Source organism: Cornus florida, unplaced genomic scaffold (assembly GCF_030987335.1).
Source record: "Cornus florida cultivar Cherokee Brave unplaced genomic scaffold, ASM3098733v1 CherokeeBrave_3.0.0_Hap2_Chr10, whole genome shotgun sequence".
Classification (NCBI taxonomy): domain Eukaryota; kingdom Viridiplantae; phylum Streptophyta; class Magnoliopsida; order Cornales; family Cornaceae; genus Cornus; species Cornus florida.
The window spans coordinates 117,447,327-117,519,415 of NW_026775580.1; the positions used below are offsets into that span (position 1 = coordinate 117,447,327).

Consider the following 72,089-nt stretch of genomic DNA (forward strand, 5'->3'; position numbering starts at 1 on the left):
AACAAGTTCTTTCCACTACATCTCACAGAGACGTAAGGAATAGGAGTTGCAATTCGTGTCGACGGGTCGTGTTCGTGTCAACACGATTATGACATGATCATGATTAGAGTCAACATGAACACGACACAATTACCCACAAACAAGTTCTTTCCACTACATCTCACAGAGACGTAAGGAATAGGGGTGGCAATTCATGTCGACGGGTCGTGTTCGTGTCAACATGATTATGACATGATCATGATTAGAGTCGACACGAACACGACACAATTATTAATTGTGTCATGACCTCTTGACACGAACACGACATGATTATCATACGTATAACACGACACGACACGTATAACCCGTTTAGTAAATAAGGCAAGACTTAACAAGACACAAAATGACACGAAAAGACACGTTTAAGTCATTTTTGACATAAACACGACAGATTTATTCTATACGTTTAGCTAAATAGTTCATTTTTTGACACGAACACGACACATTTATCTGACACGTTTAGTTTATCGGGTTAATCGTGTCAAAATCGTGTTAGTAGGGTCAAATATGAACATGACACGTTTAGTTAACATGTTAGTCCATGTCAACACGATTACGACATGAACACGATTAGCCTAAACCCAAACTCTCTTATCTCGTGTCGTGTTCATGTCATGTTAGCATGTCGTGTCAATATTGTCACTGCTAGTAAGGAACAAATATATCCTAGTCAACTCATGCAATAACTATATACTCCGTATATATATAGATACACACTAAAGGACTCTCACTGGACTATAGGGCTACCTCAACCAGATAGTTTGTAACACGCAAAATGCACACATAGTGGGTATAAGTACCATACCAGGGCACACAATAATCCAATATGTCTAGCTATACATCCCAGGCAATATACGCTCCCTAACCACCGATCCTGAGTATTCAAGCTTATATCATGGTAAATATCCAGATATATATATATATATATATATATATATATATATATATATATATATATATAATTCATATCCTGTTCAGAACAATAAAATAAACTATCCGCCATAGTCTTTCAATGGCATATCATCCACATGATTCCGTGACCTGACACAAAGAGATGAGACTAAACTTATTAGACAGCCCATCCATAGTATGCCCCCATATCCTAAAAATGATGCATTAATCCATAACCATATCCAAATAATGGTTTCTAATCCAAACAATGATGCAAGCATATATGTACATCAAATGATCCAGAAATAAACATGTTAATAATCATACAGTTATTCATTGCATTTAATTAAGCAACATAAACATCAATTCTACGTAGAATGTAATTAACATACATCTCAATTAAATTGCATAACCTCTCATAGTCCACATAAATCTAGTTGATTAACACCCTAATCCTCAATTGTAATCACACAATGGTTATTACCATTTACAACACAAGTAATAATATAAAACTCAACAAGCTATCCTTTTATGATTAATAATCCGATTAATATCGTGAATCATAATCACAACTCCCATCAACCATGAACCCACTATGCTAAAAATTTATTAGGTCGAGCTTAGGGGTCCAGAGGGGCGGCGGGGGGTCTGGGCAGCACCCCAAAAGCTAGAAAATATTACTAAAACGTTTAATTAAAAACGTCTTACTCCGAATACTAACTTATAGTTTATATTAGTCAATTCAAGCCCTTATAATTACATATTCTAGCATATTATTTTATACTAGGTATTCTGGGTTTTTATTATGTCCATTTTAGTCAATTAAATCAACTAATACGAGCTAAACAACTTTGGAACACCCTGAGAATAAATTAAACACCACAAAACATCATCTAACCAGCTTTCCAGCAAGGAAGCCAGCTTACTCCTTCCAAAAAGGAGCGGGCTCTCAATCGTGAGAGCTGCGAAAAACATAAGGGAGCCGACTCTTGGCTTGCTACCTTCTTCTTCTCCATCTCCGGCGACCTTTAATCACTCTGTTCTCCATCTCAAAACATATTTATAAACATGTAACTTTCTAATTTTTAATCCGAATTAGCATGCAAACAAATTCATTAATCTTGCTTAAACATCCTAAAGCTGTCCTAGACATGTATTAGACACTAGATCAAAGAAGAGGAGTATAACATAGAACTTTCCTTAAGGTTTTAGATTGAAAACCTTAAACTCTTTTCTTCTCCGGCCAAAACCTCAACGCCGGTAGCCTCCGGATACCGTCGTCTTCCTCTGCAGGTCTGGTCTTAATCCCACGCACAACCTTAGCCTCTTCCTTCTTGGTTCAACCTAGCTTTCTTTGGCCAAATCTCTCTTTCCTTCTTTCTGTACCCTCTATATAATTCTCACATAATGAAATAGCCTCCTCTATCAAACTATACATAAATATATATAGGCTACTTCGTCTAATCCTAAACTAACCCTAATCCTAATCTAATTCACGTTCTATATATATAACTAAAACTTTCATGTATTATTAATAATAATAAATAATAATAATACATACCAGAATAATACACATATATACATTTATATACACATTAATATATATATAGCTGATTCCTCCATTAGTACTTGTAATAATATAATAATAATACTAATAATTATAATATCCATATATACATATATATATACACATTAATACTAATATATATAACAAATGTCCATGGGTCATATTCCTTATCCCATCTAGGCTTCCTATCCAAGTAGTGCATTAAACCCATTTGGTTGGTCAATTACTACTATCCAAATCCATCCCTTTAAAATAAAATAAAACAAATAAAATACAACATTTAATCCTAACAAATAATTACAAGTAATTGCACACAATTAAACAAACAATTCTCATACTATCAATTAATTAAAACACACAATTTAAATCACACAATTAACATACACAATTTAAATTAAATAAGCACATAATCACATAACCCAAAAATCAAATAAAATGCAATAAATAAATTCCAATTAAATCCTTTAAAAATTAGGGGTATTACATCGAGTGTAGATCTGGCTACCCCGCACGCGAAAATTCGAAGGTATCACAATTTTGGTGTTGGTGGTTCTGTGGGATTCTGTGCATGGAAAAAGTGAGTGAATAAGTTGTGTTAAACACAATATTATATATATATATATATATATATATCAATGAATAATTGTAAATTTACAAAGGAAAAGTCAAAGAGTATTCAAGTTATTTGAACCATTTTTATAGGTCAATACAAATTTAAAAGGGTAGCATTATCATTTCACACACAAAAATTCTTTTGAGATCCCTAAAAATTAACGTTTGGGGTGTGAGTGAAAAACGTGATAAACGTTTGTGATTTGAGTGATAGTAATTTTTGAAAGTTGTTTCAATGTGATATTTGGCTGGGGTGTCACAGAAATTAACCCAATATTATATTCTAAAAATTAAAGCAAGTGGGGGATTGTTGGAATGTGTATTAAAATATATAGTTATTTTTATAAAGGTTTGGAAAATATTCTCTTAAATATATGCATTCCCTATTTTATAACACAATTAACAAGTTGCCTAATTTGTTGATGGAAATTAGGAGTTTCCATTTTGCATAAGAGGTCTTGACTTTTAGGTTCGAGTCATGCGGGCGCGAGAAGGTTGAATTTTCACTCTTAATCGTGATTGATCATCTCCCTTGATCGGTTACATGATCAAGCGATCATAGCTGTCTGATCTCTCGAGACTTTTGGATTTCTCAAGAGTTACAAGATCAAGCGATCTTGGTCATTCAGCATGGGAAGTGGGTTGACCATTGAGCTTATTGATTAAATGCAACATTCATATCACTCATAAATAGGAGCACTATAAAAGGGCTAAAAGTGGGCCCATTCTAAGTGCACCAAACCAAATTTGAGAATAAGGGCTTGTTTGATTTCCTAATTCAGCGCTGAATGCAGAAATAAGTGCGTTTGATAAAATTTTAGGACACCGCTTAACATGGTAAGTACCGCTTAAAAGAAGCCAAAATTTTAAGCGTCGGAAAGGTTGCTTATAGTTTATCGCAGAACACGGTAAGTGGTTGGGTTTAAAAAATAAATTTTTAATGACTACTCTACCCTCATATAATCATATATATTTAGTTGATTGTTGTTGCTAATGAAAATGAATTACATGGAACAAATTCCAAAAAAATAAAAAACATAATTCTACCTAATATATTTTAAACTATTACCATTCATATTGATTCACTATGTATAGAAAATAATTATTTATATAAGAATTTTATTCAATTTCACGTACTTTCTTTAATATTATTAACAACATTTTTATACCCTACATAAATATTATGTAATTATTTATATTTTAAACTGTTACCATTCATATTCATATTGATTCACGATATATAGAAAATAATTATTTATATAACAAAATTCTATTCAATTTCACGTATTTTGTTTAATATTGTTAACACCATGTTTATACTCTACATAAATATTAGGTAATTATTTATATAATAGAATTTTATTCTCAGAGTAGAACTATGTTTCAAATATAACAGAATTACTTTCTTTAGTAATAATATTTTTGAATATTTATATATCATGCAGAAAAAAATATTTACTTATCATATACTTTATTAACCATTTTAAACATATTACATTGTAGATAAATATTATTTGTGTGATGCTGCATACACACACACCTGAAGATTTATGGTACCTTATCGTAATGTATGATATTGGTTAGCCGACTTTCAAAATGGTGGTCGTCTTAGAACAAAAGAAGAGCTATTTAACCATGCACATGCCAAGCTAAGGAATGTGATTGAACGAACATTTGGAGTATTAAAGGCCCATTTTCCAATCTTGAATTTATATTTTTTTATGATTATATTTGACATTAATATTCATTGTTAAATTAATATATTTCATTGAGTGAATGTGGTTGTTTTATTAATATTTTTGTATTATAAATATAAAACTGTTATGAGTATCAGATATTAAGGGCAAAAATGTAGTATGTATAACTTTCAGACTTCAACTTTTGTATATAACAAACAATCTTAATGAATTCAACGCTTAAAATTAAAACGTTATCAAACAGGTTTTCAAATTAATATATTCAGTGCTTGAAGTTTCAGTATTTAAAATTCAGTACTTGAATTTTTCAGTGCTTAATTTTCAGTTTTATCAAACAGCACCTAAGTTTGAAGGAAAAGTGAGAGGGTGAGAAATCCAGTAAAACCCCGATGGGTTTCGATGAGGTTTCCAGCCACTAAGCTCGGATCCCAATGAAGTTTTCGGTAGACAATCGGAATTGAAATTTCAGCTAACTATTGGGTAATAAATCATATGGAATTCTAAACATTCCATGTGGCTACATTCAATATATATATATATTGCTATATATGTTTAAATTTAATTTTTTGAATTATATTTTATTTTGGACAAATAATTGGACGAAGTTATATATATAGGTTCATAGAAGGTGCAACTCTATGGATATACAAATCATTGAATCCCAGATATAATGCTGCCATTTGATATTCCGATTGTACCTAAAAGATGCTTCAATTATCTTCAAGAAGCGATTACGTGCCTCTAAACTTTGATTTTAAATTATATTTAATTTCTTATTTATGTTATTTCAAAATATTATTATTTATAACATATTTATATTTATGTAATTATTTCCTCTTACATTGAATATATTATAATTCATGCGACCCATTCCAACTATTCCCATCCAAACTTAGCCTAAAAGGAAAACAAAAATAAAAGAATTTCCCTACTCCTACTCAATATTTGCATGTTAATGTATAACGTCACTTTAGTATTCTGTTTGGCCAATCCTTAAACAATAAAGGCAAAAGGGAAAGACCAATGTAGAGTTCATCCAGTATTTGGTAAAAAATAAAAAATAAAATAAGTAATAAAAATAATAATTATTATTATTATTGTACAAAGGCAACACTATATATATAATTACCAAACAAATGGGGACTTCATATGTGTGCTACTGGTATTTCATTTAGAGCAGTGATAGAGAAACCGAAGGTTTCTACCGAAATAAACACCTAATCTTGCGTGGCTTTGTCCATGTCAAATAATTTCATTACCTAACTCCTTATCATCGATCTTTTTTCTCCCAATTTTTCCTTTTTTCTCTCTCTTCCCTTCGTTTCTCTCTCCTTTTCTCTGTGTCTGGTTCTTCACCAATTCTTCTTATACATCCCCTCTCTTGATATACACATATCCAAAGTATTCTAGAGACAAAATCCAAAATTCTTTATCCTTGCTCCTTTTTCAACATCACCTAGTTTTCTCTATTCATAAATCTTCCAATAATAAATCTTTCCAATCCAAGAAAAATATGCAGAAGATTTTTTTTTTTTTTTTGGGTAAATAAATATCCACACAAGAGTTGCCATTACAAAACACATTAATCTCTTATGGAATAAAAAATAAATAAATAAACCCAGAGAAGAGAAACGATGAATCTTTTCAAAGTTTCTGTTTAATTTTTATGATACAAAATCTAAAGGAGAGAAACAACAGTTGTAGCTTTTATTTTCCTTTGCTTTTACTTTTTTGTTCTGGTTTGGTTTTGTGTTTCTGTATGTGCAAAACATGAAGAAATTTATTTATTTTTTTATTTTATCTTCAATTTTGCGAAATCAAAAAGAGAGACAAGACCAAAATCAAAGATAAAATTGAATACAAAAGAAAAATCGAGAATCGAAAATTAGAGGAAGAGAGGAGAGAGAAGGAAAAAGGTAAGAGTTATGTTTTTAAAAAATAATCTGACGTGGCTGAGCCACGTTAAATTCGACCTTTTATTCGGTTGTTTGGTTCAGTTCTCTTATCATTTTCCTTTAATTTATCATCCCTTTGAATGAGATTTTGCTAGTTCCATGATCAACATGGGCTAAATTTGTTACAAGACAAACTAAAAGGGAGACATCTATTATGCGAAATTGCCGGCAGAAAATTTTCAAAAAATCTCTATACTATTACAAAGTAAAAAATAACCCTCTGGATTATATTAGGTTACAAATCAACCCCTATCTATACAAAACGTTGCAAAAAGGATTCTCTCGATCACCGAACCACATTTTTCGGCGTATGTTGATTTACGCGCCTGTGTATTTTTAAGTAATGCCCAAATTACCCTTTTGAATCACTATTATACCCTCGACAAAAGTGCAAAAAAAAAAATCCTAAACTATCAAGAAAGTGAAAAATAACTCCCTGAACTATCACGGTTTGCAAATTAAACCCTGAACTATACAATTTATATTTGTTATTATTTTAAATTATTATTATTATTACTACCACCACTATTATTATTATTACTATTACTATTACTATTACTCTTACTATTACTATTATTATTATTATTATTATTATTATTATTATTTGAATTGTTTTTTGGATAAATTATGAGCTTCCATACACTATTTGTATGTATATAGACCCATTAAGCAACTAATCAAGCAATTTATTTTTGTTATTATTCTAACTAATAATAATAATAATAATAATAATAATAATAACAATAATAGTAGTAATATTGTTGATAATAATAATAGTAGTAGCAATTTTTTATTATTATTATCTTTATTATTATTTTTTGATAATCTATGAGCTTGCAAAAATTGTTTATATGTATATGGATCCATCAAGCAATTTATTTTTGTTATTATTGTAAATTATTATTATTATTATTATTATTACTACCACTATTATTATTATTATTGTTATTATTATTATTGTTATTCTTATTGTTAATTCGCAGGGGTTCTAAAAGTGATTCACATATCTTGTAATTAAGCAATTTATTTTTGTTATTTTACTATTATTATTATTGTTGTTGTTGTTGATGCAAAAATCATAGTGACCTGGAATGACGAAGTTTATCTGTAAAATAATGGAGATTATGTCACCTCGGACGACAACGGTGGGGTACCGGCCGAGTACCTTCCGATGATCAAGTTATTGATCGAAATTATATAACAGAAAAATTAATTATGTATTCAATGTTTAAGAGATTTTTTTTCTACCTTCTTTCCTAGCTCCATGCATTATTTATTGTTGTTTTTGAAATCCAGTCGGTTGAGAAGATGTCGATGGAATCCAATTCGTTGAGCGGATGTCGATGGTTGAGATTTGATTTATCATCCTTAACTGATCCCTCTATCACCATTAACTGAATGACCTTACCTTATCTTATCCAGGTAGTTGAAGAGAACCAAATAGTTAAGGCGGCCGGTCAACTTAGGGTTATTTTTTCCCATCAATTATTAGTATTATTATTATTATTAGTAGTATTAGTATTATTACTACTAATATTATTAGTTGTTATCATCATTATTATTATTGATATTATTTATTATTATTAGGCAAATTTTTTTTTTAAAAACACCCGAACTATTGGTTAGTTGCAAGATAGCTCCTTAAGGGTGTTATGAGTATTGTACATTTATGATATTTATAACTTTTATATAAATTAATAAGTGGAGGTATTTTGGTAATTTTGACCATCTGGGAGCCAGAAAATGCAGGTTAGTGAACTTTTGCATATATATATATATATATATATATATATATAGAATAATGTTAGAGTAAATAAATCAAGCGGATATATAATATATAATATATATATAGATTAACATTTTTTAAATAAGTTAAATTAATAAATTACATGTATAGAATATAAGGGAACAATTTAGGAAAAAAATATAAGGAAACATAATAGAATATAAAGGAGTGAGAAAGTTCAAGAAAACATTTTACACTTTTTTTTTTTTTTTTTTTTTAAAAAAGGAAAAATCTTGCCTTAGTCTGCATAAGTAGGGCTCTTCTTCTAATATTGATATGGATCAATAACAACATAACGTGTGTCAAAAAAATTAAAAATTAATCTTGAATCATTTTGATCTTTTCACGGGTCATCCAAAAAGGATTTTGGAAGAGGATTTTCTCTTACACGTGTGTGAGACTTGGTAGCGGGCTCTTTCTCTCTTTAACTCACTATTCCTTATTTCTTCCCACCAAATCCCCATTGATGTCCATGGGCAACCATCTCCCCAATTATGAAACCCTAATATTAATCCTCTCTTTCGCCAACCGACCTCCACTGCTTGCCACCTCCTCCATTCCCAAACTTTAATCTTTAACATCCAATATATTTAGAGATGATTCAAACTGCCACATTCGTTGCTTGCCATTTTTGTTGCAACCCCATCTCCAGAATGAATACGCATAACTTTAGTGGCATTCAAAATTTTGAGATTTATCACCACCGATTATAATCAAATTGATTTCCTTAAAGTTCATTGATTATTGGAGTCTTACAATTGTGGTTAATTTACCATGTTTGGGCTAATTGCTTAGCTTCTTCTATAACGGATTGCAATATGAAGGATTTACAATAGAAAATCTCAGTCGTGTGAGGGAAAAAAAAATCTTTCTTTTAGATGATCCGCAAAAAGATCCAAACAATTTTTCTTAATTATTTAAATTTTTTTTTTGCACATGTCATATTTTAATTGATCCATATCAGAATCAGAATGACATACCTTCTTATACGGTTTGAGGCAAGCATTGTTCAAGAAAAATATATATAATTCATTAGATAATATATATATATATATATATATAATATAATACTCTTATAATATAGGGGGCACGTGCCCTAGCCTTAACTCCCTCAGTCCCTGGGCTTTTAACGGTGGCATTTGTTTTGATAATTATTATTATTCTTACAATTTATACAATTTTATATTAGCTGATATTCATGATTTGGTTTGTACTTGAATTTGCACTGTCTAATAGCTATTTTGGGATTGTTTTTTTTAATTATTTAAAAAGGTTTTTATTTTAAAAAAATTGGGTTTAAGTGTGTTTGGTAACTATTAACCATTACAAGCGCTTTTAATTATTACCAATTTAATCTCAGTAATAGAACTTTCGAATGAAGTTGAAATTTTGTAGTTTCCGAATAAAGTTGAAATTTTGAAGTTTTGAATGAAGTTGAAATTTTGAAGTTTTGAACTGAGGTCTGAATAGAAGTTATATATTTTAGATAACTATTTTTTAAAGATAATTTTATCCCTTTTTATTTTTTTGAAAGACAGCCATTCTTATATAATGTTGCTATTTTGGTAACATTATATTAAAGGATATTATTGTAAAATGAGCAATACAAGTGTTTTTAAAATTATTGTTACCAAATAAAATTAAAAATAATTTAATTATAAAAAATACTAATTAAATATGTCACTAAACACCTAACATATTTTTCAATTATCGTAATTTTTATTTTTATTTTTTGACAACTTTAGTGTGACAAAAACACTTTTTTTTATTCTAACACAACACCAAATACAACACATCACATATATATATATATATACATATATATATATTTGCAAGGTTATACTGATATTAGTGGTCTAATGTAGGGTCATTGAATTTTTAGAAGCTGAAATTGATCAACCATAGAAGTCCTTTTTTATTTTTTATTTTATTTTACACGGCCTCAAAAGAGCAAATTTTGTAAGAATGATTAAAAATAAAGTTTTATCATAATAAATATGCATATGGAGTGCCATTGGAAGGAGTAATCCACACGAAGGAGTAGCAGCTAAATTCTTTTATTTTTCTTTCCTTAAATGGAGTGTCTAGATTTCGTAATTTTACCTTAATAATATTTAATTGCAATGGAAAAAAATGACTAAATTTATTAAAATAGAAATAAATTATAGTTAGATTACAATTAAAGACACAGTATAATGTTTTGAGACCATAGAATCATCAAAAACTATATCATTAAAACTATATCATTACAAAGGAGAAACGATACAATTAGAAAAGGAGAAAAGAAATCCGCACAATCGGCTTCAACCATTAGGGTGTGTCTGGTAGGGTTGATTTGGAGGGATAGGGAGAGAAAAGAAAAGAAAGGATAGTGTAAGAGTGTGTTTGGGTATGTTAAGTGGAGAGATATGGATGGATAGGAAGAGAAAGGGAGGGATAGTTATCCCTCCTTATCACTTGTGGGCTTTCTCTCTCAATTTGAGAAGATAGGGAGAGATAGGGAGGGATGGTAAGTTATAAATTATGGGTTACCAAAAATACCCTTTACAAATCAACATACTTAAAAGTAATTCTATTTATGTCCTAACTCGCTCTAGAATAACAGTTAAGAAGCCACTGTAATTCAGCCGATTGAAGTTTGACCTAGCAACAAATTCACAAAAATATACAAGATTTTTTTGATGATCATCTCACAAAGTCCCATCAGCATTTTTTTAGGGGCGGAAATTGAATCCAACAGAAAAAAGATTATGTAATATGTACACAGATATGTACATGATCCTGTCAATAGAATATAATTTTTAAAATGGCCGTACCAAATTTTATAATTGTGACTTTATCGTTTAATGTATTACTTTTTCCGTGGGCTTCAGGCAAACAATATAATTTCTACTTCCCGGTTGCTTAGGTTGAACGAGTCTTATCTAATTTTGTTTTTACCTATTATTTTTATTTTTTACTTTTGATTTTACCCGTGACATTGAACTATAAAAAAGAAATAAGATTTTGGAAATGGATAATGTATGAAGTGGTTATGAAAGGACAGGACAGTAATTTCGTCACTATCATTTCTTTTCTTTTCTCTCCTCTATCTTATCCAAACAAGAATAATTATCATTTATTTTCTTTTCTCCCCTATCTATCCAAACACGAATAAAAATTAGGAAAAATTACATATAAATGGAGTCAAAGTTCCATATTTACTTAGAGGTTGAGTCAAAATTCCATATTTCTCTAAAATGGATTGCTGAGGTGGCATATGGTTTTTTACTGTTTAGAAATTGTGGTGCCTAAAATACCCTTCCGCGAAGGTACTACTTTTTTGAACTGAAGGTACTACTTTTTGGCGTCCAGGTACCATGTTTTTTAAACACCCACGAAGGTACTACTTTTTCTCCGAAGGTACTACTTTTTTGAACTGAAGGTACTACTTTTTTGCACTGAAGGTACTACTTTTTTGTTAGGGAAGGGCATTTTAGGCACCACAATTTTCTAAACAGTAAAAAACCATGTGCCATCTCAGCAATCCATTTTAGAGAAATATGAAACTTTGACCCAGCCTCTAAGTAAATATGGAACTTTGACTCCATTTATATGTAATTTTCCCTAAAAATTATTACTATCTTTTCTTTTCTCTCCTAACTAATACTATCCTTTCTTTTCTTTTCTCCCCTACTTATCCAAACATACCCTTAGGACCAAGAACCTTTTTCCTCACCAAATGAGCCACTATTCTGCCTTTTCTAGGAGCCCAAACAAGGGAGAAGTTTGGGCATACGAAAAGGAGAAAAGAAATGTCCTCAAGAACTACAAAAGAGACTCCACAGAAGGGGCTGCATAGACTGACAGTCCCCTTCCACCACAACAAAATGATATCTCCAGTCCTTCAACAGAAGGTGAGAGTCCCTTCCACCACAACAAAATGACATCCCAAGTCCTCCAACAGAAGGAGAGATGCGATCGAAAACCACTGAAGCAATCTTAATTGGCTGCCCCCAAATGATTAAAGGAAATAAACATTGAAGTGCGATAAGTTATTGCATAAGAAACAAGAACTGGCATTAAGTAGAGTACTCCACAATTTATCTCCGATAAGATATAAGTACATAACATATCACATATGATAGTGTTGCAGGGGGGAGCAGTATTATTGTACAGAAACCTTTATGAAGAATGGTCCACACCACTTTTATCGTTCTGGCAGTTATTTGTGGGCACTACTTCGTAAAGGACAATTCTATCCCTCTACTCACCATTTCCCATTCATTTTTATTTTTCATTATTAGTTTTTCTTTCCTATTTATTTAAACTACCCCTCTTCATGTTTCTCAAATAAAATATATAGAACGAGGCCTTTCTATTTACAACAATACATGGCATTTCAAGCCACATGTGAATTTTATTTTATTTTACATCAAATGAATGGAATCTTCTTCTGAAAATCCAAATATCATTGCTAAAAATTCAGTTTTAAACTTAATATTATATATATATTTATAAAATTTTAATAAAAAAATAGTAATATTTTATTTTAAAAACATCGCATTAAAACGTCGTGAGGGGTCGAGGGTGAAAAAGAAAATAACATGCAGCACCCTTTTGCCCCCGTTGGTAGCCTTATTTACTGGAGTATTACTTTTCTATCTTTCGTTTCTCTCTCTTCACATTGCCCTTTCTTCCACCCCCGCAGCTTCTCTATCTTCTTCTCTGTCTAGGGTCCTCGAATCTCCCCTTTCGCTGCTTCGGGTCCTGAACAGCCCAGTGGAGGACCCAGCTAGTCATGGATTCGTTTATAGTGGCAGAATTTCAAGCCCCTTTTCTTGGTATTTGTATTCCCTTTGCTTCAGTTATTTATTTTTATGTACATCTATATAAAATATTCAGTTTTGTTTATTTGTATTGAAAAATTTATTTATTTTTTGGATCAGAAAGGTTGAGGTTTTGGTGGTAATGTGATGGACACAGTGGTTTAGTTATTGAAAACCGGATATGGATTCTTCTTCTTTTGAGGGTAACCTTTCGTGTATCTCTGTTTTTTTTATTATTATTATTTTCAATTTTCCTCGTTATTTTTGTTATTTTATGAAATTTAATGACAAAGTTAGCTTGATCGTTGAATATTGTTTTACCTTTTGTTCTATTGATGTGCAGAAAGGTTGAATATTTTGAAGGATTTGTTGATGGTGGGTCACAAAGTTTCAGTTCATCTGCATATGAGTCATATTGCATTTATATCTTTTTGTTTGGGATTTTCATTATTTGAATATCACTAGAATTTCCGGTTTCATTTATTTGCTAAATTAATTTGTGCTTACTCTCTCTGTAATAGTCTGCATTTTATGATTGTTAAAAAAATTGTTTAGATGAGTAAATTTTGTCAGGAAAATTTAAGTTTGTCTTTTGCAATTAACAAGATAATAAAACAAGTGCAGTGTGTTTACGAAATGTCTTTTTACTGCTTATAATAACATCGTACGGTAATGTGGAATATGTACCTATTTATGTGAAAAGTAAGGTCATATTATTTGATGGATTGGTGTTTTATGGGACGTTATCAAGTCACCATACCAAATACTTGTACAAGAGCTTAAGAGAGTGCAGCTTTAGGGGCATCACAAAGTCAGAAAAAGTTGGGTCCAGTTCCTTTCTTTGTTTTTCCATTTGCCCAATGTAATGGGATCCCTAGAACATGAACTCTTTTTTATTTTGTTGGGATGTCTTTTTTATTGCTAGTCAATTATTTGGATGTTTTCCGGTATAGCTTTTCTCTCTTTCGTTCTTTTTATTTTTATTTTTTATTTAGTCAATTAAGCAATAATTATTTAGGACGATGAAATGAGAATGCAGATTAGAATTGTCAAATGGGTCTCAGAACTAGCTTGTATTGGATATCTTATGCCTGTGGTTTGGATCCTAATGCTGTATTATTTATCAATTAAAAAGTCATGGTTGTTCAGGACTAACTTTCTGGTTATTTCTCTTAAAATTGCTTTTGAGATTATGGGGTCAAAAACTTCATCTTAGCAGGGAAAAAGGCAAAGATTCTGTGGATCCAATTTTTTTGGTTCAGGGGTATATGTTGAATATCATCTTATAATAGATTTAGTTTTTGTTTTCCTCATCCCTCCAATATCCTTATTTTCTTTAATTTAGGCTTGTTCATTTATTTATTTATTAAAAATTATGAGTGATTGTGCAGAAATGTTGCCCCTTTGATCTGCTAGATTCATCCTTTAGAACTACTATAATACCATAAAATCATTTTTTTTTGGCTTCAGGAGCTGTGCTGGATCCATCAAAATGTAGTAAATTGAGTATGGAGGAAAAGAGAGAACTTGTGTATGAATTATCGAAGTGGTCAAATGGTGCCCCTGAAATGCTACAATCATGGAGTCGGCAGGAGATTTTGCAAATCCTATGTGCTGAGATGGGAAAAGAAAGGAAATACACTGGTTTGACAAAGTTGAAAATCATAGAGAACCTTCTGAAAATTGTGTCGGAAAAGAAATCACAGGAGCATGAGATTGCAACAGACATTGAACCACATTCTTTACCTGTAACTGGCCAAAGGACCTCCAAAAGACACAGGAAAACTGATCACCCTAATCGACTACCCATTGCGGCAAGCAATGTTTACAATGTTGATAGTGATTTAGGTAATCCTGTGTACTGCAAAAATTTGGTGTGTAGAGCTAAATTAAGTCGAGAACATGCATTTTGCAAGAGGTGTTCATGCTGCATCTGTTGTCAGTATGATGATAACAAGGACCCTAGCTTGTGGTTGACTTGCAGCTCAGACCCTCCCTATCAAGGGGATACATGTGGCATGTCATGTCATCTTGAATGTGCTTTAAGGCATGAAAGATCAGGCATTGCGAAGGATGGGTGGCGTGCAGGACTTGAGGGGACCTTTTATTGTGTATCTTGTGGGAAAGTGAATGATTTGCTCGGGTAAATTCCTACCCCTCGTTCCTCCTTTCCTTTGTTCTCTATTTTGATTTATTTCATATATTGTATCACAATACAAAATTTTTGGATTTTTTCCCAAGGTTGGGCTATTTTCTGAAAGCAGCCATTCCTGATTGAATCATCGAAAACATACTTAAACCATGACCTTGATAACTTGGTTTATGAATTTTGCTCCTTGCTAATGTGGCCTATGTGAAACAAGAACAATGCCTTGATGTAGCAAAAGTGAGAATGATAAGATGGTCGAGTGACTAGAAGAGATAGGGTCAGGAATGAAAGTGTGAGAGAAAGATTAGGTGTGGCATCCATCAACAAGAAAATAAGAGAGTAGACTTAGATGGTTTGAGTACGTACACCAAAGACCTATGGATGTGCCGGTAAGAAGAGGAAGTTTAATTTTCATAGAAGGTAAGAAATGGAGAGGGCAACCAAAAACAACGTGGGATGAAGTTATTAGAAATGACTTAAAAAAGTTAAACATAGTAAGTGATATGGTGGGTAATAGAAAAGAATGGAGACTGAGAATTCATGTGGCTGACTCCTCATTCATATAATTTTTTTTTTTGATAACTAAGATTTCATTAGAAAGCCCATTACCAACCACAAGCGAATATTTTAGTGCTTGGCAAAGCCAAGGAAGGGCTCAAGTGGGGAGTGCACAAGCATGGTGATGTGTTCAAGTTACTGTTGATCCCTAGTATGAGGATGTGTTTATGCTATTTTTATGATTACTGGAACTTGTCTTTCACCTTCTTTCTTCTTTCTTTCTTTCTTTTGTTTTATTTTATTTTTAGAAGCTTCTATTGATTTTACAGTGTTATATTTGTGTATGATAGTGTTTTACCAGACTGCAGGATATGTTTGACTAGTGCTTGCGGAGTATTGGGACCAAAAGTACCAAATTCATGCATAAAAGCATGAAGTTAATGCCAGTATTATGAAAATGTATTTTTATATAAATAGGAGACTGACAGTAATGAAAAGAGTTCTGGTATTGGCTTAGAGAATTGAGGCTCTAGAATGAATTATATACCAATTTGAATTATTATTGATTTGTTTTGCTAAGGAAGTTAAACGACTTCAGATTGCAGAAGTATACCTAACATTTTGATGACAATATCTATTATTTTTTGTAGCATGGGTTGAGAGGATAACATAGTGGTTGTCCAAGGTCAAGTTTTTAACTCCATTAAATTTGAAAATTGTGTGATAAAAACAAATAATAAGACAAGAAATTAGAGTTCTGCATTTTGGGTGGGTAGCTGGCTTCTCTTCTTTATTTATTTATTTATTTTATTTTTAAATTAAGATGGACAATGAATTCAAATTAGATTGTTATACCCGGGTTGCATATTAACACAGTAAGCTGTTTAGCTGTGCAAGGTTCTGGAATTTTGGAAAGGCTGCCTTTTGGATTATGTTATAAGTTATAACATAGGGAATGATTTCAATATATTTCATTTTGTACCCAAATACAATTTATCCAAGGCAAACTTAGTTACAGTTGGTTTCATATTAGATTTTTCATAGTGCTCTTTTTTATTTGTTTCCCAATCTAGTGCATAACTGTGTAATCAAATGGCATTACTATGTTGATGGGGTCCTTCTGATCCATGAAGACCAGATTTAGGTTCCTCGTGAATGGTGTGGGACTCAGCATGTGAGAGAGGATAAATGTTGATCTATAATGCTTTCAGATCTTTTTTTTTTTTTTTTTTTTCCTGATAAGTAAGCAATTCATTAAAAAAGCGTTCAAAAGGGGAACACGTTCCTAACAAAACCACAAAAACCTGGGTACCCTAAGGCCCCACGGAAGCCAAAAACTCAACAGTCTCCTCAGCAGAAGAGCAGAGTCTACCCGAACCCCCAAAACAAAGAGAGCTAATAATAGAAGATTTCAGAATAGTGATGGAAGATTCCTATCCTTCAAAGGATCTTCTATTCCGCTCCCTCCACAAACACCACCAAAGACACAATGGTGCCATCCTCCAGAACCCTTGAGCCTGTGCTCCCACCCAACCCCCTCTCCAGGTGTCCATTAGGCCTCTCGTAGATCTAGGCATGACCCAACAAATTCCAAATAAACCTAGCAAGAGGTTCCAACAATCAACCGCCACTGGACAATGCAAGAGAAGATGATCAACCAACTCGCCATTGCACTCACATATGTAACACCAATTCACTGTGATAAGCTTTCTCCTTCTCAAATTATCCAGCGTCAAAGTTTTACCCCACACAACCGTCCAAGCAAAAAAGGCCACTTTCAATGGCGCCTTAGTGTGCTACACAGCCTTCCACGAGAATACCACCCCATCCGAGTGCACAAGGCATTTGAAAAAAGATCTCACACTAAACATTCCCCCAGCAGAAGAAATCCAAACAAGAGAATCCCTACCTCCTCCCCGGATCACCTAGCTACAATTCTAAAAAACCAAACACATCATCCATCTCCCAACTCTAAAAAGATATATTTCTTCTTATTCAAGCTATGAAATTACGTATTGTAAGATGAGATATGATATAAATGTATAAGCAACCACTTGAGGTTGAAGATCAAGAGATATATTAATCTTGTTGTTTTTGGTATGTTCCTTTGGTGGGGAAGATCCAAGGAGGATATCTGCAGTATTAACATAGATGGTTGGCAATTGGATTGATTTGATTTGGACTTGAAATTTGGATGATGCATCTCAGCACAAACAAACACGGAGAAAAGCTTGTACTAGAAACAACAAAACCAGCTCTACTATATAATGGTGATTATGGTGAATAACAAGGAAGTGAATTTTTTACATCATATGTCTGCTAGATATTAGAATTACTTGATGGATGATTGAATAAACTATGACAAAGATTATTACAAACCAGAGAACTTATTTACTTCCCAACTAATTGCTATGTGGTTAAAGGTGCTTTAGGTATGTGATATTTTATTTATATCTTTTTGAAGTGGTAATGGAGCATATAGTCCTTGTGTTTCGTGTTGCTTGATTTTGTCTTTTCCCCTTTGAGTTTGATACTTTGGAAGGAATACTCTTCCTTAGCTGGTAAGTTAAGTTTGTTTCCTTTAGGGAAAAAGGGGGAGAGAGGAAAAGGAAAAGGAAAAGGAAAAGGAAGAGGAAGCATATTATCTGCATGGTTTGTTTGTTTGTTTTTTATTTTTTATTTTTTTTATTTTTTTATATCTTGTTCAGCTGAAAGGAAGTTGCTAGTGTTATATCTCTAGATTTCAATTGAGATCGATTCCATTTTTTTTATTTTTTCAGTTACACTATATATGTGCTTTCTCATTTTGATGAGTTTCAACTCATGCATTTGTTACTTGTATATGCTATTATAGCTTTTGGCTTGAATAGGAGAACTGGAGGTGAAAGTACAGTTCAAAAGTGACATGTTCTTTAAGAAGTTAATTAAGAATAGCATGTTATTGGTATTGGGTTTGCAGGTGATTGGGTAATTCAGAAGGATAAGTTTAGAATCAAAAATGGATTTGTACACCCTGGTATAATCATAAACTTCTTGTTTTTGCCATTTGATTAACATCATTGACTTTTACTTCACCAATGCTGGTATTTTTCTTGAATTTTTTTTTTTTTTTTTTTGTAAGCACTTAACGTCAGGCATAATTAAATAAATCAAGGTGCTCTATGTGCCTTTTTGACTGTGAAGTTTCTGTGAAGTTCAAGTTTAAAGAGAATTTTACGCAGTACTGACTTGACTCAATACTTTTCTGAACATTAAATAATGATTCAATACTTTGTGAAATAGAAGGTATTAAGTCAACAGGAGTAGTTTGTATGTAGTATTGGAGGCTTTTTTAATTTTTTAATTTTCTTTCCTAAAAGGATCTTTCATTGTTTGTATTTCTTTTTTGTGTATCAATAAAATTTTCTGGTTTCTTATAAAGTCAAAAGAATACTATGTGGAGAAGCACATGCACTATTGACATAATCAACTTTGAACTAACTGTAATATATATAGTGATGTCTGTTAATCAAGATTAGCATCACCATGAAGATTGTTGTGATAGGTTTATTGTTTTATTTATTTTTTGATAAGTAATAAAAATGTAGGTTTAGGTTTTGAAAAGTTAAAAGAATGATTTTGGGGTTTGTGGATCAAAATGTTGGAGTTCCTTTGCTTTTAAAGGTGACAACTGTTGTCAGGGCTTATCTGTTATTACTTCTATAATGTTGGGTGCTTATGTGTAATTTCTGAAACTTGTTGGTATAAATAGAATGTGGTGGAAGGATGAAAGTATTCTTTCATTCTTTCTCTCTTTCCCCATCTCTCTCTCTTTTTCTCTCATCCCCTTTATTCTCTTTTTCTTCCTCTTCTTATACTTTACTCTTGATTTGATTATCTTTTAAAGTCAACAACAAGAAGTTTCAAAAGTTAGGTTGCTAGCAATTCTGGACAGCAGTTAATCATAGTGTTTGGATGTCAAATTAATGCCTAAAAATTAAGGTAACATGATAAGGTTGATCAGGGCTGGTTGAACTTGGTTTGGCGAATGAAACAAAGTTTGTAAGGAGTTGTAAAGAGTAACCTTTTAACTGATATGGTTGAATGATTTAAAAAGGTTACAATCAGGAATTGTAAAATAGGATCTCTAAAGTTGGAAAAGGATTAATGAGGTATGGTTATGAATTTCAATGGCAAATAAAGAGCAAGAAATCAAAGAAGAAGAAGAATAACTGCATCACGTTTGGGATTAGAATTGTGTAACAAAATTCTAAAATAGCTTTGAAAGGTCTCGAAAATTCTAGTACAATCTTTATTGAAGTTGAAAGAGGAGTCTGAGATGGTTATATTTAGACTGCTTAGTGCTCGGACTTAAAATGTAACACCAGAATTGGACTCTCAATTGTTAAACTTCTAAACCCTGTGAAAAGATCATGTCTAAAGATCCAATAAAATAATTTGATCGAAAATAATATGAATTGATTACAATTGTTGCCATGTCTTGAATGCTTTTAAATTATAATTAGGGGTTGCAATTGGGCGGTGTCGTGAATACAACTTGTAGTCAACTATTCCTTATTTAGGGATATAGCTTTCATATTTTACACATGATGTATTTACCTAGACACGCAATATGTCTGGGATACATCCCTTGCTCTGCACTCACCTGCCACCTTCACCTACCATCTCCCTTATTTTGTGTTCCTCATTTTGTGATATGAAATAAAAGATACAATCAATCCTCCTCTCAAAAAACAAACAGATCCCTTTCTTGATTTCATGTTCAACATTCTTTAGTTCCTTTCTTATCGATCTCATGCTCGAAGTTCAATAGCTTTCCTTGCTTAAGCATTGTACTCGGATTATCTCGTATCTACTATCATGGGTGACAAATCGGAAAACAAGGACTCTCTTTTTTCGGTTCTATGACTACTACCAAATTGAAGGGTCCCAATTACCTTCAATGGTCTCGAGCAGCCCAAGTTTTTCTAAAAGCTAGTGGGAAACTTTCTTATATCCAGTCATCCAAGCCTGAGGGAAAACAGACTGACGCATGGGAACAAGAGGATGCCCAGATTATGACCTGGTTATGGAACAGTATGGATCCAGAAGTGTTCAATAGTGTCTTGTTTCTGGAGTCTGGCTTTGGAAATTTGGGATGCTCTCCAAGAAATGTACTCGTCAGGAAAAAAATATTTCTCGAATCTACCAGTCGTACCAAGATATCTTTTCACTTATACAGGGTGATCATTCGGTTGAAGAATATTACTCAGAACTGAAAGGTTGTGGGAAGGACTTAATTTTTATCAGCTTTTAACTACAGATTTAGAGGCTTAGAAACAACATAGAGAGGAATTTCGAGTAGCAAAATTTCTCTCTGGACTTTGGCCATAACTTGGCTCATATCAGTTCTCAAATTCTCTCGGGCAAAGACTTACTACCTATTAGTGAGACCTTTGCTCGGGTTCGACGTGCCTCCATCCACTCTTACCATAGAAAAGAAGGATCGTTTTGCCCTTGCAATTCCAGTCGTGCGATCTGATACTTCACGTAGTGGCCGAGGAGGATGTGGTCTTCACACACTAGCAGAGGTGGCCATGGTAGCCGAGGTGGTCGTAATGGTTGTGGTGGTCGTGGTGGCAGGACATGTACACACTGTGGTCATACCAATCATTCTTTTGATTTTTGTTAGGAACTTCATGGCAAGCCTGCATGGGCAAATTGGGTTGTGGTTGAGGGGGAGAACACTAATCCTACCACTGAGGAATGGGTTCTTATCTCTAAGGCTGAGTATAATTCAATTCTCAAGCGTGCTAGTCCTCCATCCACTTCCACTGTCACTTTTGTTAATTCAGGTAATACTTGCCTCCATTCTTGACTTAGTACACCTTGGATAATTGATTTTGGGGCCTCTGATCACATGACAGGTAACCTCTCTTCTGTCTAATATTTCTCGTATGAGTTCTCCTTCCTTCGTCACAATATCTATTGGTACCAAGTCTCAAGTCCAAGGAATTGGTACTGTTAGTACTTCTAGTTTAACATTCTCTTCTGTCTTGTATCTACCCTTTAATTTGTTATCGGTTCGTAAACTTACTTCTGCCCTAAATTGCTCATTAACATTTTATCCTACCCATTGTGTCTTTCAGGATCTAAAGAGAGGATGATTGGTTGGGGCTTTGAAAAGGATGGGCTCTATTACTTTCAGCCGTCTTGTTTGCCAATTTCATTTGCGCTCCATACCTCGACTTCTCCGTATCAATGGCACTGTTGGCTTGGGCATCCCTCGTCTGATAGTCTTCGGCATTTGTTTCCTTCCCAACTTAGTTTTTCAAATTTTAATTGTGAAACGTGTGAACTTAGCAAACATCATAGGGCTTCTTTTAAATTTAGGATTGATGGACCTTGTTTATGCCCTTTTGAACTCATTCACTCTGATGTTTGGGGTCCCACTTGAACTATTGGGTTGGCTGGTGCTCTATTTTGTCTCTTTTATTGATGACTATTCTCGTTTAACTTGGATATATGATCTTAAAAATCGATCTCAGGCCTTTGATGTGTTTAATAAATCTTTTTATTTTGAAATAACTAATCAGTTCGATGCTAAGTTACATATTCTTCGAACGGATAATGCTCTTGAATATAAAGATTCTCTCTTTCAGCAATTTCTCAAGTCTAGAGGTGTTACCCATCAAACTTCTTGTGTTGATACTCCCCAACAAAATGGGATTGCTGAAAGAAAGAATGGACCAATTCTTGCCATTGCTCGGGCTCTAATGATTCAAATGAATGTACCTAAACATTTTTGGGGAGACACAGTTCTTACTGCAACATATCTATTGAATAGAATGCCGTTTTGGGTCCTTAAAGGAAAATCACCTTTTTAGATGATGTTTCTTGGTAAAGACCTCTTTCCCATTCCTTCAAAAGTGTTTGGGTGCATTTGTTTTGTACATAATTTAAATCCACGACGGGATAAACTTGACCCTCAAGCTCATAAATGTATATTTTTGGGTTATTCTCGCACTCAGAAAGGATATAGGTGCTACAACCCTTCTTTGAGAAAACTTTTTGTGCGCCGATGTAACATTCTTTGAGCATGTTCCATATTATTCTAAGGCGGGTAGCCAAGTAGAGGAACCTATTTTACAAGACATTGTTCTACCATCTCCGGATATTGTTCTATCATCCCTGGTTCCTGATATTCCTCCCGCTACTCGGGTTTATACTCGGCGACGTCGCAGGAATACCTCCAGATTTTGGATTCAGTTCTTATTGCTAACGAGTGTGTGGACTCCAGATTGAGTAGTGGGGTTCCGGGTGTTTTGTGTAAGTTGGACATTGAGAAGGCTTATGACCGTGTGAGTTGGAGCTTCCTCCTCTACTTGATGGAGAGGATGGGGTTTGGAGTGCGATGGAGGAGATGGATTCATTTTTGTATATCCAATACTCATTTCTCTATCCTTGTGAATGGAGCTCCGACGGGGTTTTTCTCTATTTTGAGGGGCTTGAGACGGGGATCCACTTTCTCCCTTGTTCCTATTTGTGATGGAGGCCCTTAGTAGATTGATGAGGAGGGCTGTTGAGTTGGGGTTCTTGAGAGGTTTTCGGGTGGGGAGGGATGCTGCTAGTCAGTTGGAGATGTCTCACTTGATGTTTGCGGATGATACTTTAGTGCTTTGTGATGCGAATCCCAGTTAAGATATCTGAGACTCGTTTTGATCTGGTTCCAAGTTGTCTCTGGGCTTAAGGTGAATATCGGAAAGAGCATTTTGGTGCCGGTTGGGGAGGTCCCTGAGATTGAGATGTTTGCTAATATTCTTGGATGTTGTACTGGCTCTTTTCTCATATCTTACTTAGGTTTGCCCCTGGGAGCTCTTTCGAGGTGTGTGGGGAGTTGGGATCCTGACGTGGATAGATTTGAGAAGAGGTTGGCGGGTTAGAAGAAGCAGTACCTTTCTAAGGGTAGACGGGTTACTCTGATAAAGATCACCCTTTCATGCCTTCCCACTTATTTTATCTCTATTTTAGATTCCATCTTTTGTGGTTGAGAGGATTGAGAGATTTCCACCCCCCTCGGGGGGGGAGGGGTTCAAGTTTCATTTGGTTCGTTGGGAGCAAGTGTGCAAGCCAATTTGGAGTGGAGGTTTAGGGTTTAGGAGATTGGTGCCTTTCAATAAGGCTCTCCTTGGGAAGTGGCTGTGGAGGTTTGGGGTGGAGAGGCATTAGCTTTGGAGGAGGGTTGCCGCGAGTAGGTATGGGGAGAGCAGTGAAGGGTGGAGCTCTCTTGAGGTGCGTGGTCCAAGGAGGGTGGGGGTTTGGAAATTCATTCGGAAGGGGAGGGATGAATTCTCCAAACATGTTTGTTTTCGACTCAGGGATGGTAGGAGGATTAGTTTTTGGGACGATATTTAGTGTGAGCATCTTCTTCTTGCTCTCGCTTTCCCACGGCTCTTCAGGATTGCTTCGGATAGGCAGGCCATAGTGGTCAAATGTTATTTATTTATTTATTTTTTGATAAGGCATAGTGGTCAAATGTTATTATCTTGATAACGGGAGACTGTCTTGGGATATGCGGTTCAGGCGGCTCTTTTAGGACTGGAAGATTGAAGACGTCATTCGTTTTTTGGAGTTGTTATATCGCTAGGTGATTATGGCTGAGGATTTTGATAGTTGGATTTGGGCTTCTAACTCTCAGGGTCGTTTCGATGTTCGGTCCTTTTTCAGGTGCCTTCCGGAAGAGCCTGGAGGCCCTTTCCCTTGGAAGGCTGTTTGGCGTTCCAAGGCTCCCCTCAAGGTCGCCTTCTTTGCTTGGACCTTTGTTTTGGGTAGGATTTTAACCCAAGATAATTTGAGGAGGAGAAATCAGGTGGTGGTCAATCGTTGTTACTTGTGCCTTCGTGATGAGGAGACAGTGGATCACTTTCTTTTACATTGCACCATGGCCAGGGACTGTTGGGATTTGATGCTTGGTTTGTTTGGGATTCGTTGGGTTATGCCTAGATCCTCTAGAGGGTTGATCGAGGCTTGGAGAGGTTGTGCAGTGGGGGCTTATATTCAGGATGTTTGGAGGGCTACGCCTCTAGTGTGGTGGTGTATTTGGCTTGAGAGGAATAGGAGATATTTCGAAGGAAAAGAGATGCCCATTTCTATGCTTAAGTTCTCTATTATCTCCACTCTTTTTTATTGGGTTTCAGGGAGAGATTATAGATCTGTAGAAGTGATTGTTGTTTTTTTGGCCTCTTTAAAGGCTTAGAGGCTCTGTTTGGCCTTGTGTGTTTCTCTTGGGATTCGCTCCCTTTTTGATCGCTTTTTATAAATTTTCTACTTATAAAAAATAAAAAAAAAAAAAAAAATCCTGTGGAATATTGGATCCTATTTTAGTGAAAAATGTGAACATTGATCAAATTGGAACCTGCTGAGCTAGTTTGTCATTTTCTCATATAAGCCAGAATTCGGGAACAATGCATCTCTCTCTCTCTCTCTTTTTGATAAGTGAACACTGTATTTCTCTATCTCTCTCGCTCATATGTAAATTCTTTCATTTAGATGAAAAAGACCTAAGGACTTATAGGTTATCTCTGTGGAAAGGAAGGATTTGGGTTTTCGATCCAAAAACCGCAAGGCAAGTTCTTCTTTCTACACGTTTCCCTTTGATCTCGTGTCTATGCATCTTTAGTATGACTTTAGGGATTTGTAACGGAGAGAATAAATCTATTTGATAAGTGAACACTGTATTTCTCTATCTCTCTCGCTCATATGTAAATTCTTTCATTTAGATGAAAAAGACCTAAGGACTTATAGGTTATCTCTGTGGAAAGGAAGGATTTGGGTTTTCGATCCAAAAACCGCAAGGCAAGTTCTTCTTTCTACACGTTTCCCTTTGATCTCGTGTCTATGCATCTTTAGTATGACTTTAGGGATTTGTAACGGAGAGAATAAATCTATTTGCATGTATAAATCGGGCTAAAACAGATTTATATAGGTGCTTGTATATATATATATTTTAATAAGTAATAATTGAAATAAAAAGGTGTTCAAGAGGGGAATGCATCCCTTATACAAAAGTGGAACCGGGGTTTAAGGCCCCAAAGAAGCCAAAAAAATAATTAAATCTTTGGGGGAAGAACAGGACTCTCTCTTCACATAACTGAAAAGAGAGCGTATGATGTGAAGTTTCAGAATCGCCGTGGACGATTCTTTTCCTTCGAACATTCTACTATTCTTCTCCTTCCAAATACACCACCAGACACAATGTGGTACATCTCTCCAATAATCGCGAATGGCTCTTCTCACACGACATCCTCTCCAAATACGAATCAAATCCTTAGGATAACGAGGCATAACCCAACGCATACCAAACAGACAAAATATAAGATTCCAACAATCCCTTGCCATAGGACAATGCATAAGAATGTGAGCAACTGACTCACCATCTTGTTTGCAAAGGCAACACCAGTTAACAAGACAATTGCCCCTTTTCCTTAGATTATCAATCGTTAGGATCTTACCCCATACAGTGGTCCAAACAAAGAATGCCACCCTAGTTGGAGCCATAGAATGCCAGATAGTCTTCCACGGAAAATCAATGATATCAAAATAAGAAAGACATAAGAATAAGGATCGAACTTCGAAGCGACCATAGGAAGAGGGAATCCATGTCATGTCATCACTCCCTTTGCCAACTGCCTCCTGTCGATATAACAAATCCAAAAAAACACATACCTCGTCCACCTCCCAATCTTGAAAAGAGCGTCGAAAGTGCATGTCCCACGTAATCCCACTGCTATCAAGCCGATAACAGTTGGCTACGTAGGCATAACTATCAACTGCAATACTGTATATCCTGGGAAATAAACAAGACAAAGGCCGGTCTCCACACCAAAGATCCTCCCAAAAGCGTACACATCTACCATCACGAACTTTGAATCTGATATGAGTAGAAAAAGCGTCCCATCCCTTCCTAATGAATTTCCACCCCCCCAACTCCTCCCACGAGAAAAACCAGACGAGTAGACCAACCACCACTCTCTTCCCCATATCGGCATGAAACAAGCCTTCGATAGGTGTTTGTATATATAAGTTCATGTTTGTATGATTTTGGTAAATAGATGGATTAGATTGATGCTAAACTTGCTTTATACATAGTAAATTGCTTGGAATAAATTAATGGAAACTGATTGGACATAGAAGCATGTTTAGGGGCCCTTTACGGTGGATTTTTAGACTCGGAACAGACCTCCCGAGCTGTTTTCCCGAAATAAGGCTCGAGTGCTATTTTCTGGAGAACAACGCTCGAGCCCAGTAAGGGGGTGCTGGAGCACTGATGGCCTGTTTTGCCCCGAACGCATTCTGATTGTCTCTGAACTGATTTATTAAGATCCTGAACATATTATTAAGGCTCGGGAACAGTGGTATGTGGATTAAATGGCATGATGCTTAAGCATGCATGTTAATACATAATTTATTCAACTAATAAGTTGTAAATTGAATCTTTGAATTATTTAAATATTGGGATTTAAATGTTTAGCATGGAATATGATTATTATCATTTTGGTTACTGCAATTGTGATTTACGTGCGAGATATGGGGCTGTTCTTTAAAGGTTGCCAATGTTAGATGAAACGGACTAATGACTTATAGGTTATCTCTGTGGTTTGTTATTACATTTTGAAAAAGATCCGGGTAAGATATGCACTTTCTCGGAATGAAAAATAATCAACTACCTTGTTTGGTATTTTGGCCTTCCTCGACTCCCCGATACTCAATCAAATCTTCTTTATTGAAGATTTGATGCACTTCTATACTCTCATAGTTAGTATTTTCCCAACTCGTTCTTCTGCATCGAGAATCATCGAAATAAGCAAGAATACTATTTGCAGGAGCCCCCTCCTTGGATCCTACTGTGGCCACTTCCTGGGCGATGGGAAGGACACACTCCTCCACCCTCTAGAGAAATTCCAAAGTTGGAGTCAGAAATCAATAAAGTGAAGAGTGCGCGTCATTGTGACAAAGTACTTACTTGAAGCGGGTCAGGAGACTCTCGTTGAGCTAATGGAAATGAAAGGGCCACCTCCGGATTGGCCAAGCCTTGGGACGATATGACTGAGGATCCTTTTTTGTACTTTATTAGTTGCCACAAAAGAGACCCGTGCTAGGAAAAGTCTGTGTGCACAGTGGAGAGTGCACCGGCAATAACTGCTGAAGCAACCCCCTGCTACCAAGAAGTTCACTTGGTCAATCAATTGCCGCAGCTCCGTATTGAGTCGTTCCTCCATCATTGCGTCATTCGTGAATCGTGCCCGTTGGCTTCGTGACCCAACCAGGGGCCCTTAACACCATCTCGAACGGCCTCGCCCCCACCCATCTGAGCATTCTTGTCTATTTGTAGAAAGTATTTCATTTCTTGTTTTCAAAATAGGATATGTGGTATAAAAAGGAGGATCTATTCCCCCTCCCTCCAAAATATGATTTGTAGGTTGTGTAATGCTTACTCTCAAATTCTTTGTTTACACAGTAGTGATATTCTTCGTTTTTCTCTTCATCTGTTTACCTGAGATTAATCGTGGACTTGAAGAACAAAATAAAAGAGGCCTTTTCGTTTTCCTTACTTGATTTTTCATTTTTTTTGGATTTTATGTATTATGCCAACACTTACCACACCCCCCACCGCGGTTGAATGTATGTGCTCATGGAGCTACTTTAGACCTTTAGATAAATACTAACAATTTTAGGATGTTCCTATTGAATCTTGAAAAACTCAGGCATTTGTTTAAAGGAATTTCTCACTGATTAGGGTATGTTTTAGTTCAACCCTCCATTTTTGCTTCAGAGTCAAGATATTCTAATTCTATTATTCCATTAGTTAAATTTGTGTTTGGTGGAGCATCTGGAAAGAGCGAAACAAAAGATCTTTTGATGGGGAGGAAACTTCCATTGGGGCGCTGAAATTTGCTATTATTAGTTATCTTTTTAGTTGGGTGATGGGGAGAAATTGTATATCTTTAGATGAGATTGTGGAATTTTTGGGTTCTTTGGGTCCATAGGGCTTTTTGTTTGGTATCTTGTATATCTCTTGGGATATGTTCCTCTTTTGAACGCTTTCTAATACATTTTATTTATCAAAAAAAAAAAAAAAAAAAAAAAAAAAAAAAAAAATTTTCATTAGTTAAATGCCAATGTCATAAAATAGCTGTTGAAGGGTGGATCCTAAAATGTTCATGTCAATCAATTAACGCTATGAAAGCTCAAGTTTGTTGTAATCCAAAGGCTGACAGTACTTGGTATAGAATAAATTCTTGTATGAATAAATTGCTTCTTTAAAACTATTTCAAGGTAGTGGATCAATTTTGAAGTGGAACTCTATAACTGATGATCTCTTTACTGAAATATCCTTTTTTTTTTTTTTTGGTGGGGTGGGGGGATAAGAGAGGGTGTCCCCTCTCGGAAACCGCAATTACAAAGTATTTCATTAAGTTTTAAGACCGGAGCTCCAATATATCCTTCCTTGATTTTGAACTTTATTTTTTATTTTTGATATTTTACTGAAATATCACATTAAGGGGAATGGAGACTTTATGTGAACTATGCTTAATATGCCTTTTCTTGTTATCATTCCTTATAAATATTTCTTCCAATTATAAGTCCAAGTCGCTGGTCTGAGTAATATCTTGCACGCTCAAGTCTTATTTAATATGTTTTAGGCTAATTTGTCATCAATATATCTGTGTATGTGTGTATATGTATGATCTCTTAAGTTTTATAAGTCCAAATATTTTGGTAATTTGAAACATTTGGTGCACATGGGTTATAGACTTATTGTTAGCATAAATGATATCCATGATTTATTGAATGACTTACCATATTAGCATAGATTTGATTTAGATTTGATTTAGTTTCTTTTCTTGTAATATGAGCATGTGGTCTTATTTTATCTATAAATACTAGAGCTGTGAATGAGTAGTTGATATCATTCAAGTCTTTGCATATTATAAATCTCATTCAAGCCTTTACACAATTCTTTCATTTTCCTTCTATAATGTATTTCTACTTGGTATCAGAGCTAGGGTGGTCCGACTGCAATGAGGGCATCGTGAGTTCGGCACCACCCATTCGGGAATGGTCTAATGGCCACCCGGGAGGTGTCGGGTAGGCAGGGCGGTCCGACCTCAATGAGGGCGTTGCGAGTTTGGCACCACCCATTTGGAAATGGTCTAAGGAGACATAGTTGTTTCTCTTTTTTATGGTCTAAGGAGACATAGTTGTTTCTCTTTTTTATCGTGTTGGTTCATGGGTCATGTTCTGGGTGAAATTTTTTACTATTGGGTTTCTATATGTGGTCTTTAATAGGTTTGCTGTTATTATGATTCAAAATGTCAATTTTTTTTGGAATCCAATCCCTTGTAGAAGTAGGAACTGTCTAAAAAGTGCTTACATAGTTTATATCTTGCCAACGCATGGTGCTAGGAGAGAAAGACTAGAGAAAAAACCATATCATTAGTATTATTTTTGACAAAGTGGCAATTATCAGACTCTAAACCGCTACCTCACGCCTGCAGTCTGAGCTTTTATTGTTGCAATTTGGATGATCTACTTCAAATATTTATTTAATTTTTCACCTCAATGTAAGAAATGGAGAGAAGTTTTTAATATGTGATGCAACCTAACCGTGAAGGGCTTGGTGAAATCTAAGGTTTCTAGCCAATATTCCTAGAAACTTCTCTTCTTTGATGTTTTACTCTGAAATCTTCTCCTTCTATGTATCCTTGATATTCTGCAATTACATTATGTTTTTCTTATTACAATCAAACCTTGATTTCTTTAGTATATCATCAGAAAACCCCTACCCCCTAGCATTTAATTTGACAACATATCCAAAATACCTGCTGACTAGAAAATTCTAGCACTACTTTCTGAAATTCTTACAATCTATTGCTTCTAATATCAAGTCAAATCCTGTCTTTCTAGCTAAAAATCTAATAATACTTTCCACCCTTTAAATTTGAAAGCCTTTGGCCCATCATTGGTCAACTGACTCAACCAGTGTAGCTATATTCTACGTTTCTTTGTGATTTTTTTATTTTAGTTTTTACTGGCTGTCATAAATCTTTTATGTAGTTTCATTATTTAAGTTAGGAGTGTGCATATGTTCTTATATATATTTTGTTGGTAGTTTCAGCCATTGTCTGTTTTCCCTGATGGGCTAGAGGAAGCTATACCTATTCTCTTTTAATAGGAAAGTTAGAGCAGTTGAGGAAGTAGTCTGCAGGTTGATTCATTTGTGGGGGACTGGCAAAATAATGATCTATAACATATTACCATTATGATTATTTTGCAAGTTCTACTAGCAAATTGGAGTTTGCTATTGCTTCATTTCTTATGGTAATGGACTCTTCTAAATGAGTGAAGTAAATGTGTCGAACACACAATACTCGGGTATGAGTATGGAATAATATCTCCAACATTTATAATTGGACTTGCACTTGGCATGCATATGCTTAATTCAAGGTTACTATATAATTGTATGCAAAACTCTCTTACTACTTTTCGTTTATTACATTCTTGCTTCATATTACATAGAAATGCCATTTTTACCTTAGAACATAAAAGAGGATATTTTAAAAATATAATTGCTTTGAGGATTTGATAAATCTGACAGACACATCCATCCCCAATAAATGTATGTGAGTTCCCAGTAATAAAGGTTTTACTCGATATCATTGGAAAAGATTGTATCAGAACATCATTTATGTATATCATTGTACTTGATCGGATACAAATTATTCCTTCTTTTCTGCTAGATATTAAGATACAATTTATTCTCTGATAGATAAAATAAAATCTACTGTGTCTCAACCACTGATGTTCTAGTGATTTGGTTCTTCTGCAGCCATATTTAATAATGGACTTGTTTCTTCTAAGCTAGGTTCCTGCTGAATTTTGCCTGGACTCGGGCTGGTTTACTCTACATGTCTGTGTGTGTGTAAATATACCTCGGTGATATGCTTGTTTATGGAGGCAAACTGATTGCTCAGAACTTTTCAAATCCTATATATCTATACAATATATCTATTTGTATATTTTTTACAAATGGGGGCCAGATGGATTACCCTGTTACTTGAGTCGCCCCTTGTTAGCACGGGGTTAGCATAGGGAGGACTAACCGCCTTCACCCGTCGGCGCTGTAGGCAGCATTGCGAAGCTCCTCATGTCACCCGCTGCTTACCTATATAGTAGTGTAGGGAGGACTAACCGCCTCCACCTGTCGGTGCTGTATAGGCAGCATTGCGAAGCTCCTCATGTCGCCCACTGCTTACCCGTCGATGCTATATAGGCAGCATTGTGAAGCTCCTCATGTCCAACGACCACTTTGTTGACTTTAGGATACAATCAAGTCAAGATTAAAGTTTTAAGAAGAAGAAAAAGTATGAGAGAAAAAGAGAGATGGGGAAATAGAGAAATAATGAAAGAATACTTTCATCCTTCCATCAAATTCTATTTATACTAATAAGTTTCAGAAATTTCACATAAGCCCCAATATAAATAAGTAATTGCCCAGCTTGACTAACGTATTTTGTAAGCAAGTCTTGCTCACACCCTTAGTCAAAACATGAGCAACTTGATCATGTGTTGATGTATAGAGTACAAATCAGCACAAGATGAAGCTTTTCCTTGATGAAGTGTCGATCGACTTAAATGTCCTTTGTCCGGTCATGTTGAACTGGATTGTGGGCAATGCTAATAGCAGCTTTATCATATGCTACTCGTCTTGTCTCGGATCTTTAGATAAACTCATCTCGGATCTTCGAATCAATTTGTCTGCAATCTCCAGATTAACTCATCTCAGACTCTCGACAACTTCATATTTAATTTCAAGTTGGAGTTAAATCTTCGTGTTCCAACTTGAGAAAAGATGTTTGGGCCCTTAAATAACTCCTTCACAGGATGTTAATGTCGTTATACTTGGGCAACAAGTTATTGCCATATTTATATTTGACTTTTTGTGTAATTCCTTTATTAAAAGTCTTCCCCAATTCACCTTTAAATAGAGGTGGTTATTGTAAACAAAATTAAGAGAGAATGAAATGAATGTGAAGACATAGAGAATATGCTTTATGATAATAATTTCCATACTCCCCCTCAAACTTTCTGTAATGATCCATACTCTGATATCATGTTAAATTTGGATGCGGAAATAAGAAATGCAAATAGGAAAAAGGAAGAGAGAAAGATGAAGAATACACGTATATTACGTGGTTCGGCCACTAGGGCCTACATCCACGGCACAAAGAGCTACTAAGGGCTACATTTCTATTATTCAGATCTATTATATTGCTCGAGTACGAAGAACCTATATATATGCATGGTAAATATAAGAGAATATAGAAGGTGTAAAATAGTTAAAGGAGACACCGTGATTGGTGGAGGATTTTGCTCCACCATTATATATAAATATCTATATATTTTAATAATCCCCTTCAAGTTGGAGCATGAATATCATGAATGCACAACTTGCCTAAGAAGCGCCTCTAAAGATGATGGGAAGGTGTTTGGAACAAAGCCACGAAATTGACCGCATCTTGCCGGGGAAAATAAACCGGAACTCGCTGGGGAAAAATGACCAGATCTTGCTAGTGAAACTGGACAGGAAATATGCCATGGCCGGATCTATGTCGGGAAGTGGGCCGAAACTAAGCCGGGAAAAGGCCGAAACAAAGACGGGAAATGGCCGAAACTAAGCCGGAAAAATTGCAAGAACAAAGCTGGGAAATGAATGTGAAGACATAGAGAATATGCTTTATGATAACAATTTCCATACTCCCCCTCGAACTCTCTGTGATGATTGATCTAGGATCGATGCTCTGATACCATGTTGTAAACGATAAAGTATGAGTGGAGAGAAATGAAATAAGAAGAACACACATATATTACGTGGTTTAGACGCTAGGGCCTACATCCACGGCACAAAGAACCACTAAGGGTTATATTTATATTATTTAAATCTATTATATTGCTTGAGTATAAAGAGCTTATATATGCATGGTAAATATAAGAGAATATAGAAAGTGTAAAATAGTATCGTGATTGGTGGAGGATTTTGTTCCACCGTAAAAAGAGAGAGATGGGGAAAAAGAGAAAGAAAGAAAGAATACTTTCATCCTTCCATCACATTCTATTTATACTAATACGTTTCATAAATTACATATAAGCCCAAAATTATATAAGAAATAACAAATAAGCTCCGGACAACATTCTCCCTCAAGCTGGTGCAAAGATATCTATCCTGCCCAGCTTGACTAACATATTTTGCAAGCAAGTCTTGCTCACACCCTTAGTCAAAACATCAACAACATGATCATGTGTGTTGAAGTATGGAGTACAAATCAACCCAAGACGAAGCTTTTCCTTGATGAAGTATCGATCGACTTCAATGTGCTTTGTCCGGTCACGTTGAACTGGATTGTGGGCAATGCTAATAGCAACCCTATTGTCACTATACAACTTCATTGATTCGCGAACAAGATAACCCAACTCACCCAACATCGTTCGTAGCCATAATAACTCACAAACTCCATGTGCCATGGATCTGAACTCGGCCATGAAACAAGATTACCTCCAACAAATGTGAAATATCCTGAAGTAGATCGTCGATTTGTCACAGACCCGGCTCAATTAGCATCAGTATAGGCTTCAACACGCAAGTGGTCATGACGGCCAAATAATATCCCCTTACCAGGTGAACCAATAAGGTAACGAAGAACATGATGAGTTGCCTCAAGGTGAGGTGTGCGTGTGGCATGCATAAACTGACTAATCACACTAACAATGTAGGCAATATCAGGGTGCGTGAGAGAGAGGTAAATCAGTCTCCCAACCAATCGCTGAAATCTTCCCACATCATCTAATGGGTCTCCATTTACATCATTAAGCATATGGTTCTACTTAATGGGAATATCAATAGGTCTAGCTTCAAGCCTGCCTATTTCAACTAACAAATCTAACACATATTTCCATTGAGAAATGAATACCCCTTTCTTCGATATGCACACCTCGATGCCAAGAAAGTGTCTCAATTATCCGAGGTCTTTAATCTTGAACTCTGTCTCCAAGAATGATTTCATTCAATGAATCTTTTCTGAATTATTTCCAGTGAGAACAATATCATCAACATATACAATAAGGGAAGTGGTGCAGTCCTGGTGCTTCTTGATGAAGATAGAATGATCTGTCTGACTCTGTGTGTACCCTACTCTTTTCACAGCAGTGCTAAACGTCTTAAACCAAGCACGTGGCGACTGCTTTAATCCATACAAGGCTTTATTTAGCTTGCACACTAAATTCTGACCATTGGCAAGCCTAAACCCTAGTGACAGTCATATACACCTCTTCCTCCAAGTCACCATGAAGGAAAACATTCTTTACATCCAGCTAATGTAAAGGCCAATTCAAATTAGCTACCAAAGAAAGAAGGACACGTATGGAGTTCATTTTGGCAACTGGAGCAAATGTTTCCATATAATCAATTATATAGGTCTGAGTGAAGTCCTTTGCAACTAACCGGGCTTTATATCTCTCAATTGTTCCGTTTGCAGGATACTTTGGCAAAACGGGCTTCTAAGCTAAGAAAGTCCTTTGACAATAATAAAGAGCATTTGATAAAATTTTTGAAAACGGACTTTTAAAAAGTTTAAGTGGTTTAGAAGCACGATTGACCAAAGCCATTAAAACATGCTTCCTGATCGACTTTCCGCAAGCTACACACTTTTTTAAGTAATAAAATTAAAGTCCTATATTGTCCATTATTTAACCTATTTCTATTTTTATTTCTGAATTCCATTGCAAACTTTTCTCTTTCTCTTTCTGTATCATCTTTTTCGTTCGTTCTTTACCCAAAATTAAAATAATAAAAAAATTTAAAAAAATGTTGAGCAAAATTTCACAGAAAAAATTATTGTTGAAAAACGATTCAACAAAGAAAGAATAAAGACATTCAGGAGTTGCAAGAAAAACCTATCGACTCCCATTTGACTTTAAAATCTGAAGAGTTCTAAGATTTATGAACTCTCATCCAAAATTCAACTCTATGTAGAATTCTGAATAACTTTTCTTTCTCTCAACATATATATATATACACACACACATTATATATATATATATATGTATTCCATTGTTAAAGTAATTTATAGCTATAAATAAAAACAAAAATGGGATTTTTTTGTTGCCATTTCTCTCTTTCATTTTATTTTTCTTTCCTTTTCTTCTTCCATGATCTCTTTCAACTTCTATTAAGGAAAAAAAAAAAACATCTATCATGTAGATTGGGTAAATTTGTATACCTTGATGATCACTATGTCAATTAATTGTTGCTGCATCATAGGCAATTTCACTCCATCACTTTAATTATGATTTTTTTTTTTTTTTCCTTCCCGCCTTTGTACATCCCAATTCAACTCTATGCTATTATTCATGGATTATTAAGGATATATTTGTCAAGTTAAATTATGTTGATAATCTAAAGAACTTCAAAAAATTGATCCACCAAACATCTTTTTTGTTTTAAATTCCTTTCATCAAAATGCATTCTCCAAAGCCGATTCGGTGGAAGGAATTTTAGATACTGAAAGCTCCCCCAAACAGGGCCTTTATTGTGTAGACCCATTTGCAGCCTACTAGTTCTTACTCCTAGGTAACGGGACAATATCCCAAGTACCATTCTTCTTGTGATATTTTGGCCCGAATTTGGTGTTGGGTTGCGTTGCGACCCGACGACCCTTTGGATGAGCTTTGTGTGGGCCCAAATTAGTCTCTTGTGGCCCAATATATAAGGGCACTTAGGGTTTGGAGTGGTGTAAGAGAGACTCTGAAATTCGTACAGAAATAGAGCGAGGGGCTGAAAACTTGTAATCTCAGATTTTATACATAGTGAAAACTTTCACCGGATCCCAATCGTGGACGTAGGCTGTTGTTGAACAAAGTATAAATCTTTGTGTTCTTTGTGTTGCGTGTTTCATTATCTGTCATGATTCTTGGTTCAACTTGGATTCGTTGCGTTTGTCATAACAAACTGGTATCAGAGCTTTCGGTTCGAAGCAGGGATGTCATCCAAGTTTCTAGAAATCGTGAAGTTTAACGTCATAAATGATTTCAACCTGTGGCGGGTTAGGATGTAGGCTTTGTTGGTTCAACAAGGGTTATCCAAGGCACTGAAAGGGAAGGATGCACTGCCAGAAAAGATTAAGGTCAAAGATGAGGTTAAGGAGAAAGCACACAATACGATTTTGTTGTGCTTAAGTACCGAGGTTGTGCGAGAAGTTGTTGGAGAGACTACGGCGGATAGGCTGTGGCAAAAGTTGGAGTCTCGGGATATGACAAAATCTCTTGCAAACCGCTTGTATCTAAAGAAGCAGCTGTTCACTCTTCAGATGCGCAAAGGTTCGTCTTTAAACGACCATCTTGACGAGGTAAATAGTATCATCATGGACTTGAATAATATTGATGTCAAGATACAGGATGAAGATCAGGCTATTATTCTGTTCTGTTCTGTTCTCTACCACCCTCGTATGAGAACTTTGTCGATACAATGATGTATGACAGAACTACTTTGTCCGTGGAAGACGTGAAGGCAGCTGCGAATTCTAAGGAGTTGCAGAAAAGGGCATTTGAGAGCAATACAGAAAGTTCGACAGAGGGGTTATTTGTTAGAGGGAGAACGAATCAGAAGGGAGGGTCTGGCAATAAAGGTCGTTCCAAGTCTAAGAACAAAACAAAAGTGTTGAGATGTTTCATCTGTCACAAGGAAGGGCACTTCAAAAAGGATTGTCCGGAGCGTAAGAAGGGAGAGGTAAAATCCTCTGAAGTTGAAAGTGTGGCTGTTGCAGAGGGTAATGATTCAGATGGTGGTAATGTTCTCACAATTTCGGTCGGCAGCTCTTGCGATGAGTGGATTCTTGATTCGGGTTGCTCATTTCATGCTTGTCCAAACAGGGACTGGTTGACCTTCTATCGATCTATTGATGGAGGGGAAGTTCTGATGGGGATTGATGCGGCGTGCAAGGTTGTAGGTAACGGTACAGTTCGAATCAAGATGTATGACGACACAGTGAGGACACTTTGACTGATGTCATTTCCCTTGGTATGTTGGATTCCATCGAGTGCACTTATAAGGCTGGAGGTGGAGTCATTCGGGTTTCCAAGGGTGCTCTTGTGGTGATGAAGGGACTGAAGAAACACGGTTTATATACTCTACAGGGTAGCACAATCACGGGGTCAATTGTTGTATCGTCCTCGGATCCAGATTCAGATATTACCAGATTGTGGCATATGCGGCTTGGGCATATGAGTGAGGGGGATGGATGTTCTGATAAATCAGGGTTTGCTTGGTGGTCAGAAAACTAGGAAGTTGGATTTTTGTGAGCATTGTGTCTTCGGGAAGCAGTGCAGAGTGAAGTTCAGTACAGGAATTCACAGGACCAAGGGTACGGTGGATTATATTCATTATAATCTTTGGGGTCCCTCTCAGGTTACTTTACATGGTGGTGGTAGATATATGATGACACTGATTGATGACTTTTCTCGAAAAGTTTGGGTTTATATTATGAAGCACAAGAATGAGGCTTTTGTTACATTCAAGTAGTGGAAGACCTTGATTGAGAAGCAGACAGGAAAACAGGTTAAGCGCTTGAGGATGGACAATGGTTTGGAATTTTGTGATGGAGAATTTAATGAGTTCTGCAAGACTCACGGGATTGTGAGACATCACGCAGTAAGGAAGACTCTGCAGCAGAATGGAGTTGCAGAACGGATGAACTGAACGCTATTGGAGCGGGCTCGGTGTATGTTGTCTAATGTAGGGTTAGACAAAGCGTTTTGGGTTAAAGCTATTTCCACAGCTAGTTACTTGGTCAACCGGTCTCCATCAACTGCTATCGGGTGTAAGACTCCAGGTGAGGTATGGTCTGGTTCTCTTGCTAGTTACAGTAATCTGAGAATATTTGGATGTCCAGCGTATGCTCATGTGAATGAGGGGAAGCTTGAATCGAGGGCTAAGAAATACATATTTCTTGGTTATCAGCCTGGGGTCAAGGGATATAGATTATGGTGCCGAGAGGCTTCGAGAAAGAAGATACTTGTTAGCAGGGATGTGACCTTTCATGAATCTACGATACTTACTCCGCAGAAGGAAGTAGTTGATTCAGGGAAAGCTCAGGGTGTTAGTGAGTAGGTGGAGCATGTAGAGGTTCAGTTAGAGGATAGTCCTGTTTGGTTGACTCACAAGCAGGTGCAGTTTTGGGCTGAGGGAGTTGCACAGTTGCAACAGTATAGTGTGGCTAGAGACAGGCTTAGGAGGGATATTAGGCCACTTGAGAAGTATGTGTGTTTTCACATGCTGATTCGGTTGCTTATGCACTTAGTGTGGCAGAGGATATTGATGAGCCGTGTACTTATCATGAGGCCATCACAGGTGGAGAGTCAACGCAGTGGTTTGTTGCAATGAGTGAGGAGATTGAGTCTCTTCATAAGAACCAGACTTGGAAGCTAGTTAAGAAGCCTAAGGCCAGAAAATTGTAGGCTGTAAATGGGTCTTCAAGAAGGAAGGAATTCCAGGGGTAGAAGATGCGAGGTACAAGGCACGCTTGGTGGCACAGGGCTATAAACAGGGAAGGGGTGGACTTCAATGAAGTGTTTTCTTCTGTGGTGAAACATAGCTCAATTCGAGTGTTACTTGCTATCGTTGTTCTGTATGACTTGGAGCTTAAGCAGCTTGACGTCAAGACTTCTTTCTTGCATGGTGAGTTGGAAGAGCAGATTTATATACATCAGCCTGAGGGGTTTAAGATTCTGGGAAAGGAAGATCATGTTTGCCACCTGAAGAAGTCCTTGTATGGGCTGAAGCAGTCTCCTAGATAGTGGTACAAGCGATTTGACACCTTTATGGTTGGGAATGGCTACTGTTGGAGTAAGTTTGACAGTTGTGTGTATCACAGGAAGCTCTCAGATGGTTCGTATTTGTACTTGTTGCTGTATGTTAATGACATGTTGATAACTTGCAATTACATGTCTGAAATTAACATGTTGAAGGCTCAACTTAGTGGTGAATTTGAGATGACGGATCTTGGTGCTGCAAAAAGGATATTGGGAATGGAAATTCACAGGGACAGAGGAGCGGGTAGATTATATTTGTCACAGAAGAAATACATTGAGAAGGTGTTGGAACGCTTTGGTATGCAGGCATCAAAACCTGTGAATACTCCATTGGCTGCCCACTTTAGACTTTCAACACAATTGTCACCACAGATCGAGAAGGAGGTAGAGCACGTCTCGTGTTCCTTATGTTAGTGTAGTTGGTAGCCGTATGTATGTTATGGTGTGCACTAGGTCATACATTTCACATGCAGTTAGTGTAGTGAGTAGATACATAGACTAACCTTATGTATGTTATGGTGTGCACTAGGTCCATTGGCAGGCTATGAAGTGGCTAACCTTATATATGTTATGGTGTGCACTAGGTCCATTGGCAGGCTATCAACTTCTTTCATGCTGCCCCTGTCATAGACTAACCTTATGTATGTTATGGTGTGCACTAGGTCCATTGGCAGGCTATGAAGTGGCTATTATGATACTTGCGAGACACTGCAGATGTTGGGTTAGTCTATGACAGGGGCAGCGACATGTGTGGGAGTGTTGTTGGATATGTTGATTCGGACTATGCTGGAGATCTTGATAGGAGGAGGTCCTTGACAGGGTATGCCTTCACTCTTTGTGGGAGTGTAATCAGTTAGAAAGTGGCTCTGCAGCCCGTAATTGCATTGTCTACTACTGACGTTGAGTACATGGCAGCCACAGAGGCAGTGAAGGAAGCTATATAGTTGAGAGGCTTGGTTGGTGATTTAGGCTTACAGCAGGATGATTTGATTGTGTTTTGCGACAACCATGAGTGCCATACATTTGATTAAAAATCAGATGTTCCATGATAGGACCAAGCACTTTGATGTCAGGTTTCACTTGGTGCTATTGCAATGAGGAAGATTGGGACAACAGAGAATCTAGCAGATATGATGTCTAAGGTCATTCCTACACTAAAGTTCAGACATTGTTTGGACTTGATTGGTACTTGCAGTTGCTGGGGCCCTTAGGGGCATGTGGAGACGGCGAAAGGAGTAGCTGGAGATTGTGGAGCTTGGCGTAATTCTAGCCAAGATGGATATTTGTGATATTGTGGCCCGAATTTCCGTGTTGCGACTCGCTTATGACCCAACAACTCGTTGGATGAACTTTGTGTGGGTCGGTTGTTGCTCATGGGTCGTGGACCTTAATTAGTCTCTTGTAACTTAATATATAAAGGGCGCTTAGGGTTTGGAGTGGTGTAAGAGAAACAGAGCGAGGGGCTGAAAACGTGGTATCTCCGATTTTACACATTGTGAAAACTTTCGCTGGATCCCAACCGTGGATGTAGGCGGTTGCTGAACCACGTATAAATCTTTGTGTTCTTTGTGTGGCGTGTTTAATTTTCTATCGTGATTCTTGGTTTAACTTGGATTCGTTGCATCTGTCATAACACTTCTCAAGGGCCTTTATCTCTTTAAGCATCGCTTCCTTCCATGGAGTTTGACTGAGAGCATCTGAAACACTAGAAGGAACAGATATAGAGGAGATACATGAAGTGAAAGCACGATATGTTGGTGATAAGGCATCATAGGATACAAACTGAGATATGGAATGTTTTGTACAACTACGAACACCCTTACAATAGGGAATAGGGACATCAAGGTCAACAGGAATGCTATTGGGAAAAAAATCAGGAGTATCAATGTCAATTGAGGAATTTCCTAGATCGAGGGAGACTTCTTGGTCCCGGGGTGAGTCAATGACTTGTTTTGCCTTCCTAGTGTATACAATTGGATGCTTTCCCTACTGTCATTAGTGTTAGGAGGACTAGACGTAGGCACTTCAGTAAGAAGCTCCCCCTGAGTGGGAGCAGGCAAAGGAAGGGGGCATTCCCTCTGAATGGACGACAAATTCTCTGCTTGTATGGGATGTAGTAAAAAGCGACCACGCAGTCACTACACAAACCCTAGAAAGCAACAAAGTAGATCATACTAGAATCACGAACGACGAAGAAAAAACCGTTGCTGCTGAACCACACGAACACGAAAAAAACACCAATTGAGACTGCAACAGATCAAAAATAGTTCCAATTTTTTTTTTCTAGGGCCGAACCCCGAGCAAGGGCTCGCTGCCCCCTGCGACCCCCAGCTAACTCACCGCGGAGTTGGATCTGCAGTACATGTGGATGTGATCAACACTACTTCCTTGCAAACAAATCTCTTCTTGGAATCTCTTCAAAACCCTTCACACCCACTAGGGTTTACACAAACTTGCCTTAGGATTTCAACTATACACCTAGCGCTTTACAAACCTGTCTCTGATACCATGTTGATTTTAAGATATAATCAAATCAAGAGTAAAGTATAAGAAGAAGAAAAAGGATGAGAGAGAAAGAGAGAAATAATGAAAGAATACTTTCATCCTTCCATCTTATTTTATTTATACTAACAAGTTTCATAAAGAGCACATAAGCCCCAGTAACATATAAGTACTAACAAATAAACCCGTAATAACAAATAAGCCCCTGACAACACACTTAGTGTGGTTTCTGCACTGCCCTTTAAAAAGATTTAAGTTGATTGTTGGCTTATGGGGGCTACCTTCCACCTGTTACTCAATCTCATGGGTTCGAGTCCTAGGCTAGTGATGTGTTCTGGAGGGGCGACTCGAGGCGCCCCTTGTTATCACAAGGGTAGCATAGGGAGGACTAACCGCCTCCACCTGTCGTTGCTGTATAGGCAGCATTGCGAAGCTCCTCATGTCCACCCACCGCTTAGTGTGGGTTCTGCACTGCTCTTTAAAAGATTAAGTTGATTGTTGGCTTATGGGGGCCAGCATCCACCCTGTTACTTGAGGCTCCCCTTGTTAGCACGGGGGTAGTGTAGGGTGGACTAGCCGCCTCCGCCCGTCGGTGCTGTATGGGCAGCGCAGCGCTGCAAAGCTCCTCATGTCCGCTCACCGCTTAGTGTGGGGTTCTGCACTTCCCTTTAAAAGCTTAAGTTGCACCTTCCCTAACAGCAATTGCTTTGGGGAGAGTTGGTAAGATCCTGATAGTTACATTTGTTCAGTTTTGGTTAGTGATTGGTTCATGCATAATTTTGGAGTATAGAATGAAATCCATGAAAATAGCTGGGGCAAGGCTGTGTGTTGATTAGTTAAGTGGAAGCCTTGTGAATGGGTTAATGAACGGGCAACACTAAATGTTTATTACGTGACTGTTTGGAAGTCCTCTATATTTAAGAGGCCTTTCTCACTCTTTATGAGGCTCCCGTAATAGAAATAAGTCATCTTGAATGGATCCATTAAAGAAATAGAGAACTTCATTGTATTTATTCTTTTCATTTTCATGTTTTGCTAAAAATGAGAACTCACACTTTTAATATCATTTTGGAGATGGCAACCATTTTCTCAAATGGCTCTATCCATGACAATATGGTTCTACATTTAAAATTCCATGTAAAAAATGAAAGGACGACTTCAAATTCAAGGGACATCAAAACAGGATCAACATAATTTCATCAGTTCTCTTAAAGAAGTTAAAAATGATCTTAGTTTTAATCTGTTGATTTTCTGTAGATGCTGGAGGAAACAACTGTTGACTGCAAAAGATACCAGGCGAGTCGACATATTGTGCTATCGTGTGTCCTTGAGCCAAAAGCTCGTTGCTGGTGCGAAATGTTACCAAAAGCTTTATGAAATTGTGGATGAAGCAGTGAAGAAGCTTGAAGCAGATGTAGGTCCTTTAACTGGCTCACCTGTGAAGATGGCCAGGGGTATTGTTAATAGGCTCTCTTCAGGACCGGAGGTGCAGAGACTCTGTGCTTTTGCTGTGGAGTCCCTAGATTCCATGCTTTCGGAAACTGGTTGCCATCCTTCATCCAATCCTGTGATCCAAGGTCATCTTTTAATACTGCACTTTGATACCAAAATACTACTTGGGGATTTTCCATGATCCTGAGATGAGTTGGTGATCCTGTGTAACAGATGAATGGTTGACTTGCACTGTCACTAATTTTTCAAGTTTTACCTGCATGTTTTTATTTATTAAAAGGTGGCGTGCCAGTTTGTCCAGTCTTCTTGTTATACATGTTGCCACTTGACCTTTTTTGTTTCTGGATAATCCAAGAGGCTTGTTGATTATGAAAGTGTTGTCTTTTTATTTTGTGCATTTGTTACTAGAAACATCATGGCTATTGGTTCAAATTGTAGTAACCTTTCAGCTATTACTTGGATTTTTTAAATTTGCAGATTTCAATTTGATTGCTCCAAACATTATCAGATTTGAAGATGTCTGCACCTCATCTCTTACCTTGATATTGGGTTCTGAAGTTGCTTCAGTCAGAAATTTTGTGGGTTATTACTTGTGGCATCGTAAAGTTGATGATATGAGTTATCCACCAGAACCGACTTGTACATTGTTCGCACCAAATACAAGGTTTACACTCTCAGGTCTAACTCCTTCTACAGAGTATCTTTTCAAGGTTGTTTCCTTTGATAACACTAGGGAGTTGGGGGTGTGTGAAGTTCGGTTCAAGATGGGCAGTGACGGGGATGGAGGCCCCAGTGCAAAGACCTTGGTAGTAGAAAGAAGTCAGAGTCCAGCAACCAACTGTAGCAGCCTATCCAATCCTTCTTCGGTGGAAGATGAAAGTAACAATGTTATTCCCTGCAGCAATGAGGATGAGACCCATGAGGACAATTATCTTGCTTACTGCAAAAACACTGATAAAATGGTTTCTGCAGAGCTATCTAATGACATGATTGACTGCATTGGCACAGGTGAAGGAGGAAACCTAGGAGATTCTGTGTCTGTTTTGGATGAACTTGCTGTGCGGAAAATCAACTTTACATCAAATTCTGATGCCCTCCAGCTTGAGAACAAGCAATCTCCGGATGGCCAAGAGACCAGTACTGATAATGGGTCAAATGCCCCTGTCCCAACTGGCATGGAATCTGTGCCGCTTGTGGGTGGCTCTGAAGCTGGCTTACCCATCACTCCATGCAAGTTGGAGAATGTCAAGGATGGGCTAGGAAGAAACGGAAGGCCCAAACCCAGCAGCAAGGATGTCGATAATGGGTTTGGGAGGGAAGAGGAGCCCCAAGCTGGCAGCTCATCGAAGAAGAGAAGTGGAGGAAGACGAGACGAAGAGTGTGCTGGAAATGGTGATAGTGATCTTGAGTATTATGTGAAGGTGATACGATGGTTGGAGTGTGAGGGACACATTGAGACAAGCTTTAGGCAGAAATTCTTGACTTGGTACAGCTTGAGAGCAACCCCACAGGAGGTGAGGGTTGTGAAGGTGTTTGTGGATACTCTTATTGAAGATCCTGCTTCTCTTGCTGGGCAGCTTGTTGACACGTTCTCGGAAGCTATTTCAAGCAAGAGATCTGTGGTACCGGCTGGGTTCTGCCTTAAGCTTTGGCATTAACAGTTTAGCAAAGGCCCTGCAATATTTATTAGTATGGAAACCAATAGTGTTTAAGGTTGGTCGGCCTTTGATTCTTTGGACCCTTTCGAAATATTCTTCATTTAGACTACAATCAATCATTCATATTTAATAGTTGGAATTAATTTACTGCTTTCATGATGTAAGAACATTAAGCTCGATTGTTTTCTATTGTTAATAGAACAGTTGGTGTCTCTCTCATTTATGGACTGGATAGATGTGCTTCCTCCTAGTACAAGCTCTCTTTCCAATCCTACATGCAGTAGATATAGATAGATAATGTAGTGCGGTTCACCTCATCTCCTCCTTTGTAACTGTACGTCTGATTTTCTTTTTGCTATTATACCCGCTAATTTTTCATTTTTTTGAATTATATACCTACAAAATTTTGATTTTGTCCTTTCAACAATTTTAAAAGATGGATAGTTCCCTCTCACGTACCTGAAGACTCAATCAAGTCACTCATGCACCCGTAGCTCCTCCCATCATCAATCTTGTTTAGTTGGCCAACATTCTTCAGAAATGTCTAATTATACACGTTAAAAGAGCTAATAAATAAAAATAATTACTAAAAAAACAAGTTACTCTTTAGATCCCAATTACCCTCAATTATTTTTAAAATTTTCATCCATTTTTAGTTCGGACAAAAAAACAAACCGAAGGTGCTACAAATTACTGCCTAAACATGGTTTCCATGTACGTGGAGAGGCAAACTTGGATTGGAGTTGCACAACCAAAGATACAAAAAATGGATTCTCTATTTAGATCCACAACCTATATTGATACGCACAAATTATAGAATAATATGTGTGAGTCTATATAAAAGGATTGATTGTGTTACTAGTAGGAAAGAATTGAGAACACCATTTTAACAGAAGATCAAGGTTTACAACGCCATTGATTTTGCTTACAGGGTAAACTTTTTTTTGGAGGGAGTTAAATTTTTTTTTACGGTAGAGAGCGAAGGATTGGAAGAAGCGATGAAACTAGGGCTTGATGCGGTGGCGTATGGAGGTACCGTCTGTCGGCGTGGTCCGCGAAGGCGTCTGGTGGTGAATCGGCGTGGCCGGCGAAGACAGCTCTCATTTGACGTCGGTTGAAGATGAGGGCAAGTTCCGGCGAAAAATTGCAGCTACCCTGTTCGTCCTAGTCCCGATTCTTCATTTTCTATGCTTCTTGTTCTTCCCTCTTCTTTGGGACTGCCGTTTATTCGCTCTCTCTCTTTTTCCTGGTTGGTGAAGGATGAGAGGAGGGTTTTAGGGACTGATTGGTGTGTGAATGGTGTGTTAATGGCATGCGGGTTCGGATCGGATTTTGGAGGGTCCGATGCCGCTACCCACCAATTTATCGGGTGGCGTACGGGATATACACATGAACCGGGCCGGATCGCCGTTTTTTTGAATATCAGAGGCAGCCCACGCTCCAGCAGCTGCAGCATGATTTAACTTAAAAAGTTGGAAAAAGGTTTCATACATTGGACCCCTTACGGTCTTATCCCCTGAGCATTTTAACCACTGATCCACAAGGCGTTCCAGGTTTAAGAATGATACTTTTAACTTGTTTCTCCATGTACATATATATATATTTTGTTTAGATGAGAAATGAATTTTAATTTATTTAATGTTTAGTTCCAGGTTTAAGAATGATACTTTTAACTTGTTTCTCCATGTATGTGTGTGTGTATATATATATATATATATATATATATATATATATATATATTTGTTTATTTATTTAGATAAGAAATGAATTTTAATTTATTTAATGTTTAGTGGTATTATTATTCATTATAAATATTATTATTATACTTTTTAATAAGATTAACAATATATAATTTATAAAAAGGTCACTAATTCAATAAAAAATATTAAAATTTATTAAAAACACATTTTTGTTGAATTGTGTTTGATGGGGAAAAAATAACCCTATGTTAACCTGCCACTAGTTCTCGTCAACTTGCTAAGGATATTTTTGAAAACCATGCCGAAATCATCCGTTGCGAAATGTCGCGACAACGAATTCCCTGCTCTCATAGAAAGATAGGTCTCCATATCAAGATTCCCCCATCCATCATATTGGGGCAGAACAGTGGGTCGCATGATGCCACCCTGTGTATAATGACGGTAGTCAAAGTTTGACACATTGACCCCGACACCAGACCAACGTGTCTGGTGACTTCCATCTGGCGGTACTTGGTCTCTTCGCTACTAAGGTCTGGTTGCCGAAGACCAAATCCTATAATTTAATGGAAGCTAATCATTCCACACCTACATAAACAGGTGGGTTTCTACTCACCAAGGAGGTCCGATATTAATCTCTCAAGATCCTATGTCCAATGAGGTTCCTAAGTTCAGGGCGATCATTGCGCTTAACAAGGTACTCAACTAGTGGTCACCAGGCCATCATCCGTCGGACGTTGGGCACTATGTCTTCATCCACCAAGTATCAAGCCAATCACTGACACCCAGTCCACCGCTATTAAACGTCTATAGAATGGGTCCTCACCCAACATCCCACATTTATCATACTGGGAGCAGAGTAGAGAATCACATAATATCAATCGCCAATCTACATATAATGATAAGGTTTAGAAGATTGACACATTAATCTTAGTACATCAGGACAGCCGAGTTCGTGGTCTTACTCCCCTAGCTAGTACCTGACCCCTTGGGCTACCTGGTCTTCTGAGACCGGACACTGATCGTCCAAGATCAATGCCCGATCATCCAAAGGTCTCTATACACCAAAAAGGACATTAAGTCCAATGAAGTTTCTACAATCGACGAGTTCACCACGTCTAAGGTGGTCACATGCCTAATGAGGTTTTTGACCATCAAGTACCAAGGATAGTCTCTTCTACCAGGAACCAAGCATGGTCTCCTGTAAATCAAGTCTGGCGGGTCTTTGCCACCGTAGCCATAGTGCATGACAAACATAAGGGATAAGCTCACGAAACTAAATAATTTTACTCCCTTATTAAAGGGCATGCTCATGGAACTTTAAAAAAAAAGAAAAAGAAAAAAAAAAGGAGCCTATTCCCTTATTAAAGGGCAAGCTTATAAAGCTTGGGTAAAGCATCCCCTTATTAAAGGGGCGAGCTAGGTAGGGTGAAGTTTCGTAAAAATTAACCCTTTATTAAAGGGGCAAGTTGAGTGAAGCTCAGAAAAATTAAACCCTTTATTAAAAGGGTGGGCTGGGTGAAGCTATTATTCCCCTTATCAATGGGGCAAGCCGAGTGAAGCTTGAACATATTAGGAACCCCTTAGTAAAGGAGTATGAACAACTACTCCCCTTATTAAAGGGTCGAGACAGTGATGGTTAAATATATCTAAATATGACTCTAAAAAGAGAAAACGGTTCCAATACCAAAAGTTAGGTCATAAAGGTGCGCCCAGGGGTACAACACTTGGGCAAGCACATTGCCCAAGGGTATAACCCCTGGTTATCAGAAATCAAGGCTTAGTTATTCGAAACCAAGACTAAGGTTTGATTGCCTTAGTCTTGGTTCGGTCATCCAACACCAATGCTTGGTCACCCCAGGTCTAGTCATTCGAGAACAAGACCAGGACCGGGCTAACAAAAGTTTGGTCATCCAAGTTTAATGCCTAGTTACTAAGGCATGGAAACGGTTTGGTTATTCGAGATCAAGGCATGATCGCTAAAAAAAAAAAAAAAAAATCCCATCTTGGGAATAGTACCCGGACATTGTTCACCTCGGGAATAGTGAGGTACTGTTCACCTTGGGAATAGTGACTCAGGGTGAAAAAAAACTTTACCTCGGGAATAGTGACCCGGGGTGAAAAAACTACCTCGGGAACAGTACCCGGAGGTACTATTCACCTTAGGAATAGTGACTCGGGCGAAATAAAAAAAAATATATCCTAGTCCGTTCCGAATCAGGAAATAAGGGCAACTGATGGGGAAAAAAATAACCGTATGTTAACCAACCACTAGTTCTCCTCAACTTGCTGAGGAAAATGATGTCGTCATTCGATTCCCGAGGATAAATGAAATATGTTATTGATGATAGCTCAACTAACTCCGTTAATAATGAAGGGGATCTCAACCATCGACATCAGCTGAACCAACTTGATTCCAATCGACAACCACAAATAGGGCGTTGGGCTATTAAAGAAGGTATATAAAAAAAAACCCCTAAACATTAAATACATAATTATTTTTTTTGTGATACGATTACAAGTACTAATTTGATCGCTGGAGGGTCCTCGGTCGGCACCCCACTTGGGCCATTCAAGGTGACGTCCCGTTGTTTTGCAAGTAAACGTCGTCGTTCTGGGTCACGAAGATTTTCGCATCAACAGTGTTCATGCTTGATATTTTTTTATACAATTGAGTAAAAGTATATATATATGTATTTCTTTACTCACATTTTAGATATAGAATGAATGTTTATTTATTTAATGATTAAATTTATTATTTTTCATTAATTTACTAAAAATATAATTAGGATCATTTTTGGCGGGAATAAAGTAGTCCTTTCCAAATGAATGGAAAGGTTCGGGAGTGCCAGGAGTTGCAGGCGTTCCAAAGGAGATTTCCAAACAATATTCCAATGCATCCATGCCCATACGGGAAAAGTAAACAACTAGCATGCTTTTCTACAAAAGTAAAATTACGCATTTCATGGAAATCAAATGTAATGAATGCTCATGAAGTCGGAAATCAAATCCGAACAAGAAACGGAACTCAAAAACTCATCCCGAGTCTCAAAAACCCTAAGGTTACGCGAAAGAGAAAAATGCCAGAAAAAGAGAGAAGATAACACGGATCTCACGAGGACGACATCAATCTTGAAAGAAAAGAGTGTTAGAAACTATTCCCGAGCACTTAAGACGACCCAAAGGGACAAAACCCGAACTTTAAAAATGAACTTTAACGGAAAAAGAAAATCTGTAAAAATGGGAAAAAAGCCGATCATTACAAACTAGCACCTCTGGAAAAGGGGTACCTCCCCAACTACTGGGTTTTCGAAAACCTTTTTCCAAAACTTTTCAAATCCACATTCCACCACCTCACATTCCCACACACATGCCTCCTCATACACCCACATAAATGACCATGAAATAATGCTAATGCTATGTGGATAAATATCATACATATATATATATATATATATATATATATATATATATATATATATTTATTTATTTATGATTATGTTGAATCATGTTATATAGCCTCTGTAATTATGTATCTGGTTGGGTGGTTATTGTTTGATCATGTTTACATGTTATATACGATTATATAAGACTATTGTAATTAATAAATTAATTAATTAGACATTACATTAGAAGAAAAGGAAGAATCCTTCTTCAACTAAGAAACTTTCTCCAATTTTGGGAACTTGAACCCATTTTAGTATTCTGTCTTTATCTCTTTCCTCGAGTGTCAAAACAACTCAAATTTTGGGCTAATTGAATGGAAATCCGATGATATACAATTTTGTATTTCACGAAAATTTAGTGAAACGAATGTTTACTTTGTTAAAACTGGGCTGGAAAACAGTACAAAATTTTTATATACATATATTTTATCCCATAATTGTTTTAGCCAATTATATTGTAAAACGTGTTGGTTAAATATATATGTTATCCCATAATTGTTTTAGCCAATTTGGATAATTTGTATTAGTTGGGTGTTTGCCAAATAATTTTGAATATTTATATTTAACGTGTAACGTGTTATTTGGATATTTAACACTAGATCAGTGGTTGGTTACTTCAGTGGAGAATGGAAATATTATTATTAAAGTGAGTTGTGTAATGTACGTGTTATTTAGTACAAATGGTAGTGGTTGATTTCAACAATCATATATCATATGGAATTAAACTCAATAACATTCATTTAATTAGATTTAAAGAGAGATGTTTCATGAATTTCAATTAATAATAACCTACCTTTGGTTGGCACGAATTATCTACTTACCTACTTCTAACTAATGTTGTAGTATAACTCGTCTTCCCTAGGTATAGACTATGAAAACATTCATTTATGAAAAACGTTGAACACCATTGCATGATCTCTATTCTTATTGTCCAAGAAGCCCTTAGCCGCCAATCTCGTACACTAAGAATATGTTGAATATAATTAATGAACAATTAAATTTAAGACAAGGAATTAATCATTCAAGAACTATGTACTTCATTAAAACCTAATTGATCTAAGTCAATTGCTCATAATCATGCAATTAAAATACATAAACAGTTAAATTCCCAAAGTTTAGAATAATCAATCCATAGTATTTGGATTCGGGTTACATTAATGCCTTAAGAGAGGATTTAGCTACTCTTGATGACGCAAAATATCATCTGTGTTGTTGTGGACATCATCATCATGGACTGTACTTCTTTTTTGAGGATCTTCACCTTCAATGCTTTAGAACAAACCCTAAAAGCCGCCACTAGATCTAGAATAATGAAAAACTAAAACTAGAGAACAAGAGAGCTTTTCTATGGCCTTATGCATCTTTTTATAGAAGCAACTAACTTTTAATAAGGATTGGATGGGCTTTAGGACTTCTGAGTCATCTCGGCCCATCTGGGATGAAATAGGACTTAATTAGAATTAATCCCGCAAATTAGAAATCTGACTTAATAGCAAAGGCTCGAGTAGAGAAGCTTCTGCTCGAGCTTTTTGACATGTGCTCGAGCTTTTTGGATTGTGCTCGAGCTAGAATTATATACTTTGCCAATTTTCTTCAAATCTTTTTCGAAGTGTCTTTTCCATTAAAGCTCAATCACCTTGCTTGGGTGCTCGAGCCTTGGCAATTCTGTTCGATCTTTCTGGATTATGCTCAAGATTTTTGGTCTCTACTCGAGGTCTGACAACATGGAATTTCCGAAGCGTCTTTTAATATTCCGAGACAATTTATGCTCGAGCCCTTTTGCAAAGGCTTGAGCACCTTGAGTCTTTGCTCGAGCCTTTTGGTCTTGGTTGCTTTTCTTACTTCAATTGACTTTGTGCTCGAGCTGTGGAACTTGTGCTCGAGCTTTGGCACTTGAACTTCTCCAGAATCACCATTTTGACTCCAAGATTACTTCAAATGATCGGCAACAACTCTGTATACTTCGATATCGGTATTTTTATCATAAAATCCCGATTTTATCCATTTATTTAGGAAAGTACCTACAAAAGCAAACTAAACTCAAATCAGTCTAAAACTGGATAGAAATACTACTTAAGGTCTTAACATACGCATGTTTAGGGGCTTGAATATGCAATATTCAGCGCTCATCACACCCGAGAAAGGAGGCATCACACGAATGACTCTACATAAAATGAAAACACCTAAACATTTTCCATACTCCCGGAATACCCAATAAATGATAGACATGATCATACTAACAATATACATTAATTTAAACACTTAAGCACGTAGTCACGTAAGAAGGTAAACAAGTAAACATATTTTTCAATCAATTAAACACATTAACACATGAGTATTTAAACAATGAAAATCGTCCGTCCACACAACCCTAGGTAAGCCTCTACCCATCGTCCTAATGGTTTTTGAACCATCACTCTGATACCAAATTTGTAACAACCTGAACCTGGAGGTTCGATCGCTAACCGGGTCCTTACCCAAACTTGAGGTCGTCTAAGGGCATTAACATAATTTCCAACGTTAATACATGATACACAAATCATCTCAAGGTTCATAGGACGCCAAATCTCAAACATCACAGAAGGATCACCAATGCAAGAGAAAAGAACAGCGTCGGCCGGCTGACAGCCTTATGTCGGCCGGCTGAAATTGCATGGTCAGTCGGCTAATTGAGTTAGCCAGCCGGCTGAAACGATACCTCTGAGAACCTAACTCACTGGAAAAGCTCGAAATGCACTTTCAGTCGGCTAACATGCCTAGCCAGCTGGCTAACAGGCCCTGAAAGCTACATAACCTGCAAAAAATGACTTCAATGGTCCTGTAATCAATCGGGATCATCTGTGAGCCAAAACCTGTTAAACAACCTATCCCAACTCACGACAAATATTATACGATGTCCTATAATCATCATCATTAACATAAGCATTCAAAAGAGTCCATTCTTATCCCATTCATTTGAAAAATAACAACACGGTTCTTTTACATGCTTTAATAATCCTTACATAGAGTTACATCAAAATTTCTACAAAGGAATATAGTTACAGTTTCAAGGCCACGAGTTACAAAATTATACATATCATGCTAATACTTTTCAAAATGGAGTCTAAAACGCAAAAGATAACAAAATAGTCATCTAATCCAACTAAGCTTGTAGTGGATTATCGTCCGCCACTTCCTTTCCGTGTCCTGAAAATATTACTAAGGGGTGACCATTACCGCTCATTATAAGGTGCCTAAGACACATCTCCTAATGACCTCGTGAATCCAAACAAAGTATAGAATAAAGAAATACATGATCATACCATGTCGGGGAAAAATATAACAATAACAACAACAACAACAACCGTTAAACCATAAATAAACTATGCCATGCCAATGGGATGCAATGATATGCCAATGTCGTTCCCCGTTTCCAAAACATTTTTGTTTTTCCATTCCAAACCGTTAATGCAATCTAACCTATAGTAGCTCATGGCGCCACGAGAGAAGTACTGGCTAGCTATCCTTGACTACATGGCAATTCCAAGACGTCATTTGGGGCCTGGGAACCTCAACCACGCTAGGGTTTCTTCTAGATCACATTAACGTCACGGACCACTAGGCAACTCCTAGGCGCTTGACTTTTCACAAACACTTTTTAAAATTTTTCCCTAAAACAATTTCTTTGTTTTTCAAAACACTTTTTCCTTTTCTTGCCCAATGCCATGCATGAATGGTTCATTCCTTTCAATGCCAACACAATATACAATTTTCATATATCCAACACCAGTTACATTTGTATGATTTGAGGTAAATGATACAATAATTTCACATAAAACAATTTTATCATTTATGGCAATTTTAATATATAAAGCATGATTTAACTCAAATCAACATACTTCTTCACATCAACTCAAGTAAACATGTAATTTAACTCAATAATTATATAAAGCACAACATTCATAATAACCCTCATTACTATAGAAAAGATATTCAAATTAAGCATGTTTTATTTATTTATTTAGTTATTTATTTATTTTTATTTTTATAAAATCAAATATCATAAGTGTGACTCGCTAAAATCAAAGAAGAAGTGCATTAGAAACCCCTACCTCATAAATGAAGGAAAAACCCCAAAATCAGCCCCAAACTCGAAATCCCAAAGGTGGTCTAAATGCAAATTTGCTCCGATCAAATTGAAGCTCTCGTCGTGCTCGTTGACTTTGCCTTCAGTGGCAAAGTCGAATTCCCAAAGATGGAGTGTAGATCTAAGCTTGTTTGTGTGACAAAAAGAAAAAGAAAAATAGAAATGGAGAGAGAGAGAGAGAGAAATGGCATAACAAAGATGAGAGAGTAATGGTCAGCTAATGACCATTTGGCTTATTACGGGTCCATGGCTTAAAATATTTCATTTATGTATGTGTATATATATATACACACACACACACACACACACACAGACACACTAAACACAATAAAATCACACACACACACACACACACACACACACACACACACACACACACATATATATATATACATACACACTAAACACAATAAAATCACACAGCTAAACATGCATCCACATAAACATGATGTATGAAATGTAGCAACCCCGACAAATAATCCCTGTGCACGACAAAAACGATTGCGGGTACCGCCCCAATCCTCTAGTTCGAAAAACTGAAAAATACTGATATGGCTAACACTGTATTTCTAAGAGTCCCGAATTTGAAGAAATTCCTTAACCAACTCTCGCAACTCACTCGGCACACCCTACGGTGTTCGACACGCAAAACGAGGCAATAAATAAAATAATCTTGAAAAATAAAAAAATTCCCAAAAATGAAAAATAGGGAAAATCAGAAATATTACATAACTACTATGAGTACTCAGGTTCGGGTAAGGACCTGGAGAATAATTTGGACCCACGGGTTTGGGTCGTTACACTATACCTTTGTTAACCTAAATTTAATTGTCCATAACTTCTTCGTTTTAAACCCGAATAAGGTTGTTCTTGAGTCTAAATTGCATGTTTTTGAACCATCTTTCAAATGGTATCAATCCCATTCCATAATTCTAACTTGAAAAGACCATTTTACCCTTATCAACCCTAAGGCTCTAGAGAGCCCGAAGTCGAGGTTTTCACCATTTCATGACTCGGTTTGGTTAGAAAACAATTGGTATGCCATCACTGCGACTTTTAACATATAGTAAGGTGCATAATAGCCATTTTGACCTTGTGTGTTTCCGGGTCGGGTTAGGACTCGGTTAACAATCCAGAGCCATAGCACAAATACAAGAGAAATAACTTACTAAAACCAAAGGTTACGAGATTTAGAAACCCCTACATCAAAGAGAAGAATAAAGCCTTAAAAACCTCCAAATTTTGAAAATTCCAATGCCACCCAATTGGAAATCTGCCATGTTCAAATTGAAACTCTCGTCGAGCTTTACAATTTTGCCTCTTTTGGCAAAGATCAAATCTTGAAGAAAAATGGTGAAATGGAAGCTTAAAAGTATAGATTTAGGGAGAGAAAGAAGTTAAAGAGAGAGAAAAACTCTTGGCTGAAAGAAGAAAAAGAAGAAATGGGCCAAAATCAAATTTTGTGTTCTTTTAGTGAATATTTGGTCAAAGTGGGTCCCATTTGACCTCTAAAATGCCTAATTTTCCCTTTCTTGCATATACACATACTATACATACTACAATTGTGTAATAAAACACACCACCACATAGATATGCTCCAAACAATAAAATATGAAATGTAATTACCCCGAAAAATAACCCCAAGCATGGAAAAATCTAGGAGTGGGACCCACACGGGACCTCCCGGCCTAAAAATCCAAAAAATTATAAAACGACCAAAAATGCATTTTTAAGAGTTCTATACTCAAGTAAATGTCCCAAATCACTCTCAAAACCTTTGTTGCACACTTACCGTTGCGTGGCATGTAAAACGAGGCATAAAAATAAAAAAAAATTTGAAAATTCAAAAAATACTGAAAAATTACGAAACGTCAGAGTGGATGATATAGAAAATGATGATTTTAGGATGTTATTATTACATTCCATGCCTAGAGTGTTTTATATATGAGGATACCAAAAAAGGCCGGGGCCGAACGCGATCCAGATTGCTAAGAACTGGTTGGACAAAAGCAGCCGCTCCGAACCAAATCTTCACTGGATAGGCCCAGGACCGGGAAATCATGATGGAAGCCCGATTTCAGATAAAAGGAATTGAGCCTATAACCAAGAAGAGCCTAGAAGAATGGCCTAGTGCAAGGAGTTAGTTAGGAAGCTTCTAGAAGATTTGTAACCGTCTATAAATAGACTGAAAATAGAGGGAAAAAGGATTGAAATATTTTTAAAGTGTAGAATTATTCTTTCCAATTTGAGAGAGCATTTTTCTTGCATCTTCAATGGCGCCATCGGTGGGAAACGATGAAAATTGATTTGCGTTCGATTAAGACTGATTCGTGAAGGAGAAGCTTGATCTTTGGAAGTTGGATTCAGATCGGTAAGATCATTATCTGTCTTACATAGACCTGATTCTAGTTGATCTTTGAAGATTGGAGTCGGATCTGAAAAATCTTGATCTGTTTACCGAGATTAGATCTTATGAGTTCACGGCAAGAATAAAATCAATAAATTGTAGATCAGATCCGGTGGAAAGAGACCGGAATTCAGCTAGTTTGAGGCCAGACCTAGTGCATTCACATTAGCAGATGTCAGATCCGATCAGGAATTCACGATTGATGACTCTGCTCCGATCAGGAACGATGATAGGAGGCGAGAGTTCTAATCCATAAGAGAATGGCTAGCGGACGAAGCTTGATGAGTTAATGAGCATGATTGAAGCCTTGAGAAGAGAGAATGCAGAATTGCGAGCTGGAATGGAGCGTCAGGAGGCTCCGGCAATTCTATGACTAACTCCAGTTGGAGATAGAGCCTTACAACCTGATTCTAGTTGATCTTCACCGCGATGAGATCAAGCTAGGCAATTTATTGCCAAATACTCGTCACGTGGAGGATTGAGAAGGATCTATTCATTTGGATCCGCATCATGAGTGAATTAGGCGAGAGGGAGCCATGGTATTCGATCCATATCAAGAAAGGCTGAGGCAAGAGGAAGCTATGGGGTTTGGTCACCATAAGGCTACGTCGCCGTGGCAGAGAGAGCTCACAGAGGAAAGATCATTCGATCCGCCCTACAGGCCTTCAATGGCTACGTATGACTACAGAGGTTCGGATGGCAGGTCTGCAGATCAAAGGATTCTCCCAAGGTTTCCGAGGGAGAATGAGGCCCTCCGTTCCTCAGCACGAACGCTTGATTCACCGTTTACCGACGAGATCCTGAATACTCCAAATTCGAGGAAGTTTTCCATGCCAGTTTTCATTATGTTTGATGGAACGAGTGATCCGATCGATCACATATACCACATTCAGTTGAAAATGGCTCTGAACATGGAGAATGATCCTTTGATGTGCAAGTGCTTTCCTACAAGTTTGACCGGGCCTGTGCTCAATTGGTTCAAGAATTTGGCAAAAGGTTTAATTGCTAGCTTCCAGGACTTGTGTGACAAATTCATAAGCCAGTATTATAGGAACAAGCGCTCGACCAAAGATATCTCAAGTCTGGTCACAATGAAGCAGCACGAAGAGGAGCGTCTCCAAGCTTTCCTCACCAGATTCAACCTTGTCAAGAGCATGGTAATAGAATGTCATCCATCCATGGCAGTTCAAGCATTCAAACTAGCAATGAACAGAAGGACACCGTTCCACACAAGTCTGGTGGTAAATACGCCAAAGACCATGGACGAGCTGAACGAAAGAGCTGATGGTTTCGTGCGTTTGGAAGAAGAAGAAGCAGCTAATGCAAGGAAGACGTCAATAATCTCTACGGAGGAGAAGTACAAAACCAAGATCCAGCAAAAACAAGCTCCACCACAACGTCAGACCTCCTAGAAAGCAGAGAAGAGGCCCAGAGAGGAAGAGCAGGTCACTTCACTTAAAGTCACTCTGGCATGGTTATATCAAGAGAATAAAGATAAGTTTCGCTCTCCTTTACCAATTAGACAACCTCTCGAACAGAGAGATCAGTTTAAATATTGTGCTTTCCATAGTGATTTTAGTCATCAAACTAATGAATGTGTGAATTTACGGAGGTAAGTGGAAATGCTGCTAGCAAGAGGAGAGTTTGCAGGATATATTCAAGGACTGACAGTGGAATAAAATCGGCCGACAGAACAACTAAAGAGAAATCAAAAGCCGAGCTACCATAATGCTCAGCCTGTTTGGATAATAAATGTAATTCAATGCTGACCTGAGTCGACTGAGGAGTCAGAAGAACTACTTCGAATGCGCCCCCGGCAAGCGCAGATGAAGAGAATGATAGGCAACGTGATTGCTCTGCACTAGCAGAGTACATTAGTTCAGATAAAGTTTGTCAAAACGGATCTGCTGCATGTACAGATCCTTCATGAAGATCCTCTGGTCGTCAGTTTGACAGTGGCAGAGTGCTTGGTGTGAAGAGTTCTGATTGATCCAAGGAGTAGTGCGAATGTCATGCCAAGAATAACGTTTGACCAGCTCGTGATCAAGCCAGAAAAGCTTAAACCCACCAAAAATCCATTGTTGGGGTTCGATAGGAAATGGGTAGAGCCTATTGGTATTGTAGAATTGCCAGTACAAGCTGCTGAAAGAGATCTAACAAAGAGCTTTGTGGTCATTGAAATCCATCTGTCTTACAATCTCTTAATGGGAAGAGGATAGATCCACAGGGTCTAGGGTATCCCATCAACTCTGCACTAAGTGATGAGATGTTTCGGCTCGGATGGGAGCAAGGTGATTGACATCCATGGGGATCAGTTCGCATCCAAGGAATGCTACTCTGTGAAAATGAAAGTTGCTGGTAATAGAAAAGCTCCAGCCCGATCTGACAGTCCAAGATAGCAATTACAGGGACCTCAGCCCAAAGTGATTGGGGGGAGGATGATCCTTTGGTTCTTATCGAAGAGCCCCTCATTGATGTACAGATAGATCCTCATAAGCCAGACATAACAACAAGGGTAAGGTCAGGGCTTGCAGAGGGGGAGAATCAGCAATTAATTGATTTCCTATCTCAGAACGCAGATGTGTTTGCTTGGAGACATTCAGATATGCCAGAAATTAGTCCCTCTGTGTCTTATCATTCTTTCAATGTAGACCCAAACACCAAGCCTGTAAGACAAAAGCAGAGAAAGTTCACCCCAGAACGCAATCAAATCATAGCTGATGAGATTGACCGATTGCTAGATGCAGGATTCATCAGAGAAGTTCAGTACCCAGTTTAGCTTTCAAATGTAGTTGTTGTGCAGAAGAAGAATGGGAAATGGAGAGTCTGTATTGACTTCACCAATTTGAACAAAGCATGCCCTGATAATAGCTTCTCGTCGCCAAAGATTGATTAAATGGTGGATGCCACTACTGGGTACGAACGATTAATCTTCCTGGATGCTTACTCAGGCTACAACCAAATCCCTATGGACCCGAACGATGAAGAAAAAACTTCTTTTGTCACCGAATGAGGAATCTATTGCTACAAAGTTATGCCGTTCGGACTAAAGAATGCTGGAGCTACTTACCAAAGGTTGGTCAGTAATATTTTCAAAAGTTAGATAGGAAAGACCGTAGAGGTTTATATTGATGACATGGTGGTAAAGAGTAGAAACAAGGACCATCATTTGCAACACTTGCAAGATGTGTTCGGAATGTTGAGGAGGTACGGTATGAAGCTTAACCCGACCAAGTGCTTGTTCGATGTGGGCTTTGGGCAGTTCCTGGGACACGTGGTTAACAAAAGAGGGATTGAAGTCAGCCCTGCCCAAGTGGAAGCTCTACTAAAAAATACAGAGCCAAGTACAGTTAAAGAGGTACAAGCTCTCACCGGGCGAATAGCGGCATTAAGTCGATTCATTTTGAGGTTGTCAGACTGTTGTAAGCCATTCTTCGATATAATAAGAAGCCACGGAAGGCAATCTTGGGGGGATGAGCAAAGGCAGGCACTGACTAGGTTGAAAGAGTATATGCGAAACCCTCCAGTCTTAACTGCCCCAAAACCAGGTGAAAAGATTTTCATGTACCTTGGAGTGTCCAGCATTACAACAAGCGCCGTTTTGATACGGCGTGAAAAAAGTAAGCAGTTCCCAGTGTTCTATGTCAGCAAAACAATGACTGAGCCAAAAAGAAGGTATTCAAAGACCGAACGAGTGATCCTATCATTGGTGAATGCAAAGAGGAAACTCGGGCACTATTTCGAATCCCATCCTATTGTTGTTCTGACCACTTTTCCTATAAGGGTGATCCTGCATAAGCCAGATCTGTTGGGATGAATAACAAAGGGGGCCATAGAGTTGAGCTCATTTGACATATTGTATGAACCCAGAATGGCCATCAAAAGATAAGCAGTGGCTGACTTTTGCTGGAGTGTGATGTAGGAGACCCAGAGGAAAATCTTGGAGATTCTTCGTCTAAGCTTTTCGTTGACGATTTTTCGAATCAAATGGGAGAAAGAATTGGGATCAAACTGCAGATGCCAGAAGGCACCACGCTGAGTCAAGCGATCAGACTTGAGTTCAGAGCAACCAACAATGAGGCAGAATATGAAGTATTGCTGGCTGGACTGAAGTTGGCCAAATAGCTAAAGGTCAAAAGTCTAGTTGCTTTTAGTGATTCGCAGCTGATCGTTCAGTAGGTAACCAGGTAATACGGAACCAAGGATGAAACAATTGAGGCATATTGGTTTGCTGTTATGCATGAGGCAAGTAGCTTTGATCACATTGAGTTCATCCAATTGCCGAGAGAACATAATGAGGATGCCGATCGATTGGCCTGTAGTGCGTTAAGTTCTGTAGAAACATTGGCCAGGGTGATTCCAGTTGATGTGTTGTGTCAGCCATCTATCTTTGAGGAACCATCTGGCTCAGGTCCTTGGCAAGTGAATGTCATACCATATGAGCCGAGTTGGATCGATCCAATCATAACTTTTATACGAGATGGTGTTTTGCCTGAACGAAGAGATGAGGCAAGGAAAATCAAATTAAATGTTACGAAGTATGCCATTCTACATAATCAGTTGTATAGAAGGTCTTTCTCGAGTTTGCACTTGAAATGTGTTACCCCCACAGAAGCTAGGCAAATCTTGCGAACCATCCATGAGGGTGTGTGTGGCAATCATTCAGGAGGAAGATCTCTAGCGCATAAAGTGATGACACAAGGATATTTTTGGCCAAACATGTCACGAGATGCAGAAGAATTCTTTAGAAGATATGATAAGTGCTAAAGGTTCAGACCATTGATCCACCAACCACCTGAAGACTTGCACGTAATGGCCAAACCGTGGCCTTTCGCGCAATGGGGGATGGATGTGGTTGGCCCTCTATCGACGGTGAGATCACAGAACAAATATGTTCTGTTTGCAACAGATTATTTTACAAAATGGGTGGAGGCAGAACCGTATTCTAGTGTGACCCAGACTCAAGTAAGACACTTCATTTGGAGTAGTATCATTTGTCAATTTGGCGTGCGAAGATCGAATGTTATGGACAATGGGACTAACCTCGATAGTAAACAAGTGAGGAAGTTGATAGAAAAGTATAGAATCAATCAAAAATTAGCAGTGGTCAGCCATCCACAAGCAAACGGTCAAGTCGAGATCACGAACAGAACAATCTTGCTTGTATTAAGAAGAAGCTTGAAGATGAAAAGGGGAAATGGTTGGACGAGCTTCCGAACATCTTATGGGCTTATAGAACAATCCCAAGGCGACCAACCAGAGAAAGCTTTTCGATATGGCGTATGGCACTGAGGCAATAATACCGATCGAGCACTTAATTCCAACAGTTCGAAGTTTGGCATATAATCAAGAGCAAAACGATAGTATGTTGAAATTTAATCTCGATTTACTGGAAGAGAAAAAAGACGCAATGGCAATAAGGCTCGCATCATATTAACAAACGCTTATGAACAGTCACAACAAAAAGGTGAGGCATAGAGACTTTGCACCAGGCGATCTAGTTCTGAAGAAGAAGGTAGGGATTGTCAAAAAGATGATGCCACCATAGGAAGGCCCATACAGAGTGGCAGAAGCCATGGGAAAAAAGGCATACATTTTAGAGACTATGGCTGGAAGATTGGTCAACAAACTATGGAATGCCACGTCTTTGAAAAAGTACTACCAGTAAAGGCTGAGTTCCATTCTAAACAATGTTCATTTAGAATTACGCTTTTACAAATATACGTACTCTCTAAAATTTATAAAAAAGATTTCATTTGGTTTTCTAAAAAAAGAGTTGATTGAGTAAAGAAAAACTTAGCCAAGTAAGTGGCAAATGGCACTGCGATTCGAACGCTAAACACTTGCTCAAAAATAAAAGTGACAAGTGGCATTCTAGCTGAGCGCTAAGCAAAGTAAGTGGCAAATGGCACTACGAGCCGAACACCAAACACTTGGTAAAAATAAATGCCAAGTGGTAAGTGGTATTCTAGCCGAGCGCTAAGCACTTAGCTAAGTAAGTGGCAAATGACACTACGAGCCGAACGCCAAAAACTTGCACAAAATAAAAGCCAAGTGGCATGTGGCATTCTAGCCGAGCACCAAACACTTAGCCAAGTAAGCGGCAAATGGCACTACGAGCCGAACGCCAAACACTTGCGCAAAATTGAAAAGTGGCAAGTGGCATTTTAGCCGAGCGCCAAGCAAAGTAAGTGGCAAATGACACTACAAGCCGAATATCAAACACTTGCATAAAATAAAAGTCAAGTGGCAAGTGGCATTCTAGCCGAGCGCCAAGCACTTAGCCAAGTAAGTGGTAAATGCCATTACGAGCCGAACGCCAAAAAATTGTACAAAATTAAAGTTAAGTGGCAAGTGGCATTTTAGCCGAGTGCCAAACACTTAGCCAAGTAAGTGGCAAATGGCACTACGAGCTGAACGCCAAACACTTGATAAGTGCCGAATATTATATATTCAAGCGCCCTAAATTGCATTAGTTAAGTCCGCTGTTTGTTTAATTAAGTAGATTATCTTCATTTGTGTGTATGTATATATTTTCAGGTCCATTTGCCAAAAAGGAGCAAAATCAAGGCTTTGTGGAGTTTTGGCCATCAAAAGGCACAAGGCTGAATTTCTGGCAGCAGTGGATCCTGAACTTTGCTCGCCATTTTGACCTTCCTAACTCAAGAACTGGACTTCCCTCATAACATGAAAGATTTAGAGCTCTGAATCAGCTTTCCAAATCTTCAAACGGTTTGTCATTCGGAGCTCGGAGCAGAGAGTTATGGCCTTGTTACCAGAGGCGCACAGAACTGCCTGGCAGCAATGAAAATCTGCCTTGATCTTCATTTTCGACCAACTATCCTTGAGAATTGGATCTCCACCAAAACATAAAATATTTAGATCTCTGAATCAGCTTTCTAAATCTTCAAACGGTTCATCATTCGGAGTTCGGAGTACAAAGTTATGGCTGTTTAACCAAAGTAGGTCTGGGCGGAGCAAGTGAAGCATGGGCATTTTTACACTAAATTCGAGTGCTCGAGGCCTTGCTTAGAGTGCTCGAATTTTGGGCAGAATGCCCTTCGGAAATGGCTCATTTCAGCCCACTTGCACCTTGGTTTCTTCACTTTGCTTTCCTCTTTAATGAAGTGGTTGGAGATGTTGGTTGGTGACCTTTTGGTGGTAGATAAGGCAAGGAAGGCCACACATATCATTATCCCATATTCTACAAGATTAGAGGAGAGAGAAGAGAGCAAAAAAGGTGTGTTCTTGGAGCTAGAAGAGGGGAGCTCGAAAATGGAGGTCAAGGCTTTGATTCCTCCTTCCTCTAGTGCATCAATGGGTAACTAAACCTCCATCTAGGGAGGTGATGAAGCTCTACCTTGTAAGCATGTCTAGTTTTTGATTTATTTTGGGGAATGAAATGTATATTTGGCTAGTTCCATGGTCTAGAGCATGTTACAAATTGTAATGAAGATTTTGAATGTTTGAATGACTATGTTGATTTACATACTCTTGTCTTAGATTATTTAATCTCATAGTTATATGACTTATAGTTTCATAGTGACAATGGAACTAAGATTATGGAACGGTTTTAATGGCATGGTTTTGAGTAGCTTGTTAATCCATAGCTTAAGAATTTCTTTTGATGAGTTAATCTTGTGACTTGATATCATGTGCTTCCACCAATTGATTAATTGTTTGACAATCTCTAGCTTAGTGAGCATGTCTAGGGTTGCATCTTAGTTTAGGTAACTCAACCATGTGAAGCTTTGATAGGTTGTTCTTACTCTTTAATTAATTGAATTTCTTGAAGATATTATAGTAGTCATGTATTATTATATATCAAGGTCATTTCTACATTAATTCCCCAAATTAATCATATAATTAGCTTGTGTAGAGGTTTGGAGTGGACTCACTTCCCTAGACTTCCTTCTCTAAATCTTCTCTTTTAATCTCCTTCAATTTATTGTTTTATGCATTCTGAATTTGTAATTTAGTGACAAATAAAACAAACCCTCTATGAACACCCCTTATCACTCTAAAATGACTCTAGACACTTAGGTTGCCATAGATTAGCGCAGTCCCAGTGGTTCGACTTACCCGACCAATAGCCCTATTTTACAATGATTCGTGCTATTGCGAAGGTTGATGTTTAATTGACCAACCGATCAACACTCGCACAAAATAAAAGCCAATTGGCAAGTGGCATTCTAGTCGAGCGCCAGACATTTAGCCAAGTAAGTGGTAAATGGCATTACGAGCCGAACGCCAAACACTTGCATAAAATGAGGAACAAATCGTGAAAAATTAAATTATCAGTTTATTCAACCACAGGTTGGAGTATGGAAGCTTTACAAAATGAAGTTGTCATTTCATTCATCGTAAAATAATTCTCGGATTACATGAAGTGACACTAAAGTGAAAATAAGTAATTACAAAAGTTAGCAAAACGCTATTCTACTACATCTTCCTGTGCCAAGTGCCTGCTCCATTATCACCAGTCGACTCGCTGTCTTTTTTTCCACCATAAGCCGCTTTACCGTCTCTGGAGGGAGAGTTATGGTAGATGATCCCCTCAGATGATAGAGCTCTGTCAGAGGCAACAGATGTAGGAGGAGCAATGGTGGTAATGGGAGGAACATTCAGAGGACGAATAGGTGGGATGACCCCTGAAGATACAATCTTATTACACTCAATGAAGATATTTTCAGCAAGAGTAGGGGATAGATCCTTGTACACGCTTGGTGGATCAATGTCCAGAGAGACATCCAACTCATCCGGGCCTGCACATGAGCTTGATTCGTCTTCAGGAGAAGAACCGGTAACAAAACTATCTCTATATCCCTCGGCATACTTGAGAACCCCGATCCTGGAAAAGTGGGCGTGAAGAGCCCTTATGCCACCATCAACTCTGCTTATAACATTCAGCAGAGCTGTACGTACATTCGAGAACTTCTCTGCAAAACAGCATGGGTCAGCCGTTCAGCAATTAAAGTGCACTGAAGGTCCCCCTTCTCAGCCTTTAGAGCATCCTTTTCTGTCTGAGCAACGTTCTTCTCTGTCTTCAGAACGTCTACCTCGTCTTGAAGAGAATCCCATTCGGCCTTTAGAGAATCCCTCTCAGCTTTTAAAGCGTTCATTTCCTTCTCTGACTCGTTCAGTTTAACCAAAAGCTCCGTGTTTTTGGCTTTAGTTATTCTTTTTGATTCAACAGATATTTTGAGACCGACAGAGAGGGACTTGATTTTCTTGTTGGCATGTTCAATACTCTTCTAGAACGTGAACATCCTAAAGATAGTCTACACAAAGACACAAGTGCTTATGAAAGGACAAGTGTTAAATAACCATAATAAGAAAAAACAAAGGAATGATGGTGCAGAAGGTAAAAAAAGTACCTCAACAGCAGCCATTGAAAAACGTTGGTACATCTTGTTGAAGGTCATTTTGTTCTGAACCTCTATGTCCTTATGGGTTCAAATGCCCTTGTAGAAAACAAATGAGGTGAGTGGGTCTTTGAACAAAGCGTCTGTGGGGGAAATGACTGACCCGTCCTCACATTTGAGCAAGGGATGCCATGGAGTGGCAGAGGTTCTGGCAGCTTCACCCTCTGGAATGGTTATCTGAGGGGAAGGAATATTTTTTGTGACCCTGAAAGGCCGAGCCCTTTGGGCTGGAGGAAGAATGCTCTGATCATGGCCGTCTTTAGGCTGAGGTCTTTTGCCCAGGCTCTTCTTCAAAATGTGAGTTCAGATAGGGGAAGATCCATTGGCATTTTGAGAGGATCCCTCAGCGTTCTGGGTGGCAGGAGGAGAAGTTTTATTTGGAACATCAAAGGGCTCATCGCTCGGCAATACAGGTTGATCCTCAGCCAAGGTGGATGAAAACAGTTCAGTGGTAGGCCGCTTGTCATTCTGAGCAATAATCTGAATGGTTGAAGTGGCCACAGAAGTGGTTGGTGCAGTCACGGGAGTGGCTGCAGAACGCCTTCTCCTACTGAAAGAAGGAATCTAGATGTTTTCCATAGTAGTACCAAGAGTGGATATGTCAGAAAGGTTGTTCGGGGTAAGCAGGTCGGTGGTAGAAGGGATGTCGTTCAGAACTCTCTCTCCCCAGAAGGTTAAGTCTGGCTTACAAACGCTAAAAACCAATTCGTCATGATCGATGTGAAGGCAATGATAAAGAAAAGTGTAGAAACGAAGAAGGCAAATTTCACAGGGGCAATAGGTCGGATGTTTTTTTATATTTCTTATACAGAGGGATAGAACACTCTCCAAAAGTGGTTGGAATGGGGAAAGTCAAACCAAGCAAAGTTCGCCAATCTCCACTGACCCCGATTAAGTTTTTCCTTTAACCCTTTTTAGATGAGAGTTTGTCTGTACGTATGGACCGTTTCTTGATGGGAAAGAAGTGAAAGTATATCTCGTTGGTTCGGATTTTGTAGACTCTATAGCAAAGAAGAAAATCTATGATATCTAGATCTAGGTTCCTATCACGGTTCAGGAGCAGTAGAACTGATGTTGGCCTATGAAAGTTGGGATTTACTTGAAGAGGGGAAAGCCCTAATCGGCTAAAGACACAATAAAAGAACGGGTGTAGGAGAAATCTAATTACATTTAAATGGAGAATCGAAAAGAGGATCTCGCCGGGAAGGAGACCTTCCCCGGACTTCTCATTCAGGTCAGTGGGGTAGACTCGAAGGGAAACAGTATTTAGGATGTTGTTCCTTGAACGAATAGCATCCAAATCAAGGAAATTTGCAAAGTAAAATTCTTTAAGTGTAAAATTCCTTTCTTTTAAAGAGAATAGCAAGAGAAATGAACTAACCTTGGAAAGGGAGTTTGCAAAGTAGCCCCTAACAAAGCGAAAGTTGAAGAATTGCAAAGGGAAAAACTCACCGGAGAAAACAGGGAAAGCTCGCCGGAGAATACTGGTAGGTGACAGAGATAATCGAAGAAGATGACGCTTGAGGATGGAAGTGAGAAAGGTTGAAAAAAGATAAAAGGTGAGAAGTTGGGGTTTTTAAAGTGAAAATGATTCAACATCTAAGAAGTTATAGTAATAATGGTGCAGCAGATCTCAAAGCGTGGGTCTCTGAGCTAACCGTTCGCTTCCCCACGTCAACACCTCGAGCCGTTATGTCATGATTATGTCCTTTCGATAATCTCACCCTAATTAATTAGGAAAAGATTATGGGGCAGATGAGGATACCAAATATGGCCTGGGTCGGGCGCGATCCAGATTGCTAAGAACTGGTCGGGCAAGAGCAACCGCTCCGAACCAAGTCTTCACTGGACAGGCCTAAGACCGGGAAATCATGTTGGAAGCTCGATTTCAGATAAAAGGAATTGAGCCCATAACCAATAAGAGCCCAGAAGAACAACCCAGTTGAAGGAGTTAGTTACGAAGCTTCTAGAAGATTTGTAACCGTCTATAAATAGACTGAAAATAGAGGGAAAAAGGATTGAAATATTTTTGAAGTGTAGAATTATTCTTTCCAATTTGAGAGAGCATTTTTTTGCATCTTCAATAGACATATTGTTTTGATCATAAATGATATCTAAGGTGTTTAGTTGATTACATGAATTAAAAATGTTGATATAGATGTTATATTTGTTTTGGACCTATGTGGATGATGTGGTTATGTTAATATATTTGAAATGTGATATTAGGTTGCCTAATACTCTTTTCGTTGATATTATACTCACATGAGAAAATGAGATTTGTTACATCTATACCATGCGTGCTTTAATTGTCATCATTGCATTTTTGAGCATGCCATGATAGCATTGGACATTAGGACATGTTTGGTGTGGAAAGCATAAGATTATGTGCGTTTGTAAAGTGCAACTTGGTTATATATATACATATTGGTTTATGACACTTGGTGGAAATTAGATAACTATTTTTGGGATATTCTTAGGACATTTTTCGTTACTTTGAGAATGTGAGGGTTTGGCTTTCATGGGTGAGACATGAGTTTCCCCAATGTATAGTGGTTACTTGGGTAGTTCCCTACAGGTTAGTAACCCAAAAATAACTATTTTATTGGGTGGTTACCTGCTGTTCAATTTTGGAAATGACCAACGCTTTTTTATGCGTACAGTACGTCTGGTTGGGGGTCTATTGTCCAAGTTATCCCTATTATGTGATTTTGGGTCTATTGTATAAGTTGGCATCCATGTGTAGTTGCAACTTGGCTTATGATATTTGTTTCCAATTCCGATTTGTTATAAGTTGGTATCCATGTGTAGTTGCAACTTGTTTACTTCTTATAATTCATTTGCTAGGTTTTGACTACTACAAATGGAATGGATCTTGCATACATGTATATTGAGGGTTATTTAATGGATTGATCATGTCTACTTGCTACTGTTAGCTTAGGATGATGCCTTTAGTATTTTTTTCGAAAATTAGACGTTAAGGAGCATGTCCCTTACATTGTTGACACAGGCTATACTTGTGAAGTTAAAGAAATATAGTATGTGTATGTACCTACCATTGACCTACTAAGCATTGTAGCTCACCCCTTCGTTGATTCCCCTTTTAGGTTGAAGTAAGGCTCTTAAGGAGGACACTTCCTTTTATTTGTTTTGGACATTAAAATTGATATATATATATATATATATATATATATATATATATATATATATATATATATATGTATGTATGTATGTATATTTGTCTCTATTCCATTTTGTAGCTATTTGGTTTTGTAATTGAGCTCGTATGAATTTATGTGGATGTAATTTCATTTAAGATGTATGATTGTATTGACACCAGGAGAAATGTAATTTGAGGCCTTAAGGCCATTTTATATTCAATGTATGAGATGCAGTTTAATTACACACTCAATGTATGCTGTCCTAGAGAGGGTGTGTTCATATCTAGTGACCTCTTCATTTTGTTCTCCCTTCCGCATTTCGGACTTGATATCGGGTCGAGTTTGGGTTTCTCAGTTGATGTACCGGATTATGAGTTTTAGGGTCGTTACACAGTGTCTCGTTTTAATTTGTCAGGTGAACTTATTTGTACCAAATTATACTTTAGGGGTGTTTTGTGCACGAGGAGGGTGTGATATACACTGTAAACATCCTTTATGGGTGTTTTCTGCACTAAACTCTATATATTATTGGTTATGTAAAATATTCATGCACCTCCACAAATACTCACTATATAGTTTGGACTTCTCACCCAGCTAGGCTCAAACGAGAAAATCTATCTAAATTAGGGGTTTAAATTCAGAATTGCAAACACAACATGATGCATGAAATTTACTCAAACTTAAACCTTCCCCAAAATATAAAAAATAAAAAATTACTCAAACTGAAGTAAAAAATTTGCGAACAGATGCGACCCAATACTGATTGGTACATTATTTAATTCACGGTATCACATTGCTCCTGCTTTTCATTAGAGAGGATAATATGCAAACCACCTGTCTAGCATGGTGTAACACTCCTTGGGCTTGTATTCTGGCGCAACATGACCCGCTCCCTGCACAAGGAATGAATGAAGAGCATATAAATTTTGATTTCTGAAAAACATTAATTGGTGGAGAATTAGACCAACAAGTCGAGAGAATTTTCTTGCCTTCACAGTTGCGTATGTCAAGGCAAAGTTATTTTCTGTAAGCTTCTTAACGTATCTGGATCAGACAAACAAACATATATAATGTGATCAGATGAGAGATAAGTCTCTATTAAATTATTAATTGAGTCTCTCCCTCTTCCTCATACAGGCCTTTAATGTAATGTAAGATTAGAAATTAATAATATATGTATATATATAGAAATTAATGCCATAACTCGTATGCCTGTGCACTAGAACACAATCATCAATCAAGAAAAATAAGAAGAAATAGAATCGACGAAATGTACAATTTAGCTGAACCCACCCTGCAACCTGGCCATCAACAAACCATGCTCGCCAAACACTACCAACGGTTAAATTGAGGGAGCCTATCCATTCTTGTGTACCAATATGTGGAACCGACATATCATGATCGCCACTGTAGAAATTGATGAACTTCATTAAATGATGAGTGACGTACGTACGTTTAAACATTTGTAACTATGGGTGCCTAACTATGATGTTGGGTCATGCTAGTAGATCCATCATGCAAACTCAAACCAGATTTAAGAATATTATGCATTGGCTAATTGACCATCTTCAAGAATTTAATACCGATGGGAAGATGTTTCATGCAAATTTACGTCCATCATTGCATTAATTCTCTACTCTGTAGTAGAGTAATTTTTTCTTTTCTTTTCTTTTCGAATGGTCCGTAAGTATCTTAATATAGAAAGATCTTAAGATTGAATTTTAGGTGTTCTTCGATCAGCACAGTAGTAAATAAACAGCTCATTCTTAATGTCCTCTAATCATTTAAGGTGACATTTGCAAATAACGCAGCCTACAAGAATTGTCTGTATGTGTGCGTGTGCGTGTTTGGGTGTGGAAATAAATAAATAAATAAAAGGAAGAAAAACAAAGAAATGTTTTACCTGTATATCAAAGCTCTGAGTGCTGCTGATGTTAGATTTTGATGATACGCTACACTACTTGTTACATCCTTTGTATAAGCCAAACTACCGTTGCACCTCTCCCAAACTCCTTTCGTCCCCTGATTAACGTTGTAAACATTCCTCATTCTGAAACTATTCTTTATGCGGATTTTATTTTTTATATAGTGTACATACATACCTCTCGAACATGAAGTGCTTTTCGAACACCTTTATCATTTGCCCATACGGCACAGAGCACATAAACATAATCCTACAGAAGTAGACAAATTGCTGATGATGTAAATTCAAACTCCAGATTGAATGAAATTGCTTACCCAATAAAACTGCACAGGTATATGAGTTAAAAACAGATTTACATGACAATAGTATGCAGAATCATTAGGTTGCCAAA

The 72,089-nt window shown here is 37.4% G+C and overlaps 2 protein-coding genes across 5 annotated transcripts in view; one reads left to right on the forward strand and one right to left on the reverse strand.

Annotated features, from left to right (window-relative positions):
- Positions 1–13,179: 13,179 nt before the first annotated feature.
- LOC132278507 (VIN3-like protein 2) lies at positions 13,180–45,734 on the forward strand. Of its 3 annotated transcripts, none has more exons than XM_059780303.1 (5): positions 13,180–13,370; positions 13,476–13,558; positions 14,826–15,498; positions 43,663–43,982; positions 44,335–45,734. In XM_059780303.1, exons 2-5 carry the CDS (start codon positions 13,537–13,539, stop codon positions 45,513–45,515), a joined length of 2,196 nt encoding a protein of 731 aa, XP_059636286.1. In that variant the 5' UTR covers positions 13,180–13,370; positions 13,476–13,536; the 3' UTR covers positions 45,516–45,734. The 3 variants fall into 3 exon arrangements, with proteins under 3 accessions (XP_059636286.1, XP_059636287.1, XP_059636288.1); XM_059780304.1 differs by having other exon boundaries at positions 13,480–13,558; XM_059780305.1 differs by lacking the exon at positions 13,180–13,370 and adding an exon at positions 13,699–13,730.
- Positions 45,735–70,369: 24,635 nt separating this feature from the next.
- LOC132278508 (serine carboxypeptidase-like 18) overlaps positions 70,370–72,089 on the reverse strand; it is a 5,907-nt gene continuing 4,187 nt past the window's right edge. For both annotated transcript variants that reach the window (XM_059780307.1, XM_059780306.1), the window contains exons 9-14: positions 72,055–72,089; positions 71,877–71,948; positions 71,678–71,796; positions 71,068–71,181; positions 70,764–70,818; positions 70,370–70,667 (exon numbers count right to left, since the gene is read on the reverse strand). The exon at positions 72,055–72,089 is cut by the window's right edge. In XM_059780307.1, coding sequence (XP_059636290.1) covers positions 70,584–70,667; positions 70,764–70,818; positions 71,068–71,181; positions 71,678–71,796; positions 71,877–71,948; positions 72,055–72,089 — 479 coding nt within the window. In that variant the 3' untranslated portion in view covers positions 70,370–70,583. The remainder of the gene's footprint in view (positions 70,668–70,763; positions 70,819–71,067; positions 71,182–71,677; positions 71,797–71,876; positions 71,949–72,054) is intronic.

Excerpts from the sequence above, each read along its gene's own strand:
- LOC132278507 (XM_059780303.1), top strand. The coding sequence starts at position 13,537 with ATGGATTCTTCTTCTTTTGAGG. Across the intron at positions 13,559-14,825 it reads GGATTCTTCTTCTTTTGAGG|GAGCTGTGCTGGATCCATCA; the intron begins GTAACCTTTCGT and ends TTTTGGCTTCAG. Across the intron at positions 15,499-43,662 it reads AAAGTGAATGATTTGCTCGG|ATGCTGGAGGAAACAACTGT; the intron begins GTAAATTCCTAC and ends GATTTTCTGTAG.